The sequence below is a fragment of the Anomaloglossus baeobatrachus genome, chromosome 6 (assembly GCF_048569485.1).
Source record: "Anomaloglossus baeobatrachus isolate aAnoBae1 chromosome 6, aAnoBae1.hap1, whole genome shotgun sequence".
Lineage (NCBI taxonomy): Eukaryota > Metazoa > Chordata > Amphibia > Anura > Aromobatidae > Anomaloglossus > Anomaloglossus baeobatrachus.
This window is the reverse complement of record NC_134358.1, coordinates 62,122,784-62,194,872: the sequence shown is the minus strand read 5'-3', so window position 1 is coordinate 62,194,872 and position 72,089 is coordinate 62,122,784. Positions and strand designations below refer to the sequence as shown.

At 47.4% G+C, this 72,089-nt stretch overlaps 1 protein-coding gene across 5 annotated transcripts; it reads right to left on the bottom strand.

The window, feature by feature from the left end:
* Nucleotides 1–18,096: 18,096 nt before the first annotated feature.
* SYBU (syntabulin) lies at nucleotides 18,097–69,211 on the bottom strand. 5 transcript variants are annotated; one of them, XM_075352943.1, is made up of 10 exons: nucleotides 68,219–69,208; nucleotides 67,829–67,891; nucleotides 53,973–54,153; nucleotides 47,646–47,843; nucleotides 32,211–32,316; nucleotides 28,772–28,825; nucleotides 26,065–26,136; nucleotides 24,926–25,129; nucleotides 22,650–22,799; nucleotides 18,097–20,477 (listed from the first exon to the last, which is right to left on the bottom strand). In XM_075352943.1, exons 2-10 carry the CDS (start codon nucleotides 67,850–67,852, stop codon nucleotides 19,403–19,405), a joined length of 2,064 nt encoding a protein of 687 aa, XP_075209058.1. In that variant the 5' UTR covers nucleotides 67,853–67,891; nucleotides 68,219–69,208; the 3' UTR covers nucleotides 18,097–19,402. The 5 variants fall into 5 exon arrangements, with proteins under 5 accessions (XP_075209058.1, XP_075209059.1, XP_075209061.1 ...); XM_075352944.1 differs by lacking the exon at nucleotides 68,219–69,208 and adding an exon at nucleotides 67,998–68,102; XM_075352946.1 differs by lacking the exon at nucleotides 22,650–22,799 and having other exon boundaries at nucleotides 68,219–69,211.
* Between the last annotated feature and the right edge of the window lie 2,878 nt (nucleotides 69,212–72,089).

Below are 72,089 nucleotides of genomic sequence, written 5' to 3'. Positions count from 1 at the left end.
CTGGGTGTGCTAGTGCGCCGGGGACTGTAGCGCTGTGCGCTGGGCTTATAGTCCCTGCAGATTACTGGGGGACTTTACGTGTGGGGGCCGCCGCGCCGACCGCCCCTGGAGCGGCGGCGCAGCTGCGACTTGTAGTGCGCCGGGGACGCGCCGACTGCGCTTTTACGGCGGCGGCGATTCTAACTTTAGTCCCCGGCTTTTGCGGCCTAGCGCCGCTTCGTTCCCGCCCCCACCCTGTCACTCAGGGACAGGGAGAGACGCTGTTCTATAGCAGCGCCGAGGGCTGGAGCCTTATTTGCATTCTCCAGCCCCCTTTACTAGACACAGTGGGCGCCGGGTTCCCGCTCTTGTCTCGGGCACGCCCTCGGCCCGCCCCTCTCCTCTGGACGCCGGCAGCCATTCCGGCACGCAGAGCGGGAAAACGGAGACACTGAGCTACCAGCACAGGATTCCGGCGCCACACACCCGCTTTTGTGCAGGCGGTAAGCGGCAACTAAAGTGCTGACCCACTAATGCCGAAGTGTCCTGTTGTACTTTTGTACGGTCGCTATTCAGGATGCAGACCTAGAAACAGCAGCAAAAGATCAGGGGTGCTAAAGCACAGACTCTATATGCTGCTTGTCTTGCATGTGCTGCAGTGTCATGTGTCCTTTATGCTTGTATGCTTTACATTGCACTGTAAGGGCTATTCTTGGCTGTCTACCCGCCTAGATGGCTAGACAGCGGCAGCAAACAGCAATGGTGCTAAGGCACAAGCTTTCAATGCTGCTTGGATTGCATGTACTGCAGTGGTTATTTTCATGCTTGTATGCTATACATTCACTGTATGTCGCTTTTCCTGGCTAATGCTCCTGAATAACTAGACAACGGCAGCAGAAAAGCAAATGTGCCAAGGCACAGGCTTTCTATGCTCCTTGTACTGCATGTGCTGAAGTGTTTATTGTACTTCATGCTTGTATGCTATACATTGCACTGTACGGTCGCTATTCTTGGCTAATGCTCCTAGATGGCTAGACAGCAACAGCAAAAAAAAAAAAAAAAAAACATGGGTGCCAAGGCACAGGCTTTCTATGCTGCTTGTACTGCATGCGACTGTTCCAGGACCCCCAGTGTGTGCAATTACTCAACGGGGTCTCTGCTACAGGTGGCCAAAAGAACCACCTGTGATCCCTGTCCAGGGACAGGGACGGAGTTGCAGTTTCCGCTGATATATTGTCTGTGGCTATGACTAACATCTTACAGACTTTGCAGTCCAGACAGACCTTGGGCAATGTTGATCCAATGCCCCTGGCCACCCTGATTTCGAAACAAATCATGGCTCCAGGAGGGTCCCATGCATCCCAGGGTGCAGGCTCTGACACGGACGACAGTCCCAGACGGCCTAAGCGAGCTCCCTAAGAACGGCCCTCGACTTCATCACAGTACTCTCTGTATGATGAGGCAGACGTAGCTGTTCAGGACTCTGATCCTGAGACCGCTCTCAATCCGGATACACCGGATGGTGACGCTATAGTGAATAATCTTATAGCGTCCATCAATGGAAGGTTGGGTATTTCTCCCTCAACTCCTCCAGTGGAGGGGTCAGCTTCACAGCAGAAGAAATCCCTATTTCGGTATCTCAAGCGTATATTGAGTACTTTTCTGGTCACTCTGACTCCAGAGAAGCAGTCCAGGAACACCACGCTTATCCCGATAAGCGTTTCTCCAACCGTATTGAAGATACGCGTTGTCTCTTCCCCCCTGACGTGCTCAGGCGCTCCAAGGGTGGATCCCCCAATCTCCAGGCTTGCGGCTAGATCTATAGTTGCAGTGGAAGATGGGACTTCACTTAAAGATGCCATTGACAGACAGATAGCCCTATCGGCGGGTCGGTTGCCCCGGCATTCGCAGCCATAGAGGCACTCCAAGCTATTTCAGCTAGTATTGCACAGAGGGACGCGGTCACATGTACATCTTGGCCGCAGTAGCGTCCTTCACCTCGCAATGTCGGCATTGCGACTCAAGCTGTTTATGCTGTCCTGGACTCTAGCCATACGACGAGCCGTACGTCAGTGGCGTCCGCCAACTCCGTGTTGTTACGCTCCTAGTGTTAAGGGATTGGAGCAGAGGCTGCTTCCACAAAAGTGCTTAACCAGATTGCCTTTATCTGGTGACAGACTGTTTCGTGAGAGGTTGGATTAAATCATTCAACTGTCCAAGGGTACGGAGTCTTCCTTACCCCAGCTATCAAACAAGACCCATCAGGAGAAGGGACAGTCGAGGTTTCGGTCCTTCCCAGGCTCGGGCACGTCCCAATTGCCCTCGTCCAACAGGACTCAAAAGGCTCAGAGGGGCGCAGGTTCCTGGCGGGCTCAATCACGCCCGGAGAAGGCAGCCGGAGGAACCGCTACCAAGGCGGTTTCCTCATGACTTTCAGCCCTCTCTCTCCGCGTCCGCGGTCGGTGGCAGACTCCCCCGCTTTAGCGACATTTAACTGCCACAGGTCAATGGCCGGTGGGTGAGAGACAGTTTGTCGCAAAAACTTCCTCACCGGCCGAGCCGAGGCTCTTCTGCAGGCAGTAGGAGTCGTAATCCCGGTTCCTCCTCAGGAACAAGAGACACTTTTTACTCCGATCTGGTCGGGGTGACAACTGTCCCAAGGGCCGTTTTTCCATCTGAATTCTACGGCCCTGAACCTACTGTGTGGCCATTGCGTCCTAGATCCTAGTGTCCTCAGGATTATCCCACGAGGTCGTTGCCACCATGAGACAGGCTATGAAGCCCACGTCTGCTAAGATCTACCACGGAAGTGGAAGATTTTCTTTTACTGGTGCTCTGTACAAGGAGTGTCCCCCTGGCCATTGGCATTGCCTACTTTTCTTTCCTTCCTGCAATCTGGGTTGGAAAAGGGCTTGTCGCTCGGCTCCCTTAAAGGGCAAGTCTCGGCGCTATTGGTGTTTTTTTCAGAAGCGTCTAGCACGACGTCCGCAGGTACGCACGTTCCTGCAGGGGGTTTGGTCATATCGTCCCCCCGTACGAGCGGCCGTTAGATCCATGGGATCTGAACAGGGTACTAGTTGCTCTCCAGAAGCCGCCTTTCGAGTCTCTGACGGATGTTTCACTCTCTCGACTATCACGGAAAGTGGCCTTTCTGGTAGCGATCACGTCTCTTCGGAGAGTGTCTGAGCTAGCGGCGCTGTCATCTAAGGCTCCCTTCCTGGTGGTCCACCAGGACAAGGTAGTGCTGCGCCCCATTCAGGAGTTTCTCCCTAAGGTAGTATCCTCGTTTCATATTAATCAGGATATCTCCTTACCTTCTTTTTGTCCGGTCATCCGGTTCACCGGTATGAAAAGGATTTACATTTGTTAGATCTGGTGAGAGCACTCAGAATCTACATTTCCCGCACGGCGCCCCTGCGCCGCTCTGATGCACTCTTTATCCTTGTCGCTGGCCAGCGCAAGGGGTCGCAGGCTTACAAAGCCACCCTGGCTCGATGGATCAAAGAACCAATTCTTGAAGCCTACCGTTCTGCTGGGCTTCCGGTTCCATCAGGGCTGAAGGCCCATTCTACCAGAGCCGTGGGTGCGTCCTGGGCATTACGACACCAGGCTACGGCTCAACAGGTGTGCCAGGCAGCTACCTGGTCGAGTCTGCACACTTTCACCAAACATTATCAGGTGCATACCTATGCTTCGGCGGACGCCAGCCTAGGTAGAAGAGTCCTGCAGGCGGCAGTTGCCTCCCCGTAGGGGAGGGCTGTCTTTGCAGCTCTAACATGAGGTATTTCTTTACCCACCCAGGGACAGCTTTTGGACGTCCCAATCGTCTGGGTCTCCCAATGGAGCGCCGAAGAAGAAGGGAATTTTGTTACTTACCGTAAATTCCTTTTCTTCTAGCTCCTATTGGGAGACCCAGCACCCGCCCTGTTGTCCTTCGGGATTTTTGGTGGTTTTTCGGGTACACATGTTGTTCATGTTGAATGGTTTTTCAGTTCTCCGACGTTACTTCGGAGTGAATTTGTTTAAACCAGTTATTGGCTTTCCTCCTTCTTGCTTTTGCACTAAAACTGGTGAGCCAGTGATCCCACTGGGGGTGTATAGCCAGAAGGGGAGGGGCCTTACACTTTTTAGTGTAATTGCTTTGTGTGGCCTCCGGAGGCAGTGCTATACACCCAATCGTCTGGGTCTCCCAATAGGAGCTAGAAGAAAAGGAATTTACGGTAAGTAACAAAATTCCCTTCTTTATCAAAACTATACAGAGCAGCCCAGTAAGTGACACATCACTGGACTCAAGATCTCTGCCCCCACTTTATGCTGCTCTTAGATTAAAGGGAATCTGTCACCAGCTTTATAACACCTAAAGGGGGGGAAACGTCACACATCTGGCAGTGACTGATCTTCCCAAAAATCAAAAAGGTCAGCCTTGGAAATTCCAACTCCCTGATCCTTTTCTTCCTCATCACTATTATTTATGCATTGTTTATATAGCGCCATCATATACCATAGTTTTTTTACAGAGATTTATCATCGCTATCCCCATTGGGGGTAAATTCTGTATGTTTTGCATGTTTTCCAATTTCAGTGCTGTACACATGTCCACCACCCCAGGCCTATTCACGTCCCATGGCAGTGTTCGGTGCTCACGATCCTAATTCGGTAAATGCTGACATGTTATATAGGTATTTGTTATACATGTGCTGCCCATAGGAGTGAAAAAGGATTAAGGCATATATTTTGATTTTTTTTTTCTTTCTTTCAAATAAAAGGTTACAAATGACTAGAAAAATGCCATTATCTTTAACAAGGCCCTGTTAGTAAATTTTTCATATTGAACTGTACACTATGAAAGTCGCTGAAGAGCAGAAAATAACATTTCTTTGTCGCTCTATTGGGAGACCCAGACAATTGGGTGTATAGGCTATGCCTCCGGAGGCCGCACAAAGTATTACACTTAAAAGTGTTAAGCCCCTCCCCTTCTGCCTATACACCCCCCGTGCTCCCACGGGCTCCTCAGTTTTTTGCTTTGTGCGAAGGAGGTTAGACACGCACGCACAGCTCCACAGATTGGTCAGCAGCAGCTGCTGACCATGTCGGATGGAAGAAAAGTGGGCCCATATAGGGCCCCCAGCATGCTCCCTTCTCACCCCACTCTTGTCGGCGGTGTTGTAAGGTTGAGGTATCCATTGTGGGTACGGAGGCTGGAGCCCACATGCTGTTTTCCTTCCCCATCCCCCTCAGGGCTCTGGTGGAAGTGGGATCCTATCGGTCTCCAGGCACTGAGACCGTGCTTCATCCACAACTCCTGTGGAGCCTGCTGGATAGGAGCCGGGTATCGTTCAGGGACATGGCCCTGCTACTTGGAGGTACTCTGTATCCCTGTGGGGACAGCGCACAGCAACACTCCAGCTTTGCTGGGTGTGCTAGTGCACCGGGGACCGCGGCGCTGACCGGGTTAATATGTGCCATTACACACTCAGCGTTGCTGAGTGTGTTTATGTATAGGGACTGCCGCACTGACCGCCGCTGCCATGGAATCACTGCGGCGCGGCTGGGACTTGTAGTGCGCCGGGGACTTCCACGCCGGCCGCGCTTTTACGGCGGCCGCGTTTATTACTAGAGTCCCCGGCTTTTTGCGGCCTAGTTCCTTTCCTCCCACCCCCAGCCCTGACAGGCAGGGGAAGGGCGGGACGCTGCACAGAACGAGCAGCACTGAGGGCTGGAGCATGCTTTGCATACTCCACTCCCCTCACTGTGCACAGTGCAGGCACCAGTTCCCGCTCTTTCTGGGTCACGCCCACGGCTCCCTCCTCTCCTCAGGACGCATTCCTGTCAGCTCCTCGGACGCTGCAGAGGGGGACAAAGTCTGGGAGACCCAGGCAGGGACTCTGGTGACCGCACAACCGCTTTAAGCGGGTGGTAAGCAGCACCTGTGGTGCTAGCCCCATTGTGCAGTAGTGTAACATTATATGTTTATTTTACACTGTATAGTGCACAGTTGATTTCTTGCTATATACCCTATTGTGTTGCTCAGGGAAGATAATAGCATGGCGCCCACGAAAGGCAGGGGTGCCAAAACACAGACTTATTATGTTGCCTGCGCCGCATGTACGACCCCGCTACCGACAGGTTCCACTGAACCTCATTGTGTGCACTGTTCGGCCCCTGTGGCACTTGCTCAGCCAGAGCCTCTGCTAGGGGGGGCCCAGGGGGAGCCACCTGCTAACACTGTTCAGGTGACAGGGACGGAGTTTGCAAAACTCTCTGAGACTATGGCTAAGATACTAGAAGCCTTGCAGGCCAGGCCAGTATCTCAGCACAGGGACCCTGTTGAATCTTTGTTCCCTGGCCCACCTCAGCTGGACCAACAATGTCCTCCCGGGGTATCTCATGGATCCCAAGCTGAGGGTTCTGACACAGACCCCAGCCCCAGACCGACTAAGCGCGCTCGCTTAGATTTTCCCTCGACATCTTCATATTGTGCAGGGTCTCAGAGGGGGGAAGCTCTGGTTGATGATGCGGAGACAGCTGATCAGGATTCTGATCCTGAGGCCGCTCTCAATCTTGATACTCCGGACGGGGACGCCATAGTGAACGACCTTATTGCGTCCATCAATCGTATGTTGGATATTTCTCCCTCAGCTCCTCCGGTGGAGGAGTCAGCTTCCCAGCAGGAGAAATTCCGTTTCAGGTTTCCCAAGCGTACACCGAGTATTTTTCTGGACCACTCTGATTTCAGAGAGGCAGTCCAGAATCACCATGCTTGTCCAGATAAGCGTTTTTCTAAGCGCCTTAAGGATACACGTTATCCCTTTCCCCCTGACGTGGTCAAAAGTTGGGCTCAGTGTCCCAAAGTGGATCCTCCAATCTCCAGACTGGCAGCTAGATCCATACTTGCAGTGGAAGATGGGGCGTCACTCAAAGATGCCACTGACAGGCAGATGGAGCTCTGGTTGAAATCCATCTATGAAGCTATCGGCGCTTCTTTTGCCCCAGCATTCGCAGCCGTATGGGCGCTACAAGCTATCTCAGCAGGTCAAGCGCAAATTGACGCAGCCACACGCACGTCCGCGCCACAGGTGGCGTCCATAACCACTCAGACGTCGGCATTTGCGTCTTACGCTATTAATGCTGTCCTGGACTCTGCGAGCCGTACGGCGGTTGCAGCCGCCAATTCGGTGGTACTCCGCAGGGCCTTGTGGCTACGGGAATGGAAGGCAGATTCTGTTTCCAAAAAGCGCTTAACCAGTTTGCCAATTTCTGGCGACCGATTGTTTGGCGAGCGTTTGGATGAAATCATCAAACAATCCAAGGGAAAGGATACATCCTTACCCCAGCCCAAACCGAACATACCCCAACAGAGGAAGGGGCAGTCGAGGTTTCGGTCCTTTCGGGGCGCGGGCAGGTCCCAATTCTCCTCGTCCAAAAGGCCTCAGAAAGATCAAAGGAACTCTGACGCATGGCGGTCTAAGTCACGTCCTAAAAAGACCACCAGAGGTGCCGCTACCAAAGCGGCTTCCTCATGACTTTCGGCATCCTCACTCCGCATCCTCGGTCGGTGGCAGGCTCTCCCGCTTTTGCGACACCTGGCTGCCACGGGTAAAAGACCGTTGGGTGAGAGACATTCTGTCTCATGGTTACAAGATAGAGTTCACCTCTCGTCCCCCGACTCGATTCTTCAGGTCATCCCCGCCTCCCGAGCGAGCCGAGGCTCTTCTGCAGGCGCTGGGCATTCTGAAGACAGAAGGAGTGGTGGTCCCTGTTCCTCTTCAGCAACAGGGCCACGGTTTTTACTCCAACTTGTTTGTGGTCCCAAAGAAGGACGGGTCTTTCCGACCTGTCCTGGACCTGAAACTTCTCAACAAACACGTAAAGACCAGGCGGTTCCGGATGGAATCCCTCCGCTCCGTCATCGCCTCAATGTCCCAGGGAGATTTCCTTGCATCGATCGATATCAAAGATGCTTATCTCCACGTACCGATTGCTCCAGAGCACCAGCGCTTCTTGCGCTTCGCCATAGGAAACGAACACCTGCAGTTTGTGGCACTGCCGTTCGGCCTGGCAACAGCCCCATGGGTTTTCACCAAGGTTATGGCTACTGTAGTAGCGGTCCTCCACTCTCAGGGTCACTCGGTGATCCCGTACTTGGACGATCTGTTGATCAAGGCACCCTCTCTAGAGGCATGCCAACACAGCCTCGACGCTACCCTGGAGACTCTCCAGCGTTTCGGGTGGATCATCAATTTTCCAAAGTCAAATCTGACACCGGCCCAATTGCTGACATACCTTGGCATGGAGTTTCATACCCTCTCAGCGATAGTGAAGCTTCCGCTGATCAAGCAGCGGTCACTACAGACAGGGGTACAATCTCTCCTTCAAGGTCGGTCACACACCTTGAGGCGCCTCATGCACTTCCTGGGGAAGATGGTGGCAGCAATGGAGGCAGTTCCTTTCGCGCAGTTTCACCTGCGTCCTCTTCAATGGGACATCCTACGCAAATGGGACAGGAAGCCGACGTCCCTCGACAGGAACGTCTCCCTCTCGCAGGCGACCAAAGCTTCCCTTCGGTGGTGGCTTCTTCCCACTTCATTATCGAAAGGGAAATCCTTCCTACCCCCATCCTGGGAGGTGGTCACGACGGACGCGAGTCTGTCAGGGTGGGGAGCGGTTTTTCTCCACCACAGGGCTCAGGGTACGTGGACCCAGCAAGAGTCCTCGCTTCAGATCAATGTTCTAGAAATACGGGCAGTGTATCTTGCCCTGAAAGCGTTCCAGCAGTGGCTGGAAGGCAAGCAGATCAGAATTCAGTCGGACAATTCCACAGCGGTGGCATACATCAACCACCAAGGCGGCACACGCAGTCGGCAAGCCTTCCAGGAAGTCCGGCGGATTTTGATGTGGGTGGAAGCCACGGCCTCCACCATCTCTGCAGTTCACATTCCAGGCGTGGAAAACTGGGAAGCAGATTATCTCAGTCGCCAGGGCATGGACGCAGGGGAATGGTCCCTTCACCCGGACGTGTTTCAGGAGATCTGTTGCCGCTGGGGGGTGCCGGACGTCGACCTCATGGCGTCCCGGCACAACAACAAGGTACCGGCGTTCATGGCACGGTCTCAAGATCCCAGAGCTCTGGCGGCAGACGCCTTAGTTCAGGATTGGTCGCAGTTTCAGCTCCCTTATGTGTTTCCTCCGCTGGCACTGTTGCCCAGAGTGTTACGCAAGATCAGGGCCGACTACCGCCGCGTCATCCTCGTCGCTCCAGACTGGCCGAGGAGGTCGTGGTACCCGGATCTGTGGCATCTCACGGTCGGCCAACCGTGGGCACTACCAGACCGACCAGACTTGCTATCTCAAGGGCCGTTTTTCCATCTGAATTCTGCAGCCCTCAACCTGACTGTGTGGCCATTGAGTCCTGGATCCTAGCGTCCTCAGGGTTATCTCAAGACGTCATTGCCACTATGAGACAAGCTAGGAAACCAACGTCCGCAAAGATCTACCACAGGACGTGGAAAATTTTCCTGTCGTGGTGCTCTGCTCAGGGTATTTCTCCCTGGCCTTTTGCCTTGCCCACTTTTCTGTCCTTCCTTCAATCTGGACTGGAAAAGGGTTTGTCGCTCGGCTCCCTTAAGGGACAAGTCTCAGCGCTCTCTGTGTTTTTCCAGAAGCGCCTAGCCAGACTTCCACAGGTACGCACGTTCCTGCAGGGGGTTTGTCACATCGTCCCTCCTTACAAGCGGCCGTTAGAACCCTGGGATCTGAACAGGGTGCTGATGGTTCTTCAGAAACCACCATTCGAGCCAATGAGGGATATTTCTCTCTCACGCCTTTCGCAGAAAGTGGTTTTTCTAGTAGCAGTCACTTCACTTCGCAGAGTGTCTGAGCTAGCTGCACTGTCATGCAAAGCTCCCTTCCTGGTGTTTCACCAGGACAAGGTGGTTCTGCGTCCGGTTCCGGAATTTCTCCCTAAGGTGGTATCCCCCTTTCATCTCAATCAGGATATCTCCTTACCTTCTTTTTGTCCTCATCCAGTTCACCAATGTGAAAAGGATTTGCACTTGTTAGATCTGGTGAGAGCACTCAGACTCTACATTTCTCGTACGGCGCCCCTGCGCCGCTCGGATGCACTCTTTGTCCTTGTCGCTGGCCAGCGTAAAGGGTCACAGGCTTCCAAATCAACCCTGGCTCGGTGGATCAAGGAGCCAATTATCGAAGCTTACCGTTCGGCTGGGCTTCCGGTTCCCTCAGGGCTGAAGGCCCATTCTACCAGAGCCGTGGGCGCGTCCTGGGCTTTGAGGCACCAGGCTACGGCTCAGCAGGTGTGTCAGGCGGCTACCTGGTCGAGCCTGCACACTTTCACGAAACACTATCAGGTGCATACCTATGCTTCGGCGGATGCCAGCCTAGGTAGACGAGTCCTTCAGGCGGCGGTTGCCCACCTGTAGGAAGGGGCCGTTTTTACGGCTCTATTACGAGGTATTATTTTACCCACCCAGGGACTGCTTTTGGACGTCCCAATTGTCTGGGTCTCCCAATAGAGCGACAAAGAAGAAGGGAATTTTGTTTACTTACCGTAAATTCCTTTTCTTCTAGCTCTAATTGGGAGACCCAGCACCCGCCCCTGTTTTTTTGTGTACACATGTTGTTCATGTTGAATGGTTTCAGTTCTCCGATATTCCTTCGGATTGAAGTTACTTTAAACCAGTTTGTAATTCTTTTTCCTCCTTCTTGCTTTTGCACCAAAACTGAGGAGCCCGTGGGAGCACGGGGGGTGTATAGGCAGAAGGGGAGGGGCTTTACACTTTTAAGTGTAATACTTTGTGTGGCCTCCGGAGGCAGAAGCTATACACCCCAATTGTCTGGGTCTCCCAATTAGAGCTAGAAGAAAAGGAATTTACGGTAAGTAAACAAAATTCCCTTCTTTTCGTCTATTTCTCTTCTTTGTTGCTGAAATCATGAGTCAAATTATTTGGCACAAGTCGGTTTATTTCTAAAGGGAACCTGTCAGCACAGCAGGAGATATTTATTTAATCTGAAAGCCACATTATAGGGGCAGAAACCCTGATTCCAGCAATGCTACTTGTTCAGCAGCTTGCTGTACTTTCAATGCAATCAGTGTTTTATTAGCAGGCCATTTTCACTGTAAGATGAAGTGTCTTGTGCCAAGTAGTTCAGCTAATCTGTGTAACCCCTCCCTACCACTGATTGGCAGCTTCCTGTGTAACGCTGTACATGGTCAGGAAGCTGCCAATTGGGGTTGGGGTTATACACTGTAATATGAGCACTGCCACATGTACAGCAGAGGAAAAGGGATTTTATCAATACTGCAACAAGCAGCCCAGTAAGTGATACATTACTGGAATCGGGTTCTCTGCCTTTTACATCATTTTGCTTTCAGAATCCTGACAAGGCAGCAACACATTGGGGAAAGAAGGATATTGCCCTGATAATAGCATTGAGCAGTGGTGCTGCAGGAGGGGAGCCTCATTACAAACACTTCTAGTATCTCTTCTCCCAGTTAAGTGAGTCTTATTGTGAAGCCCAAGTGTACCTTTAGGCTATATGCGCATGTTGCCTTTTTTTGTGACCACATAGATGTAGTGTTTTTGGCTGCAAAAACCACACAAACCCCCCCCCCCCCCCCCCCGCGGTAACAACGCATGCATATTTACCGCATTTTTGGCTGCATTTGCTGCGTTTTTCCAATGCATTGCATGGGTGGAAAAATGCAGAAAATAATTGACATGTTGCTTTTTTTTTTTTTTCTTTCACCTCAAACGCAGCTGAAAATAAAAAAAACTGTGCATACAGCAAAAATGAAAACGCAAACTTTGCTGGGGAAGCAAAGTCATGCAGTTTCCTGATGAAAAACGAGTAAAAATGCCGCGAAAAACACACTGTTCGTGCATAGCCTTAGAATTGCCAAAGTGAGTGCCCTGCCCCTCCCCCCACACTGACTGCTGGAGTAGAAAGTTGTTAATCGCACTCAGGTCTGTTGTTCTCTAGGACACTTATTAGTCTGCAGCGAGAAAAGCCTCCGTCACATTTAGCGACTTACCAGCGATCCCGAAAACTGTGACCTGATAAGGATCGCTGGTGAGAAGTCAGACCTTACCAATGACTCAGTAACGATCTCAGCAGTCACTGTGACCCTGTCACACACAGCGATGCGTCCCAGCAGGTCATCACCTTTGAAGAAAATGGTCTAGGACATTCAGCAACGACCGGCGACCTCACAGCAGGGGCCTGGTTGTTGCTGGATGTCACACATAACTAGAGCGCTAGCGAGATCTGTGACTCGGCAGCGATGTCGCTTAGTGAGACGTGGCCTAAAGAGGCAGACTTCTCAGTGCCATTGTGGGGGCGTGAAGCGCCATCTCTCCGGTAATACTCAATGTCGCCTTCTGCTCTATAGTCATGGTATAGGTCCTCCAGAGCTGCCTTTAAGGAAACCAACCACCAGGTTTTTGCTATGTAAAGTGCAGACACTGCATGATACTGGCACCAGCATGTTGTATAAAATCATAGCTTCAGTTTTCTTTTTGGATCTTTGATAGCAGAAAATCCTGTGCAGCCTGTGATTTCACATATGCAGCGTTGTGGGTGTAAATTCTTCCTCCTGCGTCTGTGCCGCCCCTAGGCAGGCGAGCTGCTTAGATCCGGGATTACTGTGGCTCGAGGGTCCACGGGCCCAGGGTTTAGCGGACACTCGGGATATTTACAAAGGAGAAGTGTTCGTGACGCTACCTGCGGGTTGCGGTAACAGGTATACCACCCCTGCTGTGTAAGGGGGTCGGGGCTGATGGAATGGAGCAGCTAGATGTGAGTCCCTCCGCAGGTAGGGAAGGCCTCGGTGCTCTCGTGGTGTTGGATGCGGTGGCTAATGCAGGAACAGTCAGAGACTTCTTGGTGTTGGATGAGGTGCACAATACAGGAAATAGGGACACACTGCTGGTTATCGTGGTGCTGGATAGGGTTGCAGAAAGGAGACCGGGACCACACAGTTTGTAAACCAAGTCCTTACTCACTCAGTACCGGAACGGGCGTCCCAGAACGCTAATCAGTGTCACATAGTGATGCAGTTACTTTACCTTTGCACTTTGTGCTGAAGTTTGTGGTAAGATCCCAAGTCTGAAACTTTGGGTTCTCTGGCTGTTTTACAGCCCCTTTGTCCGTCCGGCTGGCAGCATGGAACCTGTAGGGCCAGTACTTGGAATCTCCGGGCCCTGGTCCGGAATCGGTGCTGCTGTTGCCCCCGCATCTTTTGAGTCGTGAAGATCCCTCCCTGGGCAGGTTAATTATCAAGGTGCCTGAAGCTCTTCCCTGATCTGGGGCCCTGTGCAACGTCCGTGCACAGTTCCAGAGGGATCTGCTGCACCATCTTGGCGTCCGCTGCCCCCTCTAGGCAGTGTCCTTGGCAAACCTCAGGTACAGGTCACCCCTGACTGGCAACTGTCAGTCTCTGCTCCTGGGTCACTGCTACACATCCAGCTGGCAGGTTCCCTCCTAGCTCCCCACTCCTGGTAGCTCGCGCTCTACACTTCCAGCTCCTCTCCCTTTGGAGCTCCACACTACACTGACTTGTCCCCACACACCAGGCTGTCTAGACACCCCCGGGCTGGCCCTGGGATCTGATGTGAGATCTTCTCCCCCCCCCCCCCCCGGTCTGTGACTGTCAGGCACTGGTGTGGGTGGTAGCTGGGATTTTCTGTGTTGTGGTGGTAGTGGCACTGAGTTCCCTGGGACCTTGGGGGTAGGCCCTGCTCCCTAGGAGAGGATGCAGTTCCCTGTAGCACCCTGAAGCCTTCAGGGGCGCTACACATCCTCTAGGACGTACCCCCTTTTCTTTCTATAGTGGCATGTGCACTTTGCTACACTGATGTCGTCATTAAAATGGCGCTGAAGTCTGCGTATGCATGTACTACGATCTCCGGTGTCATTTTCATTAAAGACAGAGGTATCTGCACATGCACAGATTGAAATTTTCTTTCATTTGAACATGTGCCCCTTCTGCTCATTGGAGAAGACTGAGTGGTAGGGGCGCATGCGCAGATGGAAAAAAATATATTGAGATTATTTACAATGTATCCACCCATATCCTGTCCACCGCCACTAACCTGAGAACGGCGGCAACTATAGGCATAGGAGGACTGTCTAGGTATAGTAAAGTAGCCATGCACTACACAATGAAACCACCTATAGCACCACTTGGTGGAAAACAACCGAGTTAGCATTTTTATCGAAAACTGAATGAGAGAGAAAAAAAAAAAAAAAAAAAGTGTGACAAAGTTGTAGGGCATCATCAATTCAATACAAATAGACACCTTGCATACAGAAATGCTATGATTAGAATGTGTAAAACTCACAAGGCTGCGGATGTGAAGCGATACCTCATGGAGACCTTCCTACAAGCCATTGGATATTGTGGCTGTGCGGAGTGGCCTCCACGCTCACCTGACCTGACCCTGTTGGACTTCTTTCTGTGAGGTCACATCAAACAGCAGGTGTATGCGACCCCTCCACCAACATTGCAGGACCTACGACGACGTATCACAGATGCTTGTGCAAACGTGTCACCTACCATATTGCAGAACGTGCAGCAACATACAGTATGCTGTCCAGAGGCCAGATGTGCATTGCAGCTGACAGTGGCCACTTTGAGCATCAAAGTTAAATGAGCGCCGTATGGGTGACCAGCATTCAATGTTTTTCTTTTTTTGGTGGGTTTCATATCATAGCATTTCTGTATGCAAGGTGTCGATTCGTATTGAATTGATGCATATAAAAATAAGAGGGAAAAAAAGTGCATAAAAAAAATTGTAGGGCAACTACTTTGTTTTGAGTGAGATCAATTGTGTTGGTTGGAATTAACATTTGGCACAGTCCTTTTTTTATTCAATTTTTCCTTTAAAAATGAAATGTCATAGGCCTTGCTGGGGAAGCAAAGACATGCAGTTTGAAGCCCAAAACTGCACAAAAAAAAAAAAAAAAGCACCGCAAAAACACAACGTGTGCACATAGCCTAAATGGTATAAGAGCACATGTCCATCAACTAGCAAGGATCCAGTAGCAATATGTTGGACAAAAAAAAAAAAAAAAAAATCTCCTTTTCCTCCTAACTAAATGGTCATTCTGGCCAAATAGTTCAATTTTAGTTTCATCAGACCACAGGACATGTCTCCACAATGCAAATGCACACAGGAACAAAGACAAACATTAAGGCTAGTTTCACACTCGCGTTGAACGGCATCCGTTGCATTGCGTTGTGTGACGGATGCAACGGATGTGTTGCATATAGTGGCAACGGATGCTGCAAAACAACGCAATTTCCCCCCCCCCCCCCAGTTTTACCGTCAGCAGACTATTGTGAACGATCAGCTGATCGCTCACAGTAGCCGGCCGATCAGCTGATCGTTCGGTCGCCGACAATGTGTGCGGGGAGCAGGAGCGTGGGGCGGAGTGAAAAGTGGGTGGAGCCGAGCGGGGCCATGGCTGAGGACGTCAGTGCCGCGGGGACTGCATCGCTGGAGGATAGATAGGGGTGTGTGTGTGTGTGTGTGTGTGTGTGTGTGTGTGTGTGTGTGTGTGTGTGTGTGTGTGTGTGTGTGTGTGTGTGTGTGTGTGTGTGTGTGTGTGTGTGTGTGTGTGTGTGTGTGTGTGTGTGTGTGTGTGTGTGTACGTACATATGGAGTGCGGGAGGGGGCGGGGAAGTGACGGGCTCCCGGCACACGTAACCAGGGTTCCTTGGTTACCCGATGTGTACCCTGGTTACGGGTGTTGGGAGCCAGAGAGAGCATGCAAAGTGAAATCCAAAGGATTCCGCTGCTCAAAAAAAACTTTACATGCTGCGTTCCTTCCGCCCGACGTAGCGTCAAAATAACGACGGTGCGTCGTGCAGCGGATGCAATGCAAGACCATCCGTTGCTATCCGTAGCCAATAGTCTATGAGGAATATAACGGTTTCCTGCAACGGTTACCGTAATTCCTCAAGGCTGCGGATAGCAACGGAAGCCGCACAACGCAAGTGTGAAACTAGCCTAATCTGTTTCTTTTGGAGTAATGGCTTCTTGCTGCCAGAGTGGCCTTTTGGCCCATATTGATACAGTACTTACCGTATATACTGGAGTATAAGCCGAGGCCCCTAATTTTACCACAAAAAAAACTGGGAAAACTTGGACTGAGTATAAGCCTAGGGTGGTAAATGCAGCAGCTACAGGTAAATTTAAAAAATAAAAATAGATACCAGTAACATGTAATGTCCCCATCCTCGCTTGCCCCTTGTAGAAATGTCCCAATGCTTGCCCCCTTGTAGCAATGTGCCCCCATCCTTTCTTGCTCCTTGTAGCAATGTGCCCCATGCTTTAGTAATGTCCTCATTCAGGTCACCCTGTCCCCTATGCGTATTATGCCGTTCAAATACATTATTATAATATATAATATATATATATTTTTTTTCTTCTCTCACCTGTCTTCCATTCCTGCGGTTCCTCTTAGGCCGGGGTCACATTTGTGGGTGACTCTTATATCACCCTGCACGGCCGCACACTCTCCTGACAGGCGCGGGTCATCTCTATGTATTTCTATGTAAGACGCTTGTGTCTTGAGTGTCAGGCAGTGTCCGGTGATCGTATGCGAGACTCCAGCCTTACCGGTTCTTGCTGACCGCTGCCACACAGACCCCTCCGTGATTGCTGCAGGTGCACAGAGCAGTCGCTGGCGTCATCGCTTTGCCGCAGTTGAATGCTATGCAGCCGCAAAGCAATCAACTTCAGTAAAGCGATGACGTTGGGGTAGATGCTAGAATGTATGAGCTCCTTCCTGGTATGATGCAGCGGCCTCGTGCAGAGATCACGGAGGGGTTGTGTGCCTGCTTTTTTTTTTTTTTTTCACCTGACTCGTATAAGCTGGGGGAGGGGGGTGGTGGAAGGGGAGTTTTCAGCATTAAAAAGAAATGGGCTGAAAAACTTTGCTTATACTTGAGTATTTACGGTATTTCACTGTGGATAATGACACAATCTTACCATCTTCCACCAGCATTTTCACAAGGTCTTTTGCTTGTGTTCTTGGGTTGATATGTACATGTCTGACCAAAGCGCGTTCATCTCTAGTACACAAAACCCATCTCCTTCCTGAGTGGTATGATGGCTGGACATTCCTATCTTGTTTGTATTTGCGTACAATTGTCTGTACAGATGAATGCGGCACCTTCAGATATCTGGATATTGCACTAAAGGATGAACCAGACTTGGGGCTGTCCCATATTGTTTAAAGGCATAGTACTCTTGGGGGGTGGCTTTACACGTTGCGACATCGCTACTGATATATCGTCGGGGGTCAAGTAGTTAGTGACGCACATCCAGCGCCGGTAGCGACACCGCAATGTGTAAAGCCTAGGTGCGACGATGAACAAGCGCAAAAGTGACAAAAATCGCTGATTTGTGTCACGTCGTTCATTTTCATAATGTCGCTCCTGCTGCAGATACGATGTGTGTTGTTCCTGCAGCTCCACACATCGCTGTGCGTAAACCCGCAGGAGCGACAAACATCTCCTTACCTGCATCCACCAGCAATGCGGAAGGAAGGAGGTGGGCGGGATGTTATGTCCCGCTCATCTCCGCCCCTCTGCTGCTATTGGCCAGCCGTTTGGTGATGTCGAACGCACCTGCCCCTTGAAGGAGGGACTGTTCGGCAGTCACAGCAACCAGGTATGTGCGTGTGACGCTGCCGTAGCGATAATGTTCGCTATGGCAGCGAGCACCACATATCGCATGTACGATGGAGGCGTATGCTATTGCGCTGTATAGCGCTAGCCGATGATAGTGATGTCGCAGCGTGTAAAGCCCGCCTTAGTGTATAGAAACTTTAAAAGTAATAAAAAAAAAGCCTTAAAACTCTCTCATTATTCTGGCATTTGGCAAATATAAATAATTTTGGTTAATTGACCTAAAACGGGAAAGTTTTATGTTGATTTCGTGTCAGATAGTGAGAAAAACATGCAGATGTGTCTTTATAGATAGTGCATGAAAACTTCTGGTTTCATCTGTAAGCCCTATAATATTACAAACAGTATAATTGTTCAAAAATCTCACCTTGTCCCAAAAAAAGTCAATATTATAGACAGGATTTAGAGAAGGTCTTTTTATTGAATCTGTACATACAGACATCTGGCAAGCTGTGTTTGCAGAAGCAACACATAATGTATACCTATATAAATAAGGAAATGGTCCACTTATAGAATTTCTTATAATTACTATACACTAGATCTATAAATGCGTCTCGTCATACCATGTTACGCTGTAAACACTTTGCAATAACCTCTTAAATACAGGCACAATTCTCAGTACGACATGCTCTGACACAATGCAGTTACCAAGAAAAACTTACATTACCATAGGTAACAATAAAATACTTCACAGACAGCCAAGCGTACCTACAGCGGAAACTGGGGCTCTATGAAATGGTGCAGAGAACGGCAGTGCTAGGAATGCAATGAATAGTAATACTCCATATACACATACACCAGCGAGCAGGTTACATAGAACGAGGGTACGGCGAGGTCAGTGAATGGCTCAGGCGCTGGACGATAAGAAAAATCACACAACAAGCACAGCAATAAAGCGCAGCCGGGCTGCAGGAGTCGTTCATTGTACAAGTGCAAGATTAGGAATTGTAACATTCAAGAGCCAATTTGTTTTCGGTTACAGATTTAGTGCAATCTATAAAGGGGCCGGAAAGCTATCAATTCATTAATAAAATTAGTATTTTTTTTTTTCCATTTTTTAGATTTGCATTTAAATAAGAAACTTAAAGTGAATTAGGCGATAAAGTGCAAATAAAAAAAAAAAGCATCTTAGGTGCCATAGTGCCAAATTGAATTAATTCAATTTATTAAGTGCTCTATATATAGTAGATAAGTGCTCTATATATAGTAGAGTTAAAGGGGAAGTAACACTTTAAACTAATTATCTGGCAGTTCTGTATCAGAAATGGCAGCTGAGTAGAAGGCCTCATTCAGACAAGATGTATTGTTCAGTCTGTACAGAACTTAATATAGGGCTATGCTGCTGTAAGCTCAGGTCACCAGAAACGGGATGACTCCTGGTGTTTTATCCAGAATAGACTTCTATACTGAATGGTACAATGCATCTATCTGAATAAGGCCTAACAGTGTTCTTTCAATATTCCTAAACTCCCAGGGTTGTTCTGCATTTGGCTTTTTTAAAAAGGGCCTTTTGGTTGCCAATATATAAAAGCAGCAATAGAGAGTACCAAACAAATGCATTAGATAACAATAAAACATTAGAAATAGATCGGGCCCTTTTTTAGGAGGTTGAAAAAAAACAGATCATGTACAATTTCCCCTTTAGCTTCTAAGACCGGAACATGTCCAGTCAATGGTTTAGAACAAAGTTCTAGAAAACATCAAGATCTAAATATAAGCATTGGAGGATGTCTTACGAAGAGTATGTAAAGCCATCAAGCAACAACCCCTCATCATTGTACTAAAGTTATACGCAGGATCAGGGTTCCCTCTTTGGGTGGTGAAGGCCCATAATACCGAAGGAATAACAGGCACCGCCACAGCCAGGAGGTCGGTCAAGAAGTGGTCACTCCAGTGTTTCTTAGCTACACACGACTGCGTAGTGTCTGTACTTGGCAGCTGAACCAAAGGTTCATCAAAGTCAAGTTCTTTCATGGCACGGTTTGACATGGAAATTGGAAGAGAATCCGGGGATAGAAGTATGGCCGAATTTGGATCATCGGGGGTCAAATCTATTAAGTTAGTAGAATATTTGAGCTGAAAACCCTGAAAAACAGTGGAAGATCGACCAATCTGATTGTCATTATGAGATTTGAAGATCTTCAGGATGAGATTTTCAAGATCGAGGCTGTAAGGAACAACATCGGTTTGGATTGCCTGCTCCATCCAATGTGAACCTTGAGCCCATTTTGAATTACATTTTTCCCTCTCCTTTTCGAAGCCAACCATGGCCTCTAACGTAGCAGAATTCAAGTTTGTCAGACCTTCACCATCACTTATGGTGTCCATGATGACATCTTCATACAGAGATTCTCGGTTTCCCAGCTCATCATTCAATAGGAGATCACAATCTGCCATTTCCTCCATTGCTTGGTCCTCTATTAGAAGTCCATCTGACATTTTATCGTAAATTGCACTTTCTGTAAGAGACGCCCCTGGTGAGTTACATATGTAATCCAAACAGGAGTCCTCTCTAAAAGCCTCATCTTGAGCCAGCTCCATGCTGCGCAGAAGGGTCTCCAGCTTCCGGTTCTGAATATTAATGTCTATAAAATATTTCTGAATTCCTTTATCTTTCTCAGCCAAACTATTTTTCATGGTCTCAATGAACTGCTTTAATTGCTTTATTTCCTTCCGGGCTTCTTTTAAGGCAAGCTGGGCCTCCACGCGATGACATTCCTCTTCAATCCAGTCTTCTCTCATGCGAGCAAGCTGAGATTTCAAGTCTTCTATTTCTGCTTCCCTGCAACACAAAAAATATAAAATAAAAAAAAAAAATGAAAATACCCCCCCCCCCCCAATCACCGGAAAGAACCATACAAGGAACACTTCGCGTTAAAGAGGTTGTCCAAGAATAGAAAAACAGATCTCCTTTCTATCAGAAACTGCACCACACCTGTCCATCCATTGTGTGTAGTATTATAGCTCAAAGAATTTGGTTAAGCTGTAATTCCACATACAAGTCAGGGACTGGAGTAAGATTTCTTGCATGGTGCATGGAGGAGCAGGGCTCTCGTCAGATGCTCCCAAGTCATTAGGAGGTGTGCTCTTCAATGAGCCAGAAAAGTCGGATTTAAAAACACAACCCCTCAAAGATCACCAAGAAAGTTGCTGATCTTCATGAATTGGGGCCAAAGACTTGTACAGATGTAGCCCCTATAAAACAAAGGAATCTTTAGATTCTGCAGAACAGTGGCAATTATTCTAACACTAAAGTTTAATCATACATGATTACAAGGGTGCTTGGTGCACCCTTGGTGTGGCCAAAAGGCTCATTGCAGCGATCCACCTACTGGTTTCCATGCTTGCCTCCCTCACTGGTGATACACAGCACTGCTTTGCCTGGAGTGACAGTCTGCAGAGAAAGCTCAGACAAGTGAATGCTGTCAATCACCAGCGAGGGAGGTGGAGACATGCAAAATAAGTGGGCAGAGCAAGGCACTGAACTATTTTGCCACACAGAGGGTGCACCAAGGACTCTAATTAGCGTATCTGATTAAACTTCAATTTTTTTAGAACAGAGGCAATGCTAGGCGTACTAAAGGGGTATTATTTTTAATAGAAAGTATATCCCCTACTAGGCTCTGTGCTTAGTTTACACTGTCAATTTGGGCTGAGAAGCTCCTTTAAACTAACTCAATGGTCCATGAAATTGTACGTGACTTTCGCACATTTATACCATAATTTCAATTTCATTTGATTGAGATATTTTACTCACTTGTACACAATAGCTCACATACAGAAGTTGGGCCTGTAGCATTAAGCCCCCCCCACCCCCACACAATAGCTCATATACAGAAGTTGGGCCTGTGGCATTAAGCCCCCCCACCCCCACACAATAGCTCATATACAGAAGTTGGGCCTGTAGCATTAAGCCCCCCCACCCCCACACAATAGCTCATATACAGAAGTTGGGCCTGTAGCATTAAGCCCCTCACCCCCACACAATAACTCATATACAGAAGTTGGGCCTGTAGCATTAAGCCCCCCACCCCCACACAATAGCTCAAATACAGAAGTTGGGCATGTAGCATTGAGCTCCCCCCAACCAAAAGCTCCCATACCGAAGTTTGGCATGTAGCATTGAGCGCCCCCCCCACAATAGCTCCCATACAGAAGTTTGGTATGTAGCATTGAGCCCCCCCCCCCCCACACACACACACAATACCTCCCATACAGAAGTTGGGCATGTAGCATTGAGCCCCCCTATCCCCACCCCTCAGATATGATGCTGGGTTTACCGCCTAGTAAAGAAGGATTTAGTGAATGACTACTGGTGATCAAAAGGGCATGAGTACGGGAAAGAAAGATGGGGTGGGGAACGACAGACTCTTGGGATAATTTCTACAGTCTGATTTTCTAAAAAGCGCAGTTCCTTTGGAAATCGTGGTGCTGTACAACTCCTGCACAATATCAAAATGGCTGCGTGCACCAAAGTGGGTCAGTAAAATGGGCCATGGACACTACTCAGGCTTCATCATGGGGCATTACGGGGACAGTGTTGATATGTTGTCCATATTTATAGCATAGTGGCCGAAGGCAATCCACAGGGGGTAACCCCCCCCCAAAAAATAAAATATATGACTGCCATGGTCTGATGACCTACTGAAACATTTGCACATTGAGGCAGTAAGGCCCTATTGGTGGGTTCTAACCCATTTATACATGGGTTTACTGCAGGTTCTCCAGTTTCCTCCCACCCTCCAAAGACATACAGATAGGGAATTTGGATTGTGAGCCTCAATGGGGACAGTGATGATGAGTTCTGTAAAGGCGCTGTGGAAATAATGGTGCTAGATAAGCAAAATAAATTCCCCCGGCCTATATGCTAGACTACCACAGATCTAACTACGGGATAAATTACTGTCCCGCTGTGGCCACATTCATTTTGGAAAGAAAATTAAATGGAGAATACCTCTCCTCCAATGTGCTCTGCGACTCCTTCAACTTTGCTTTTAGGTGTCGTATGGAGACTTCCTTCTGTTGAAGTGGGGTCAGATATTGTTCGGGACTTGGTGGCTTGATGCCGTGGTTATCGCCACAAGATGCATATCTCATGGTACGTCTATGGAGACATTAAGAAAAAAAAGAAAGAAAAAAAAAAAAGGTCAAAATTTTGTGCAACTCTACTCCAATCCCATTCCCCCTGTAGCGATAGAGATTATATAGAGAGATTATATAGAGATAGAGATATAGATATATATATATATATATATATATATATATAGCCTTATTCTGTCTGTCTTGCTCCAAAATTGTGTCCTTACGGTGACACAAAGCTGATTGGCCGCTGGGCTCGCCATGGCCCCACCCCCCCGCATGGATTGGCCGCTCGCCTCGGCTCCGCCCCCCCACGGATTGGTCACTCGCCTCGGCCTGGCCCCGCCCTCCGCATGGATTGGCCGCTCGCCCCGGCCCTCCGCACGCATCGCCAGACAACCTTGCGCTGCTGGGATCGTGACGGAGCCGGTGAACGCTGGTAACCATTATACACATCGGGTAACTAAGGTCCCTTGGTTACCCGATGTGTATCATAGTTGCCAGTGTACACCGGCTCCGTCACGATCCCAGCAGCGCCAGACATAACCTTGCGATGCTGGGATCTTGACGGAGCCGGTGAACGCTGGTAACCATTATACACATCGGGTAACTAAGGTCCCTTAGTTACCCGATGTGTATCATAGTTACCAGCGTACACCGGCTCCCGGTACACATGTGAAGTGAGCCGGCATTATACTCCTCTCCCCCCAGGACTACTCCTATTATAGTCCTCCTATTATACTCCTCTCTGAGTATAATAGGAGAACTATTATAGCATGGGGGATGTAGCACGATGGGGTGCGCAGCATGGGGGGGGATGTAGCACGATGGGGAGTGCGCAGCATGGGGGATGGAGCACGATGGGGAGTGCGCAGCATGGAGGATGGAGCACGATGGGGAGTGCGCAGCATGGAGGATGGAGCACGATGGGGAGTGCGCAGCATGGGGGATGGAGCACGATGGGGGGTGCGCAGCATGGGGGATTGAGCACGATGGGGAGTGCGCAGCATGGGGGATGGAGCACGATGGGGGGTGCGCAGCATGGGGGATGGAGCACGATGGGGGGTGCGCAGCATGGGGGATGGAGCACAATGGGGGTGCGCACCATGGGGGATGGAGCACGATTGGAGGTGCACACCTCCCCCCAACACCCAACACACAAACACACACAGGGAACCACAAACACCGCCATACACAGACACCCACACACAGACAACGCCGCACACAAACACCCAACACACAAACACCACGGCATTCATAAATATACGCACATACCGCACAACACACACATTGCACAAAACATACCTCCCCCCAAAACACCACACACACAACGCTACAGACACACAGCGCTCCACAAAGAACGCAACACCCAGACAACACCGCTCTCACCCCCCGCCACACCCAGAACATGTACAGCGCCTACACAAACACTTGGTAACTACACACAACAACATATACATACAATAATTATTATATATATATATATATATATATATATATATATATATATATATATATATATATATATATATATATATATATATATATATATATATATATATATATATATATATATATATATATATATATATATATACATACATACATACATACACATATATATACACACATATATACATATGCATAAACATATATATATATATATATATATATATATATATATACACACCAAACTAACGTGTGTGTGTGTACTAATATATATATATATATATATATATATATAAGTACACACACACACACACACGTACGTTATTTTGGTGCATTTTTTTTTCCCGACATTTTGCAAAACATGCAACCTTTCCCGTTAACAAGTTGCAACACCAGGCCGAGATTGAAACCCTCACCCAAATTTTGGGCTTTGTACATTATTCATGAACCACGTGCACCATTTTGAAACAAAAACCACACGTCAAAAACGAAAAGTTACTTGGGATAAAGGGCAAATGATGAATCATGTCCTTACTGTCCGTATTATGTCAATGTCAACTTTTGCCAAGTTGACGAAATATCTTGTAATGAGTACATCGAGGACTAGAAGAGGATCGTACCAAAAGTCTACTGAACATCCCATCTATGTGGTGTCCTCATCATGTAAGTCACTAACATATACCGTAATTGACGAACACTTACCTAAGAGTGGGGCTGGTGTCACTGCCCTTGTAGGATCCAGAGTTGCTGCTGCTCGGAGAGGAGACCCCATAGGCATCGTGAACATTTATGGGACTGCTCTGATTTCTGCAAAGCACTGAAAAGAGATCCTTTTCGCGGGAGCCAGGGGGACTGTGCACAGGCTTAGCCGACGAGCAAGTATGACTTCGTCCATGGGACACACGACTTAAAGAATAGAAAGAATAATCTTACTAGAGACAGGATGAGCAACTTCTTAATTTGCCAATTTTTGGATCAGGCAATGGATGGGTTTGGGGTACATCAAGTTGACAAAGTCAAGTGGTTGGTCCAGTTTGAACATTTTTAGCCCTTGAGCTCAATAACGTATAGAATAGATTGGGCTTTGACTTGCTCTTGTTGCCTCTTATCACTACCCTTTTCTTAGTTGATCAACTGCAGCCATGACCTCACATCAACCACTAAGCTCAGCCGATGTAGACAGCTCCAAAGACCAGTGCAGTGGTGGAGAGGCAGTAACGGACCCAGAAATGTCAAATAAAGCGCAGTTTGATAGCTTAGAAGAAGTCACTGAGCCTAGGGGTTAAACATATTTCCAAACAAGTGGACTCCTTTAAGGAATGAGAAAAATGAAATGGCAAAGTTCCTCCATAGACTAGACGCAACACAATGTTCTGTTGCACAAAGAGTCATTTCTCTGCCAGTCATTTCGCAAAACAGATGTGATAAGTCACTGACTAAAAGGTTACAAGTAGAGATGAGCGAACCTTAACTATAAAGTCTGGGGTTCGTACCGAACATGGACTTTTACAAAAACTCAGTTTCCAAGTATGGAGTTCCGGTGCGGTCCTTATGTTAACCACTATCAAGCATCGATGTGCTTGGGTACACTCCGTAATCGGCCAAGTGTTTTCAGATGTAATGTGTTAAACAAAAAAAAACACCACAAACAGAAAAATTCTACCTTTCTCCCCTCCTCCCTCAAAGTGCTCTGTTTATGGCTGGTTGAATATGGTGGGTCTGCTTATCTCTAGTTACAAGGGACGTTCTGTATCTTTCTCCTTAGGTGTGAGCATACATACATGTCTACATTACAATATGATGACCATGCGCCATTATTTTTTGACAGAAACCATGCTTACCCATTGACGTTGGGGGAGAATGGGACGCGACATGGATCCCGTATACGGCCATGCGCTTGGGGCCTTAGGGAGCTGGAGTAGAGACCCAAGAGACAACACAAAAACCTTGATAAATGCATTGTTAAGTTGCTCCAAACATTTCATTTTCCTGATCAGGATCTTTGTTCTGTTCACACCAATTTGTTTGTTTTGTTGTTTTTTTTTTAAAATTGCTGTATTGATATTCAGGATCATTTCCCTATTTTATGGACTCATTGTATACTAATTTTTTTTTTTTTTTTTTTTTTAAATAACCACTTTGTAGCTTTTTTTATTTTTCTACTCAAAGACTTTTTTCTCTTGTTTTACCGATAAGGTGTATGATGTGAACAGAGTGGAGATGAGCAATTAGAATGTGCTGCCCTGGTCCGGTGTCCAGTCCGGTTCCTCTGCAGTGGCCGGGCTTAGCGAGTGGCAGAGGCGCAGAGGATGTTGGGTGCAAAACTTAAGACCGTCTACTACAGGTGACTGGACTGGATGCTAGACTAAAGCAGTGTGCATCATATTGCTCATCTCTAGGGCAGATACACATACACTCCAATAGTCAAGACTACATTTTTAAAGTATAAAAATGGCACAATTTTTTTTTTATTTTGTTTTTCCTTGATTAGTAGCTTGGACACCAAACTATATATTAAAATAAAAAAAAGCCCATGTTTTGTTCCTGAGATATTGGAGGTGTGTGCACACAATACATATTATTGTGCTGTATTTAAGAAAAGGAATACAAAACAAAAATTTCACCAAGAATGAGCCTATCAATATAAAATTATGCAAAATAAGAAGAGGATTTGAAAGTATAAAAAATTCTGTACAAAAATGGTTTTCTTTAAGTAAATCCCTACTATTCTAAATTTTCTAAAGCATTTCCCAGTCGGACTACTCTAACTGTAAAGAACACTTTCCTATTCTGGCACCTAAATAGGAAAGGGTTATTTACAGATCGAGCAGTCAGATTGTGGAATGCCCTACCACAAGAGGTAGTAATGGCAGACACTATAACAACTTTATAAAAGGGCTGGATGATTTCCTCAGCGCACATACTGTCTGTTATAGATTATTTAGTGACGGAGTGTATTATTGGAGGAGAAAGGTTGAACTAGATCAGGGTTTCCCCAAGCTCCAGTCCTCATGGCCCCCAACAGGTCACGTTTTTAGGATTTCCTTACTATTGAACAGGTGATTGAATCATTATCAAGGCATCACCTGTGCTATATTAAGGAAATCCTGAAAACATGACCTGTTGGGGGCCATGAGGACTGGAGCTTGGCTACCACTGAACTAGAAGGACCAAGGTCTTTTTTCAAGCTATGTAACTATATGTGAACATAGAGTGAATGAATCAAATTTCAGAGGGTTCAGTCACAGGCCATGATGACACTTTGACACCTTTGTATGAATAATCGTATGTAGAAGTGGAAACCACCTGACAACTGGGATGATTCAAAGCTCATTGATGAGTGAGCACTACCATGCTTGGTACTCCGAGATCTTCTGGAAAAATGCTCGAGTCCCCCATTAACTTCCATTATACTCAGTACACAAAAGTCAAGTCCGTCCGAGCACCAACTGCTCATTACAAGTACCGAGCACCAGAACATGGCAGTGCTTCCTCATCACTAAAAACATCAAAGTCGCAACATTTTTGCTCAACTCAGAGTTGCGACTTTTCAAAGCGATTTAATAGTCTTGATGAATTGGGGCCGATGTGTTGCTATTCTACCATATCTAGATCTTCAGTACAGTAGAGTGGTCATTGTTTTGCCCTTCTTTGAATAATGAGATTTCTCTGCTCATTCGGCACTAATCTGTAGAGTAAAGTTAACATACAGAAATAAGAAGAGTACACTAATTGTGACTGCTCTAGTGGTCAGTGTGAAAACAAAATGCCAGAATTTTTTTTTTCCCTTGTAAGAAAAGAAAAATCAAAAATTGTAATGCATATTAAAACCTACCATGGGGGTGCTAACATGATGCCTCCTGCAGGGGAACGTGGTACTACATAGCAGCTCTTGTGCATGACACAGCAACTCTCCATTGTCATTCATAGGGTATCATTCATACAAATCAAAATGGAGTGTTGCTCAGTCAAGGACAGTAGCCAGTATGTAGTAATATATTTTCCCTGCAGGGGGCACCATGTTCACATCCTTTAGTAGGTTTGCAGCTGAGATAAGCCGTAGTATCGGTGTGAATCTATTCGGAGGAATTGGTCCAGCGGCCACGTCAGTAATCTGGCCACTGGATGAGCCCTGAGAACCTATGTGGCTCCTCAATTGACTAGATGGCCGAAATAAAAAAAAAGTTACCGACACGGTCAAGGGACTGGGTCTGGCAAATTGATTCATATCAACTCTAATAATCAGTCTTCAGAGCTCACATAATGCAGTAGGTTGACCTGCAGTCCAATATACAACTCAATGGCGTCACCACAAGTTCTTAGGCGCTGCTATAAAATGTACCAGTAAGAGTAACATACCCAAGAATACCGCTTTTTTTTTTACTTTGCGGTTTAGAATACGAGATTACCGCAACATATGAAGACATCGAACAAATCACTGATGGAGACACTGCACGGAGTCACATCTATGGAGGGGGTGCACCAAAACTCCACAGGGTTTACATAAAATGATGTACAGTTATATGGTGGAGGTTCACATGCAGTCACCTCTCAGTGGTATTCCTGGAGACGCGTTTCTGAGGCTCGGTACGATACGACGGCCTTTCATAGGAGGAGAGAGGAGAAACGTATGCCATCATGAATTTATACAGTACTCATAGGAAAAATCTCTGCCCCTCAACGTAGAAACCTAGGGTCCGACCCTTGCTTCCATCATCGATATATCTGAAGTCGTCTATATACCCACACTGTATGGCAGTACACTGACTAAAACACAAACTCCAATATTGCTACACATAGAAAAAGAAAAAGAAGCGGTAAGGTACCGTACTTCGCATTCTTTGATAAAAAAGGTAAAGGCTACCCAACCACGTTAAGGTGTACCTAAATATGGATGTTCCCCCATCACTAATGTCCTACCTCTCCATGTGCCAAACAACTCCTCAGAACTGGGGAAGTGAAAAGGAAACAAGGCATAATTAAAATCTTGTTTGAAAGATGGGCTGAAAGGGTGCCGAATAGTGATGAGTGAGCACTACCATGCTTGGGTGCTCGTAACTAGTCATAAGCGAGCACTACCATGCTCGGGTGCTCAGTACTTGTAATGAGCAGTTGGATACTTGGATGGGTGCGACTCGAGTACCCGAGTATAATGGAAGTCAATTGAGAACGGTAGCATTTTTCTGGAAGATTTCCTGGAATTGAGAGTTCCGCATTGACTTCCATTATAGTCGGGTACTCGAGTTGTGCCATTCCAAACATCCAACTGCTCGTTACAAGTACCGAACACCTGAGCATGGTAGTGCGCACTCATCACTAGTGCGGAGTCCTGGGTGGGGCCACACACACAGGCTTAATTTTTTGTATTCAAATGGTAAGGGGGGGGGTGTCTTCCAGGGCTCTGTACCTTTTTCCACTCAAACTTTTCATTGTTAGTGGTTTGCCTGGTTTCACTTCACTTCCCCAGTTTAGATGGAAAGATAGGACATTAGGGATCAGGACCATTTATAGTTTGGTGCACCTTGGCATGGTGGTTGGATGTCTTGTGAACTTTCTTGATTAAAAAAAGGTCAACCAAGTATCTTATGTTTTTTACATGTATAGCAATATTAGAGTTCATGTATTCATTAATCGCAGTGTGCTGACGCATCACATGTATATGCGTGTATATTGGCCAGATGGTGTATCTGTGCACGTGTACAATAAGTTATTACTAAAAAGGTGTGAGGGCCTTTTTGGTTAGTGTAACATTAATAGAACATAGAAGACCTAAAAAAAAAACAAAAAAAAAAAAACAAACACAAACTATGTTGTACGACTACTATATGTGTGGTTGTAACAATGGATACTTAAGGTGCTGCAATGCCCCATACATGAGGTAAGAGATATAGTGAATCAGAGAATCAGAAGAATTATACATTTCTCATTGGAGATACAGTATAAGCTAATACTACTACACCTCCTACAATATTGTGATAGGATCTTGGGAGATGGGAATATCCCTTTTAAAGGGTTATTCCCATCTCCAAGTTCCTATCCTAATATGTAGTAGGTGTAATAAGAATATTAGCAAATACCTCAAATTAGAAATGTAGTATAGTTCTCTTGATATAACCATGTCTCTTACCTCATGTGCAGGGCATTGCAGCTTAAGTATCCGTAGTTATGACCACACCTAGTCACAGTTAGTTGCTTGTGGTCATAACCATGGATACCCAAGGTCTTGCAATACCCTGCACTAGGTAAGACTTTGCTATATCAGGAGAACTATATACATTTCTAATTGGAGGTATTTGCTAATATTATTATTACACCTACTACATATTTGAATAGGATCTTGAAGATAGGAATACCCTTTTTGGCGTCAATATGCAGTAGCTTCCGTCACATGCTCACAATGTGCAGATGTCGCGGGCGGGGAGGGCGCTGAGCTCGCTAACGCTCGGGTCCGGCGCTGCTGCTGCTCGGTGGCTCAAGCGGTGGGCTGGATCCGGGGACTCGAGCGGCGCTCCTCGCCAGTGAGTGAAAGGGGTGGTTTGGTTTCGGGGATTTGGTCCGTGACGCCACCCACGGTTTGTGGTGAGGTTGAGGCACCACCGCTGCTATTGATGGGGATCCCGGGGGCGATGGCAGGGAGCAGCTGGGATGTTTCTCTCCCCTCAGAGGGTAGGGGGGTTGGTGGTCCCGGGGCCCGGTGAGGTGCGACGGGGAGGCAGGGTTGGTAAGGTGCAGGGTCGAGGGGGCAGCGCGGTGCCAGATGGCACGGTGGTACTCACTCAGCAAAGAATGGATGCAGAGTCTCTGGTAAAACAAACGGCTGGATGGATGGGTCCCGCAGCCGGCTGCTGTGGTTTCCCCCGGACGGTTGGTGGTGGCTGCCTTTCCCTGCACCTTTTGTGTGTGTATCTTCGGTTTTGATGGCTTCCCACCGGTAACCCGCTCCCTAGCGTGGATATATGCCGGAGGAGCCCTTTTGCCCGCAGGCTCTTGTCCTGGGAATTCTAGCTGTGGCGGTAGCTGTATTTACCTTTTGCTGTTTGGACGGTTACCTTCAGTCGAGTCTTGGCTGTTTGGAAACCCCTGGGGTTCCGGTCACTAACGGATTTGACCTGTTTAACAGCGACTCCAAGGCTGGTCGGGGTCCGCAGGCCCTGCCGGTTTGTGCTGGCTTCTCTTCGCTCCCCGGTTTGGTACCGGCGGGCCACCACCCGACCCCGGTCCTACGGTTCCGCGTCGATCGGCCTCTCCTGCAGACGGCCACCACCGTCTGCCAACCTTGCTCTTGGTGCCCGGGCCACGTACCTGGACATGGTCAGTCTGCTCCTCAACTGCTACTTCACTCCTCTCCTTTCACTCTCCCTAACTGATCTGCACTGCTTCCTTTTCCCGCCTCCAGGACTGTGAACTCCTCAGTGGGTGGGGCCAACCGCCTGGCTCCACCCCACCTGGTGTGAACATCAGCCCCTGGAGGGAGGCAACAAGGATTTGTGTCTGGCTGATGTGCCTGTCTCGGGGTGTGGGGTGTGTTGTTGTAGTCCCTGTGACGACCTGGCTAGGCCAGGGCGCCACACAGACACTTAGACATGACTGTACACAGTCCAGTGAATGATGGGCCTGCTCTTGTCTTGAGTCATAGACCGATTTTCTTTACTGCATGGATGTAAATCGTGGTCATAAGATTTGTAAGTGATAATATCCAGTTGCTGGAGTCCAGTGGGCAGCCTTCTCCATCTGTGACTACTGGTCACTGGTTAGGACCGCCCACTGGACTCCAAAGCTCGGAATGTGCAGAAATGTTAAATTACAAGAATATTTTCCCAACATTTTGCTTCGCTCCGGCTCGTATATCCTCCTGCTTGCAGATAGGGCAGCAAGTTCTATGTAACTGGTTCCCTTTAAGTCTACACAGTGTTTGTACCAAAGAAACACAAGGCATTAATCATCATATGACAAAATGTCAGCAACCAGCACATCAGATAGTCCTTACTTGCGTGAGAATGACGTCTTCTTGCCTCCTGGCACAGCATTTATGTGAACCTCTGGAGCAGATATGCTGCCGGTGCTGCTGGATGAGCTGAAGTCCGCTTCACTTCCTAAAGCCATAGACAAAAGGAACAAAAACATGAAACCTCTGCCAGACCGCTGTAATAGAGGCATGACCGTAATACACCACCCATAGGACAAGCGGGGGTGGGGGTGGGCGGGGGTCATGGGGTCGATGTCCGGAGAAAAGGTTTGGAAGAAATCCGCAATATAGGAGCAATGTGGTCATTATATCCTGAATACGGTAACATTCTCTACCATATAATGAACGGTCCATTTCATCCTTTATTGGTAACCTGTGACTATTGAGGTCCATTTGGACAGCAGCTAGATTTTACTTTCAGCTATAAGTTATGCATTAACCCCCTAATAACCTTTCTTATCACAGCTTTGCAAGTCCAATACATTACTTTCTGAGGTCTATCTAAATCTCTGAATTTTGGGGGGAAAAAGTATTACTCAATAGCAAAAATCTGAAAACCTACAAAGAAAAGGCCGTACTTATTTTAAATAGTTTTACTTAAAACAAAAAATGTAAAATTGCATAGAAAATGCAAAAGCCAAGTAGGTGATGGATCTTCAAAAAGGGGGGAAAAAATGGAGTGCAAATAAAGACACAAGGTATAACTAATGGTACATATGTAATGAACTACATAAATCAATTAAAGGGACCTGGGTATTCATGAAATAGAACAGTTTGGTACACTGTAATTTGAACTAAATGCAAAGTGAGGGAGGAAGCACAGAAACAAGTGTTTTCCATACAGCTGAACCACAAAATGTAACAAAAAAAAAAAAAAAAAAAAAAAAGTGTAAAATAGTTCTAATACATTAGAGTACATAATTATAGACCAGTGGTTCCAAAACTCCAGTCCTCACGACCCCCGACAGGTCATGTTTTCAGGATTTCCTTAATATAGCACAGGTGATGACTTGATAAGGATTCAATCACCTGTTCAATAGTAAGGAAATCCTGAAAACATGACTTGTTGGGGGCCAGGAGGACTGGAGTTTGGTAAACACTGTTATAGACCAATAAAGAAGCCTTAGCGAAACGTGCGTTGGGCATTCTAAGCTAATGCCTTGTGTGTATAGTATACTTACTGCATGTATGAGTTTGTGACAATTTCTTGCTGATAAAAAAAAAAAAAAAAAAGTAATTTTTATCCAAACTACAGCTCCGTAAGTGACATCTCTGGAATCGGGGGTCTAAAAACCTGCTGACAGACTCCCTTTAAAATGGTTAGTCATTTCCAAGAGAAAGCAGCTAACTAAATTCTCATGTCTGTCTTTTCGCTAATATATTGCTGTATGGACCAGAGGTTGAGGGGGAAGTGCTATAGTTTGATTTTAAGACGGAGTCGCGCACTCGATAAATCCTTCACATAAGATTATTCAGGTTTTATCTTCCCATTATCTAAAAGGTTAACAAAACCATTCCTGCGGGTCAGTTTCTTGGTAAAAGAATCACCTTCTCCAAAGACGTACTCTTTGGAAAAAAAAAAACAAGTAAATTATCTGAACAAGAGGTTCTTGAGTTGGTATCTTTGCTTCAATCATTTTATGTCACACAGTGATTACCAAGTATAATGGAACCCCGGGCGAGCAACACACAGGATACATCAGGAACATGATACAATGGTGTGCCCTCACCCTAGGTAGAGGGGAAGGTCACCTACACTCACCTGAGGGTGATCCCTTCACTCCCCAACGTCCCTATATGAGAGACCCTGATTCCAGCAATGCATCACTTTGTTTACTGGGTGCAGCAGTTGTGGCACAATCCAAGCTATTTGATGTAGCGTATAACAGAGCTGAGAAAGCTGCATCAGGCTCTCCGTGTACAGTGTATTGTGACAGTGAGCTGCTGATCAGTGCTGGGGGCATACTCGGACCAGGGCTAATGCGCCCTACAGTCAGGGCAGTGATAGTCGCGCAGTGCTAAAACCTTCACTGTGTGGAAACAACAGCACACTGATTAATAAGTGATATCACTGATTTCAGTGTTTTAACCCCTACAGCATGCTGTATTCAGATTACATAGCAAAAGCCTGCTGACAGATTTCCTTTCAAGAGAGTTATTAGATTGAAGGATCAGACCGTTCAAGGTTTGCTCCCTAGTACGTGTCAGGACCATTTCTGTGCTGGCAAACTTCACATAAAATAAAAAAAAAAAAAGTTTGTACATAGTATGTTCTGAGGCAGTAAAGTGTGCACATGTACTAATGTAAAGCCCTGGCAAAACCAGATAGTCACACATTAGGCCCCCGCATAACACCTTCCCTCACCTAAGTCACATTCAGCCGACCTGAAACCCTAGTCACCCCCCTCAGGTGAAGACAGGCACACCAGAGGGCGGGACCAGGTGGTTAGGAAACGCCCACCTAGGGGTCTAGACAGCCCGGGGCGGGAAAACAGTCAGTCAATCTAGAGCAGATTAAGCTGTAGTTCAAGTTGAGAGGAGTGTGGGCTGGAGCTAGGTGTAGCTCCAGCGGAGGAGAAGTTCAAGTTGGATGGTGCCAGGGTCGGAGCCCTGGTACCTTGGCTAGGTGGCAGACGGTGGTCTCTGTCAGCAGGAGACGGGAAGACGGCTCGGCAGATAAGAGGAGGACCGGAGCAGGGTTGGAGCCCGCCGGTACGGACACCGGAGACCCGACCAGGAACCGTGCATAGAGGGTGTACTCGGACCCTGAAGCCAGGACCGGAACCAACGGCTTAGCTAATCAACCGATTGAGGGCAGGATTATAGGTCCTGTCCCAACCAAAGTCCCAAAAGCAGACAACCACCCACAGAGAGTGATAGGGCAATCGCCAGGGCCCATAGATCCCACGGGTCAGCGTCAGCGGGCACGGCTCCTGAAGCACACAGAAAGCCAGGAGAGGACTCCCGTTGTCCATACCGGGAAGTCTAAAAACACAAAAACACAACTAATGCAAAAAAGGAGAAGACGGCGACCATCAGCCCGGGTGGGGGACCAGAGTACAACCGGCCGTGCGATTGGTTTACCAAGAGACTCGTGTGATTCATTTAATTGTGAGTAACCAAACATCCCCTGGACCATCCGGGTGCGCAAGCCCCTGCCATCACCATACCCTGCACAGAGACACTGGGCCCCGGGGCAACCATCCCTAGCCACGGAGGGGGTAACATCCGGCTGCCACTACACCTTCCCCGGTAATCGCACAACAGCAGCGGTGGTGTCGCACTTCACCACACACAGTGGGTGGCGTCACAAATCAAATACGGTGAAGGCCCTACAACTACGTCCCCCTTTTCATTTGGAGTGTCCGCGTGACCCCCGGGTCCGGAGGATCCCTCGAGCCACACAGCGGGTCCAGATCCGAGCAGCGCCGGCTGCTAGCACGGGGGTGGCACACTAAGGGTGTACTTCATTTTTCTCCCACATTTAGACAGACACAGTTTTTGGTAAACAAATAATGACTATGTAGTTTATCATGAGTTTCCTCTTTAGAATCGATCCAAATATGTGAAAATCGTAGAATTCAAAGCAGTTGTCTTTATGTTTTCTAGTGACTACTTTGCTAAGGACACCTAGAATTCCTGGATTCCTTATACCTCACCCAGCTTTTCATCAGAGAGGTGTAATACTTGCTGGAATCAAGTACAAGAGTTGCACCTTGAGAAAATCTAGAAGTCCCCGACCACTTGTTCTGTCACCATCTCACACTTTATTACTATTTGCCGAGGCCATAACGCAGAAGCATTTTAACATTATTCCTAAACATCCAGACACTTTTCGCTTCCACAAAACCAAGCATGGAGAACTATAGAGCCCCATTAGAGAGCAGATCAGCAGAACTGCAGGAGGTTTGAGCGTGGAGACTCCGAAGGGCTAGTGATGAGTGAGCGCTACCATGCTTGGGTGCTCGGTACTCTTAATGTAGTGCTCCAGAAGCCATCAGGGTGCTACAAGGTTCTGCATCCCCACAAGGATGCAGGGTCTACCCCCTTAGGGACCCAGAACCCCAGTGCCGGTATCAACAAGAACCCAGGTAATCCCAGTTTTCCCCAACAATTCCCCCATACAATGGTACCCAGCTAGGGTGGGACCAATGGATGGCCGCCTAGAGGTGGAGCCAATCCAGTACACTAGTTGACCAGGTGGGAAGGGCGGACTGTGGAGGGTTGAGAGTTGATAGCAGGAGAGTGAAGGTGGAACTGAGCAACATCTTGACTCGGGTTGATGGTGACCTGGTACCCAGGAGAAGTGGTTGCCGGTGGAGTAATCGTGGAACTACGCACCGATGGGGTACAGGTCCCTAGGAGAGGAAAGAGCTCCAGGCCGACCTGTTAACACCTGCATAGCAAGGGGACCATCAAGGACCTTGCTGACCCTAAAGAATCCAAAGACTCAGTAACAAAGGGAGAACCGGGGACAGGACCAGAGACTCCAACCCCACAGGGTTCACGCTACCGGCAGGCGGACAGAAGTGAACAAACCACAGAACGAGGATCCCCAGTTGTTCTATACCACAGGGACCCACTTACCAGAGACAGGTGCAGGGATAGAAGGTAAAAAAAAAACAAAACAAAAAACCTGGGATGAAGGGGACCTGGAGGCGAAACCAGCCGGCCTCTGACAACCAGTTTACATCTTCAGCAGCGAGTAAACCAATTGCACTGAATACCTGTTTTGACTCCCTTCTTCCGACACCCACCGCACCATACACCCTCTGGGACAAAAACCCTACTTGTGGAGGGTCTACCATTCTAGCTGCCAATACCACCAGCTCCAGTGGAGACATTCTGCAGCGGCGGCTCCCTACACTTAGCCATAACACCGCATGTGGGGTCACATGTGAACATTATCTTATTCTCCCCTGTACATATCCCCATTACAAAAAGGGCCCAGGGCACAGAACCAGGTAAGGGCCACTATCGTGACATTCCCAAGAGAGACACTGCCTGGAACAGAGTACCCCATATCCCTGGGCGCGACAGTAACCACTAGTGATGAGCGGGTACTACCATGCTTGGGTGCGCAGTTCTCTTAACCACTAGTGATGAGCGAACACTACCATGCTCGGGGGCTCAGTCCTCGTAACTATTGATGAGCGAGTACTACCATGCTCGGGTACTCAGTACTTGTAACTAGTGATGAGCGAGTACCAAGTACTGAGCACCCGAGCATGGTAGTGCTCGCTCATCACTAGTTACGAGAGCCGAGGAATAGAGCATGTTAGTGCTCGCTCATCACTAGTTACGAGTACAGAGTACCCGAGCATGGTAGTGCTCGCTCATCACAACTAGATACTCTTGACTATATGGCCACCTCAATGTGGCCTGGGACCCAAAAAAAGTGGCCAAGCCAAAAGCCGTTTGACCATAATGGCGCCAAGTTTTGTGACAGATTCTCTATTACACAAATTATCAGCAACTGTTATTTATTTATGCTGCAATTTAAATTTTGTTTTATTTATTTTAAAAAGGTTTGAAAAACAAAAAGGATACCCCGGGCAGTGCACACAGCACAAGATGTACTGTATATGTATTCTCCCCCGGCAGGATCACGCATTCTGTGCTGGTGTTGTCATGGAGACAGACTTTAATGCATCCTTGTGCTCGCAGGTCAAGTAAGCAAATTGAGACGACTCCATGACAACAGAAGAAAAAAAAGACAGAAACCCGAACCTATCAGCAGAGGGACCGAGCGGCAGCTGCTGAGCTGGAAGGTAACAATTTATATTACCTCCAGCCTTCTAAAACCAGGGAGGAAGAGAATGGAGACGCTAATGAGAAGAAGCACGTCTAATACACACAATGTAATAAAACAGGAAATCGAGAATCCAGACAAAAGCTGAAACTGGATGGGGTTAAATATTTATTTTGTTCAAATTTTATCTATTTTTGGATATTCACCCTATTCGTATATGTTGAGCTATTTTTTTCTCCCAAGGGACATCAATTTTTATATATATGTGAGGAAGCATGTCTAATACACACATGTAATAAAAACAATAATAAATTTATTAATTAGGAATACATACTATAATTATATATATATATATATATATATATATATATATATATATATATATATATATATATATATATATACATATATATACACACATACACACACACACACACACACACACATACATACATACATACATACATACATACATACATACATACATACATATATATATATATATATATACACACACACACACACACACACACACACACACACACACACACACACACACACACACACACACACACACACACACACACACACACACTAATCTATCTATAATTTTTTTTTAAATTGACTAATGTTTTTAGCTCTAAGATGCAGTGTTGGTATCCAATACATATTTCTAATTGGTTGAGATTTACAATCTTTTGTAGTAACTAATGAATCCCCCACCCATCCATGTACTACCCCCATATACAATGGCCAAGTCGGACAGGGAGCGCTGCAACCCAACTCCGATGCGGTGAGATGTGGCTTTTATACTACGCAGGAGTATCATTGAGTTTTGGAAGCAGAATTCACTTCAGAAAGATAGGCTTGTGATGTTTTTTTTTCCTCAAAAGTCTTCCCACCCCTCCTCCACCTCCCTCTTTACTTCATGTATAAAATAGTAGAAGATCTCGGCAGAATGGTCAGGTCACTTTAAAGGGAATCTGTCAGCAGGTTTTTGCTACCTCATGTGAAAGCAGCATGATGTAGGCAAAGAGATTCTGAATACAACGATGTATCACTTAGATTACTGGGTGCAGCCGAGCTAATATAAATCAAATTTTTGGATTTAGCAGAGCTTAAAGGGAATCTGTCACCAGGTTTTTGACACCTAATCTGAGAACAGCATAACGTAGGGGCAGAGATCCCGATTCCAGCGATGTGTCACCTACTGGGCTGCTTAGTGTAGTATTGATAATCTACTGCTGATTAATCAGGGATTTTATCATTACAGGACTACTTGGCATGCTGCAGGTAGTCAAGCATATTCATGAGCTCTGTATAACTGCTAGATCTGCAGCAGAGAAAACATTGATTTTATCAAAATGACAGCAAACAGCTAAGCAAGTGACACATCGCTGGAATCAGGGTCTCTGCCTCTGCATTATGCTGCTCTCAGATTAGGTGACAAAAACCTGGTGACAGATTCCCTTTAAGCTGCTTCACTAGTTTTGAAGCCCAATTTAAAGCATATAGATTGAGTATTTTCTCAGGTGGGTTATAGGCAGAATCCATTTGAAAAAGATATGATAAAAGCACATATCCTAATATCAAATATATGGTATTTTGATTAGGTGCAAAGGGAACGAGAGAGAACGAGAGAGAACGAGAGAGAACGAGAGAGAACGAGAGAGAACGAGAGAGAACGAGAGAGAACGAGAGAGAACGAGAGAGAACGAGAGAGAACGAGAGAGAACGAGAGAGAACGAGAGAGAACGAGAGAGAACGAGAGAGAACGAGAGAGAACGAGAGAGAACGAGAGAGAACGAGAGAGAACGAGAGACCTTCCATTCTTCATGTGGATGATGCACCCGAAGTCATCCATACAGAGTCCCCCATCGTGCTTCTGCACAGGTCTCACCCCTCTCTTTGTCTTGCTGAGAACAGAGCGAAGTACTGTAGTGCGCATGCGCAGTCTGTAAATTCAATAGAGTCATCAGCGCTCTTTGGCCTTTTCCAGCGCATGTGCACTAATGTACTTTGTGCTACCCTCAACAGCACAGGGAGCGGTGTATCTGCACAGGAGTGGACACTGTATGGATGACATTGGAGGAGTCATCCACATGAACCAAAAGGGGACGGCGTGCGCAAGAGAGGAGATGCCGAATCAAGACCGGCGATGCCCATCGGCCCGGACTGTGCTATTTTTGTGTATAATTAAAGATCTTATTTTGTGCTTTGCAGAGGAGATTGGGGACAGACATACAGCTTTCTAGGCTGCTGTAAAAGTGGCCTGAAGGGTGGTGGCCATACTTTATATTGGGAAACCTGGTGACACGTTCCCTTTAACCCTAGAACGCATACCTGGGGCCTCGCAGGCCTGCTAGGCTGCTTGTTTGTTTTCTATGGTTGCGTGTTCTAGGGTTAAGCAATTTTATAATTAGCCTGCATTTATAAACTTAAATAGCTGCCAGTGTGTTTTACAGTTTTATTTTTTGTTTTTTTAATACACTTTCTAAAATCAGTCTCCTTCCTGAGCTACAACATCTATTTTTATAAGTTGAATACACCCTTCCTTTACCTTTGTTCCTAGCATGCGTCAGCTCAGTGGATAATGAACCTCACCATCTCCTTGCCCCTTTCTTTGTAAAAATGGAAAAAGCAAACTGCATTTAATACAATTCTTTCATACATTTCACAAATTTAAAGTTGTATTAGACTACGTGTCCATGCTGAGCCTTTGATGTGGCAGAATTTCTGAACCATCTCTGCACCTATGACATAAATTAGGTTAGTTGCGATTTTATGTGTTTTTTTTTTAACATGCATTTTTTATCCAGTTTTTTGATCCTATGGTGTTTGTGTCTCTCTTTGGTGTGTCATCGTTTAAGTCACAGGACCTCCGGATGACCTTTTTCTTCCAGGCAGACTCCCTGGGTCCGCAGTGCTCGGGCGGCAGAAGTGTCTTGTTTGCCTGTCGGGTTTTAAAAGCCCCTATGTGCGCTGTGAGCACACGTGTGACGCCCTGGGCAAGCCAGGGGTCACAGGTAATGACATCACCACACCCTACACCCCGGTCAGGTACACCTAAGCTAAACCAGAAACCCTTGTTGCCTTCCTCCAGGGGCTGATGTCCACACCAGGGGGTGGGCCAGGCGGTTTGCTTCACCCACCGAGGAGTTCACAGTCCTGGAGGCGGGAAAACCAGGCAGTTAGTAGGGAGAGAGAGTTAGAGGAGGAGGAAGGAGAAGGAGGTGAAGTGAGGAGAGAGAGCAGTAGTGCAGTGCGTAGTAAAAGAGGAAAGTGACAGTTTGAAAGCCTGAAGTTGGTCCAGATGTGTGCCCCGGACTGAGACAGCAAGGTTAGCAGACGGAGGTGACCGTCTGCAGTGGAGGCTGATCGGAGTTGCCGTAAGGACCGCTGACGGGTGGTGGCCTGGCAGTACCGGACCGGTACACAAGGAGAAGCCAGCACCATTGGCAGGGGCCTTTCGGATCCCGGCAAGGCTAGGAGTCGCCGTGAATTTGCCAAATCCGTCAGTGAAGGGGACCTCCTGGGTCTCCAAACAACTAAGTCCCGATTGAAGGCAACAGTCCAACCGTATGAGAGAGACACCGCCAAGGCACCAGTTTTTCAGGGCCAGCGCCTGCGGGCAAAGAGGGGCTCCTCCGGCCCATATCCAAGTCGGGGAGCGGGTTGCCGGTGGGAATCCATCGCTACCAACAGTGAACGTAGGTGCAGGAAAAGTGACAGTCACCGTTAACTACCGGGGAAAAGCAACAGCAGCCGTCCGTGGGAACAGTCTTTCCAGCCGTGTGTTTTACCGAGAACGGTGTCATCGTCTCAGGCTGAGTGAGTACCACCGTGCACAGCTGCCCCCGCGACCCTGCACCTCACCAAGCCCTGCACCGGCCCTGCCATCCCTCATCCTCCACCTCATCACTGAGCCCCGGGACAACCACCCCCTACCCACGGAGGGGAGAACTAACAACTTTGCTGCTCCCTGTCACCGCTCCCGGGATCCCCATACAGAGCAGCGGTGGTGCTATAAAAAAAATCACCACAACCGTGGGTGGCGTCACGGACAATTAACCCCCAAAACCAAACCCCTTTCACTCACGGGCGAGGAGCGCCGCTCGAGTCCCCGGGATCCGGCCCATCGCTCGAGCCACCGAGCAGCAGCAGGCCGCAGCGGCAGCCGGACCCGAGCAGTGGGAGAGCGCAGCGTCCCCTCCTCCGCCCGCGACACACGCATGCAGCATTAAACTACTGAAAGCTGTGTGTGCATACACCAACGCCAAGTGCCAGCAGACTGAGGACACAATTTGTGGGCAGGGTTAGCATGCAATGCACTCCAGTACCTCAAAACTTAGAAGAGCAGCGTCCCAAGTACTGTACATGCCTCCAATGCTGTTTGTGCCTCCCACTGATGTATATACCCCCAGGACGGTATATGCCGCCCAGTGGTATATGTGCCCAACACTGCTGTATATACCCTTCTGTAAAGGTCTGTGCTCCCAGACCCTCCTGTAAAATGCCTATGCCCCCAGCCCCTCCTGTAAAATGCCTATGCCTCCAGCCCCTCCTGTAATATATCTATATTACAGCACCTGTTTCTCCTGTCATTTATATACAGCAGCCCCATTTGAGCAAATATAGCAGGGTATTGTTTGACCAAATAAAAAAAATAAAGCTTCTCCATCCCCGAAGTCAATAAAGGTGCTTTTATATCAATTAATAAATAACCAAAAAAAAAAAAAAACACAACAAACCCCACAAACAACGTACAGTGGGCGAGAGATTTCTATAAATCCCAGCAAATTTGCTGGAACTGTAAGATGCTGCAGTTTTTTTTTGGCACAGCGAAGATGCAGAGTCAAAGATTCAAGCATTGCCTTCCTCCGATAATTTCTACACAAGTGTGATTTACCATTTAACCAGTGGTAATCTGGCTTCATCCACAGAAAAACTGAAAGAGCTGACATAGAAAACAGCAGGAATTTGCAGACAGGAGGGAATGACAGTCGGACATGTGCGGAGGGTGAATGGAGCACATTGTTGCAGCGCAGTGCCATCCATCTCCCGGTGATTTGTTTAAACAAGAGACAGTTTCTAAAACAGAATATTTCCAAAGCCATGACAAATTAAACTAATACCCGGTTACAGCGAATAATGCTCCACACGAGCCAGCGACGCATCAAACAGCCCAAAGAGGACACTCTGGAGGAATGAGGATCCTCTAGAGGTATCCAGAAACAGCGCCACTATTCTCCATGGGCTATGTCCGGTATTGCAGCTTATTCTATTCCCATTCAATATAGACTAGAGAGTTGAGATGTAATCCCAAACACAAGCCATGGGGCACGAGTGGCACCATTTCTGAATATAGTAAATTGGGGGGAGGGGAGAAACACCAAAAACACACAAACTTTTTGACCGGGTTTTAATTCGACTATGATGAAAAAGCATAGTTTTTGGCACATTTTTAATATTTGTTTTCATGGTGTTCAACTGCAGAGGTTAAATAGTGTTGTATAGATGGGGTTGTTCTGCACACAGCAATACCAAAATGTGTAATTTATACATAAATATACATACTTATTATTGATTATTTTTAAATGTTTAACTTTTTTTCCCCCACTTCCTCAGTCCCTATATGCCACTTTAACTTTAATTACTCCGATAACTGGTAGGATGCATTACTCCAGTTAGTATTACACTACAGAATGACTTTTAGACCATGCTCTTGGCATAGTCTAAAAGGCCAGCATAGCTGATATCCATGACCCCCAGTTGCCATGACTGCCATCAGCGATTACAGCACAGGGGGTGCCAATCTGGTGGACAGGGAGCCCCCATCCCTTTCCTAGCCTCCCAAATGCTGTGATCACTTTTTATTGCAGCATTTAGGTGATTAAACAGCCAGGGACTGAGCAGGCATTGGCCCTGGCTATGACGCCCAGAGCCTCCACTTAAGCTTAGCACCCAGCAGCGATCATGTAGGTATAGCTTATGTGCCCGCATGATCGCCAGGACTTACCCTCTACATCATTTTGCAGGAACCTCTTCCAAATCATGACATACAATTACGTCATATGTCATTAAAGGGGTTTATCGAACCAGACTATGTACATGTGTTGTTTCCTAAAATAGGAAGTTAGAATCTAAAAGTACCTAGTGGCCAATGTAAAAATAGCAACAGATTATTTTTTTTTATTTTATTTTAAATCCCAATTGTGATATGAAAACAAAAAATACAATTTATACAATAAGTCATTTTCTAATGATAGTTTACATTTAAGCTGCACATTTAAGCTGCACATAAGTTTACAGCAAAATTGTAAAACCTAAAAATTATCTCCGCCTATTACTAATATTTGAGACCACTTTTCGCTTTTATCTAGAATATTTAGACTTGCTTCTATAACGAGCCCACGTCCTATGACATATTTACTCATTAGTAATGGCACAGGTGAGAGATTGCCATTTTCCATTTCCTCATTTAAATTAGGGCTCCAGTTACCATGGCAACACTAAATTGTACCAAAGTGCAACGAGCTCGAATTAATTAGCATGCAGATACCGGGAAACGTCTGGATTTGCATTTGTTTTCGGCTCTTGCTTGATTACATTGAGAAGGCATCAGCACCGCTGGGAGGCCCCACTGTGTTTACTGGGGGGCAGGATGGGTGACCTAATGCATCTACAGGGGAAGAGGATATGGTTTGTACTACTAAGGGGGACCTATTCTACCCACAGAGTGCGGGCTGAAAAACTCAGGGGCTTCCATATCCCCCAATTACTCAACTAAATTCCAGCAAAATTTTCTGGAGGGAAGATTTGCTTTATTTGGCCAAAAGATTTGATCTGAAGCTAAAAAGTGCCCCAATTGCCAGAAAAAAAGTCTAAGATTTGAGGCTTTTAAAAAATAAAATAGATTGTACACCTGTCCTAGGCCCTCTCTTGTCCTTACGCCACTACCTCTTGCTAGTTCTTTGCACTAGTCTTTGGATCTTCTGGCAAAACACCATCAATTGACCTCATGTGGTCAAGTGAAAAGAGGAGGGTTGGCAAAACATCACTGATGCACTTAGTTTCCCACGTGAGATCAATCACTTGTCTCAACGCCTGAAGAATCGAAGACCAGAACGGAGGACCGGAGAATGGTGGCAACGGTGTACAGACAGACAAGGGCCTAAGTGAGAATAGAGTAGATTTTAATCCCTTTCCGGGATTAAAGCATTTTTAAACATTTTGCTAGATTCGCGCAGATAGAATGGCATACACCCCAGAGTACTACAGGAATTGAGTTCTGTGATAGATAGACCATTATTTTTAATCTTCTCAGATTCCTTAATAACAAGGTCGGTACCGCAGGACTGGCGCATAGCAAATGTGGTGCCAATATTCAAAAAGGGGACAAAAACTGAGCCGGGAAATTATAGGCCGGTAAGTTTAACCTCTACGGTTGGTAAAATCCTTGAGGGTTTCTTGAGAGATGCTATACTGGAGTATCTCAAGAAAAATAACCTTATGACAGAGTATCAACATGGGTTTATGAGGGATCGATTATGTCAAACTAATTTGATCAGCTTCTATGAAGAGGTAAGTTCAAGCCTGGACCAGGGAAATGCAGTGGATGTTGTGTATATGGACTTTTCAAAAGCTTTTGATACGGTGCCACACAAAAGGTTGGTACATAAAATGAGAATAATGGGGATAGGGGAAAATATGTGTAACTGGGTTAAAAACTGGCTCAGTGATAGGAAACAAAGGGTGGTTATTAATGGTACGTACTCGGACTGGGTCTCAGTTCATAGTGGGGTACCACAGGGGTCAGTATTGGGCCCGCTTCTTTTCAACATATTTATAAATGACCTTGTTGGGGGCATGCGGAGTAGAATTTCAATATTTGCAGATGATACTAAACTCTGCAGGGTAATCAATACAGAGGAGGATAATTTTATATTACAGGGAGATTTATGTAAATTGGAGGATTGGGCTGAGAAGTGGCAATTGAAGTTTAATGTAGATAAATGTAAGGTCATGCACTTGGGTAGAGGAAATAATCATAAATGTTATGTACTTAATTGTAGAACACTGGGTAAAACAGACACAGAAAAAGACTTGGGTGTATGGGTGGATGGTAAACTTCACTTTAGTGGACAGTGTCAGGCAGCTGCTGCCAGGGCTAATAAAATAATGGGATGTATTAAAAGAGGTATAAGTGTTCATGAAAAAAATATAGTTCTGCCTCTGTACAAGTCACTAGTGCGACCGCACTTAGAATACTGTGTACAATTCTGGTCACCGATATATAAGAAGGACATAGCTGAACTGGAGAGGGTGCAGAGAAGAGCCACCAAGATTATTAGAGGAATGGGTGGGCTGCAATACCAAGACAGGTTATTAAACTTGGGGTTATTTAGTTTGGAAAAACGAAGGCTTAGGGGGGGATCTAATCACAATGTATAAATATATGAGGGGACAGTACAGAGACCTTTCCAAAGATCTTTTTACACCTAGGCCTGCGACTAGAACACGGGGGCATCCGCTACGTCTTGAGGAAAGAAGGTTTAATCATAATCACAGACGAGGATTCTTTACTGTACGAGCAGTGAGACTATGGAACTCTCTGCCACATGATGTTGTAATGAGTGATTCACTACTAACATTTAAGCAGAGCCTGGACGCCTTTCTTGAAAAATTTAATATTACCAGTTATGTATATTAGATTTTATGACAGGGTATTGATCCAGAGAACTAGACTCATTGCCGGATGTGGAGTCAGGAAGGAATTTTTTTTCCCCATTGGAACTTGTTTGACACATTGGGGTTTTTTTGCCTTCCTCTGGATCAACATGTTAGGCTACAGGTTGAACTAGATGGACTTAGAGTCTCCCTTCAACCTTAAAAACTATGATACTATGATACTATGAATCCCAAAACGTTTGATTCTCCAGAATCAAAAATTTGAGGGAAATTTGTAACGCATTTTTAATAGACTGATCAGGCCAATGTAGATATCCTTGCCGTGGTTGCTTCATAGTACACAGTTGCTCATATATTTGCATATTGCAAAAAAGGAAAGTGTCGATATCTGGAGATGCAAGAGATTTAAACTTTATTACGAATCCATTTGAAATATTCCACCGTGGTGGGCAAGCAACATCTTACGCGTTTCAAACACACATTGCGCTCTTCGTCTATGACTTAAGAGCACAATGTGCATTTGAAGAGCATAAATTGTTGCTTGTCCACCGCGGTGGAATATTTTAAATGGATTCTTAATAAAACTTGACTTCTCCGGACGCCGAATTTATCGTTTTGTGCATCAACTTGTGGGTCAACAGGTGGTTGGCGCATGGATGCCTTTGGGAGCAGATTGATGAGTGTTTTGTGTTTTTTTTTCCCTGGGACTTGCTTATATCTGCATCTTATTGATTGCCATAGTAATCATTTTCTTGCCCAATTGTGACCACAGGTCCTTATGGCAGTTGAAAGTCATGGTTCCTGCTAAAAAGTCAAGTGTCAATGAGGCCTATGAATACTTGCAAGCCTTAATTGACCACGGGGGAAACAATGTCTACAGCTTTGGATTGAACCAATCACTGGGTTTATGGAACAGGGTGCCAAATCATGCTCAAGTCATAAGGATGCAATATATTTCTATTGCTTGTGGAAGATCTACACAATAACGAAAGATCTGTGGACCTCAATTTTACCTGTCTTCAGAAATCCGCTCTTTGATTCCTTTTTGTATCGTGCCGGCTGGACATTGCCATCTGCAAAAGTGCCAACATTGACTCTCTTGTGGCTGTAGTCATCCTCACTTCCTGTGCAGAAGCCCATGGGACTCATACCAGCATCAGAGGGCGTCTTGACCGGGGACACGGACTGACTACTTGGGCAACCGGTGTCATCTAGAAAAAGAATGAAGCCAGCTTCATAAAAATCGAGCATATCTATCACAAATACTATATGGTGTCAAGCAAGGGTGGTATTAACCCTAGAACGCGCAACCATAGAAATCTACCATAGTAAACAAGCGACCTAGCAGGCCCAAGAGGCCCCAGGTATGCGTTCAAGGGTTAAGTAACCAGTCATATCTTCTAGCTACATCTTTGGAAAATATGGCTGTGTACATTACACTGAAAAAAATAATGGCGGCTGGTTGACGACAAAAAGGGAGCATTTTCCCTCGAAAGATCTTAGTTACACGAGTCCATTCTTTGATGGAGATTGTTTTGTGGGCCTTTTGAAAGCCAGTTGTGATCTCATGCCAAAAAGATTTTTTTTAATAAAAACCAGAATTAAAGGTGTTTTCCCCTACTAGAATAATGATTATCTATACCAGAACCTTCCAAAGGATGTCATGAGAAGGAAGAATTGGGCAATTTTAAAAACACTGGATAGTTTTGTTCACAGGCGAAAACAGGATCCTTCCATTTTCATAAGGATAAATCATTCATATATCAGTGGGTGGGGATCAGACACTTGGAACCACCATTAATTTTCTGTTACTAGGAGTATTAATGATCTAAGGATAAGCCAACAATATCCTAGTAGTGGAAAACCCTATAAAAAGGAGGATTATCCGGGACTAGAAATCTGACCACTTTTTTTTAGTAACAGGGAAGAGGAGAGTTGCGATGCCACCAACAACCTATGGTCAGGGATGGCAGCTTTTATGAAAGAAAACAAAAAAAGAAGCCATGTTTTTCTAATCCTGGACAACCCCTCTAATTTTCCAAGAAACAAGTACATTTGTCTTGAAAATGAAACACTTGCAGCCATCTTTTTTCAGGAAATGGGGAAAATGCAGATGAAACACATTTTTTACCAATATCTACGACAAACCTCTTATATATGGATGGTCATTTTACCTCGAGACTGAGATGTGCAGATCTGATCACCAGGGGACAATCAGTTAATCCCTGGAACCAGAATACAACCGCCTTGAAGTCTACCTTTTCTGGTCAATATCAGGTTCAACAAGTTTCAAGAACCGCAATGAAGCCATCTTACCATTTTATCCACTTATGTGGTCATAAAGTAGAGCATGTGTTTATTCCAACTTCAGAACTCCTATCAGGAAAAATTGGAGGTCCAAGGGACCCCCAGTAAATCTTTTCCTAGGGATTAGAGATGAGTGGGCACTACCATGCCAAAATGCTCAGTACTCATAACGAGCAGTCGGACACTTGGATGGACATGAGCCTTGTACTGAGTATGATGGAAGTCAATGGGTAATTCAAGCATCTTTCCGGAAGATTTCCCGACAAAATGCTCAAGTTCCCAATTGACTTCCATTCTACTCAATGCTTAATTAGAAACCATTCAAGTGCCCACCTGCTCATTATGAGTACCAAGCACTCAAGTGTGGAAGTGTGACGCCCCTAAGGCTCCAGTCGCCACAGAGTATTGCAGCTCATTTAAGCTGCGGTATTCACCTCGGTAAGGAAGGGATTAGTCACCGGTGTTCCACATTGACACCTTTCACAAAGCTTAGGAGCCCTCTCTCTGGAAAGCTGTGCTAGGGTAGGCATGGCGTGGCCAGCATGAAGCTTAGTAATGTCCTGGTTACTAGGACAGACTCCGGGGGGAGGGGATTCCACTTGGGGTAGAAATAGGAGCAAACTCACACACAATCACTAGTCAATCTACCCAAGACATCAGTTCTGGGACACTACACTAGCACCACATTCTTCTCTTCACAGGGCCTGGGGCTTGGAGCGGAGTGCTCAGCCCAGGTTCCACCCAGCAGGAAGGGCAACTCTGAAAAAGGACTTTCTTCTTTCAAACACCGGTGACTCCTAACTTATCCAGGGTTGACGAGGCCCATCACAGCAGGTGACCAGTACTACCTGGGCGAGCGACACGAACTGTGGGTAAAGACACCTGGAACCGTAGAAAACGACTGACTTATCGGCAGCGGCACCTTGCACCTCAGCGCCAAAGGCCATTGCTACTTCCCTCATCATCCTCCCCGAGCGACACCATCTCAGCTGCTACTACCATCCGCCCAGGTGGTTAATGACAGCAGCGGCTAATATCTGGCCGCATAACACAGGTGGCGTCACGAGATTTATCCTACTACTACCCCATCATCTTCCCTCCCTATTGCTGTACAGCTTTGGGCACGAGGCCAGGCAGGCCACCGCGACATCCAAGATCTCCAAACAGGCCCGGTGACTATTAGGTACAAGACCCTGTGCCTGGTAACACCTGCCCCCTGGGTGCTAAAGAAGTGCACATTCATCACTAGTGTTTAGGTGCTGAACGCTCAGTACATGATATGTATCCGGTTTGGACAGCCAGGTGTAAGGACCTAGGTACCGATGTGTCCATCACATGACCAGGACAGATCCTTAGTCACTAGTAGTATGAGATATAGGTTCCTACTGAATGACTAAGCAGATCCTGAATCCATGACAAATTGACATGGAAAGTTACTGCAAATATCGTTCCAACTACAGCTCCTAAATACATTACTGTCCGGATCACGAGATGTGATCCCCTAGCAGCCGTGTAAGCCTGCATAATGCACGATCTAAATCTTTATGACGGTGAGGCATGCCGCTCTTTCGTTTATTAGGCATCTATGGAAACAATCATAACACTTATTTGGAGATTGACTTCGCCAAATCCACCAAAAAAAAATTTGAAAAATTTCAAAAATGTAGATTTAGTACAAAAACAATGTTTTTTATTTTTCCTTGCTAGCCTCTTTGGAAACTGCAGACATTTTTTTCTTTCCAAAGTTCTAATGAACATAACGTGTCCTGGGAGTTTCCAGCAGCCGTCGTGTGCGGAGCTGCTGACTGTACAGCCAGATGCGGCCGGCAGAATGTTTTCCAGCCTGACATCTGAGCCCGGTGGTGGCCTCCAGCCAAGCACATAGATGAAGGGAAGGAGGTGGTTCTGGTGCCATGTGGTAAACACTGTCCCCCGTGTTACTTGCTGGATCGTACACGCTGGCAGTGCGGGAACGATACAAAGTACAACTGTTCACATTCAGGAGGGAGTTCACTTCTAATATTTGCCTTACTCAAAAGAACAGAACAGATGGAGCGGCTCACACAGATTTTGTGATCATTTTCGGAAACAATATTTGCCATCCCAAATTATGGACTTGGTCTCATATTCATTATGCAAAATGGAAAGTTTCTTTGTTTTGGAACTTTAGAGGAAATACTGTTATATTGATATGTCGGTTATATCACAACTAGACCAAAATTAAAGGGATTTCATATAATATTGAAGGCTCCATGCTTCTGACAGGGCACCAGTATCTTTTTATAGTCATTATCACAATCATGGGTTATATCGAGGCTTCTAGGTGTAAGGCCACATGCACACGTTACGTGTTTGGTGAGTTTTTTTACCTCAGTATTTATAGCCAAAACCGGGAGTGTAGAGAAGAAAAAAAAAAAAAAATAAATAAAAATACAGAAGTGGTGACGTGTTTCTATTATACTTTTCCCCAGATTGTTCCACTCCTGGTTTTGGCTACAAATACTGAGGTAAAAACAATAACTCAAATCCTCAGTGTGTGCACATGACTATGCGTTAAGGCCACGCAGTTCATAACAGCAAAGTGGAATACTTGGTAAATTGACGTGGAATATGATTGCATTACATTAGGTAAACTTTTGGAGTGGATGCGTTCTAAGAAAAAAAATAAATAAATTTACTCTTACTTTTTTTTTATTTTTGGGAACATTTTCACAAGATTTTCTTAATATAAACTAAAGCCGCCATCTTAAAACACCTCTTTACTGCAGTCCAGCAACCGGTATATAAGCCGCCCACTCCCTCTGCATATCCAAACTACTGTATTGCGCATGCACCGGCTATACATCTGCATGATCGGTTCCGTCCTCTCCCGGCATGGGACCTTGCTGAGGACAGAGTGACGCCTCCTTCACTGCATGAATGGCGCACCCTGGGGGGGGTTAACAGTAAGATCAGATGAAATATATACATCATATTTTTCGTTTTATAAGACGCACCCCAAATTTAGAGATAAAAAAAAAAAAAAAAAAAAAAAAAATGGGGTCCACTCCGGTGTTGTCTTACCGCACGCACGCACGGATAGCCCTCCCGATAAGCCATCTTCGGATTTTAAGAAGCACCCCTCATTTTTCTCCCAAATTTTTGGGAGAAAAAAATGCGTTTTTATAATCTGAAAAATACGAAATATCCCATTCATCCTCTCCCAGAAGTGATCTGTTTATGGTTGGCTGCATGTGGACAGAGACCCGGACTGCCCAATTAATGACCTTCATTGGAGTTCAGGTCAAGTCTGGGTTTCAAACCAAACTTTAAAGTCCAGATGAAGCCACCAAACTGAACTTCCACGGGTCCGCTCATCTTTACTCGCCAGCCATTGATTTTGGGGGGGGGGGGGGGGGGGGGGAGATTGTGGGTGCCATGTGACACAAGCCATTTTCCTTTATAGAAAGGTGAGAAGGAGTGATGAACGAACACTATCTCAGTACTCTTAAAGAGCGGGGGAATGCTCGGATGGGCGCCATGTGAGTACCGGAGTATAATCGTTAATGTGTAAATGGAAGCCAATGGGAAATCAGAGTTCCCCATTGACTTCCATTATACTTGGTACACGAGTAGCGTCCTCCGTGTGCGTCTAACTGCTCGTTACGAGTACTGAGCACCCGTGAGGAGCAAGGAAGGATACAGACAGAAAAACATTGGAATCCCGCATGACTTGTCTGTGCAAAATTCACTACAGCTCATCTCCTCCTCCAGCTCCCAATGGATTGCAGATTACAGATTTAGCGTGCAGAGAGGAAAACGGGCGAGAATACAGGGGATAAGTCACAATGTTATTCTTCATGTACACACACAGGAGAGCTCATTTTGAAAGATTACTTGCAAATAGTTACGGTACCTCTTAAAATTCCCCAAGTTTCAGCACTAAACCTATCAAGAATCATAAAATATTATGAACAGTCATACAACATTGCCTTGTTAATACTACCACGTAATGACAATATATCACACCCATATGGTACCCACATAATACTGCCATCTATTTCCCACCAATAAATGACCAATATGTCATGCAGTCCAAAAAGTCAAAAGTGACCCAAAAAAAAAAAAAAAGGGAACCTGTCTCACAATTTGGGCCCTATAAGCTGCGGCCACCACCAGTGAGCTCATATATACACAGCATGTTAGAATGCTGTATATAAGAGCCCAGGCCGCCGTGTAGAACATAAAAATCACTTTATAATACTCACCTAAACAGACGCTGCGGTGGAGTTGGGTCATATGGGCGTCTCCGTTGCCTATTCTTTCGGCCATCTTTGTCGTCCTTCTTCTGAAGCTGGGGTGCATGACGCATCCTACGGCATCCACACTCGCCAGCATTGAAGTCCTGCGCAGGCGCACTTTGATCTGCCCTGAGCAGGGCAGATCAAAGTATTGTAGTGAGTCTTGTCGGGACCAGCGAGTGTGTATGACGTAGGACGTGTCATGCACACAGGCTTCAGAAGGAGGACGAAGATGGCCGAAAGAGGAGTCACCGGTGAAAGGAGATGCCCATATGGCCCAACTCCACCACAGCGATTGTTTAGATAAGTATTATAAAGTGATTTTTAAGTTCTACACAGCGGCCTGGGCTCTTATATACAGCATGTTAGAATGCTGTATATAAGAGCCCACTGGTGGCCGCAGCTTATAGGCCCTAAATCTGCTGACAGGTTCACTGTAATGAGCCTGGCCATATGTCTTAGAATTTACACCAGATCAGAACCACAATTTGCACAGACATTCACTTTCCAAATAATACCGCCATACAATGCCGCTTAGTTCTGGGCACAGAAGTTTTACAAACTCCGCTCTTACATTATACCTGTGGAGAGGGGGCCAAGTCCTTCGGCTCCTCTAGGACTCCGAGGCCTTCTGTGATGGCGAAGGCCTCCCAAGTGTAAAACCGAACTAATGTGCCGCTGTTAAGTGTCGCCACACACACCCTCCGTTAGAGAACTCAACATTAATAATAGAAGTCCCCCATGGTTTGTTACCTGAGCAGAAGCTGTTGCTACTTATGGTCCTCGCAGATCGACTTGAAGTCAAGTTGAAGTCTTTGCTCTCCTCTTCCGAGAAAGGAGAATCAGAGGACGGGGAAAGTTTCTGCTTTGGCAAATAAGGTCTCAGCACCAGGCGGGGGATGCGGCTTCGAGCGATCTCTTTGTCTTGCATTTTCTGGTTTTTTTTTAAAAAAAAAACAAAATTAAACTGTATGCACCAAAAACTGAAAGGAATAAAAAGAATCTCGACATAATTGAGGCGTATAATGTGTATTGCTGGTGTTTCCATGGTAACAGAGGCAGAGGCTGCCGTAGCGTCTGTCAAAACGATTTACTGGCAGATTGTAACCGAAGCCCTTCATTAACACACATACAAACAGGATGAAAATAAACTAATGTAGTAATGTCTCTAGGATGGTTTACTACAAAGCTTGGGTTTCCAACCGATCTGCCAGCAAGGGGCATGCACAGAGGAAATGGTGGACCCTTAGCCAAAACCAAAGTGGGATCACAACTGCCCCAGAACAGAGGAGTCCGGCATGTAGTGTTTAAACCTCTAGTTACATACCCCTCATGAGGATGGGATCCATGATGGAGCGGTAGCTACTGGTCTGTCATGGAGGGCACCACAAGAGTATATGTAGCGCTCCTGAGCCACTCAGGGCACTACAAGGAACTAAATATGTGATGCCCCTGGACTATCAGGTCGTCACAGGGTATTGCACAATCTGCCCTCCCATGCAATATCCAAATCCTTCTTGGTTATGGGTCCCCAACTACATTATGTTGCCTACATCAGCTAATCAAAACCCTAGGTACAATCTGCACCACACCCACCAGACACCAGTGGAAGGCCTAAGTGGAATAGGGTCGCCCACTTTGGGGGGGGTTGGTTAGGGAAAGTCAGGAGTGTCAGAAGAAGGGAGAAGTGTGTTGGAAGTGAAGGAGAGAGGAGGTCAGGAGCCGGGCTCCTAGGAAGCTATCTAGGTGGCAGACGGTGGTCTGGGCCTAGAGGAGCTGGACCCCCGGTCGCAGGGGATCGTGACAAGGGGCACGGAACTGTCGAGGAGGACAGCCGGCGGCCTTGCACCATCACCGGGCTGGGACCATGGCACAACGAAGTACGTGGACCCTAGGTCAGGGAGTAGCTTTAGGCAACCTAACAATTTACCAGACGAGAATGGAGCCTTCAAGATCCGCTCTCCACCTGCTCCAAAATCGGGGTACTAGCGCAACGAGGGGGATAGGACTTTCCACTCAAACGGTCCAGAAAATCCCAAGCGTGAACCCTGAGAGCAAGCTCCCACACTTAGCCATAGTGGGGAGCGAGACCCGGCAAGTTCCATACTACCGGGACCAACAGAGAAGTAAACTTCGTGCCAAGAGGAAGGTTACGGATCACCAGGCAGCACCATTGGTGACTGGACACGAACTAGCTCCCGTCAGCGGCAGCGGTATCCAGAATTTTGGTTTATCCAGTTGTCGGTGTCAGCTTAATGGACTGAGTGAGTACGAAAGTGACCCCTTTGCTCCCTACGGCACCCCCAAACACCATCAACGAGTCCCGGGGCATCCCCCCTACCCATGGAGGGTTCTAACACCTGGTTGCCCCATTCCATCACCCCGGGTACTCCCAACTGCAGCGGTGGTACTACAAATAACCACATGACGGGTGGCGTCAAGAACTTTGACACAATCCCCTGTAAATACCCCCCCTTCATTTGAGTGGCTGCTGGCATAGGGGCGGCACACATACTCTTGGGGGTGCAGGACCTACCCCCTGGGACCTGGAGTACCAGTGCCGATACCACCAAAGCATAACCAAAATCCTAGTTCTCCACTCCACACCGGGCATAGAGGGTTAACCATGAAAGGGGATGGTCGCCTAGAGGTAGGAACGAGTCCCCGGATTAGCCAGCCTGGTGGGAGGGGGACGGAGAGTCGGTGGAACACAGTGAGGTGTGTAGATGTGCTTGAGCTGGGTCTGTGCAACAGTGATCCAGGGGCATGGGAGAGAGAGAGAAAGGTCTCCAGGGCAGATATGGACAGATACCGCTGGGACCGGAGCACGCACGGGGCAAGAGGTCCTAGATCAGGCGCCAGTTTTACATAGCTTGATAATCACCTGCACAGTGGGGACACCTTCATGGACTTCCCCAAACCAAATAATCCAGGGGCATCAGCAGTAAACTAGGATCGGGGTTCGGACATTTACCTCCCCACAGGGTCCGCACTGCCCGCCGTATGGAGAAGGAGACTAACCCCCAAAAGGGACAGTCGGGCCCCACACACTCCACGCCACAGGGACCCAACCAACAGAGTGCCAGGGACAGAGCAACCTGGGTCACTACATTGGCACTGATCCTCCATGGGACCTGAAGCAGTAATCCAAGGATCTGAGTGAGTAGAGACTGTTTGAGACAACCTGGTATGGTCTCAGTTATTGCACCTCATCTCCCAGGCACAGCCCTACCTGCGGAGGGCCTAACATCATTGCTGCTACCACCACCACCAGCTCTGGGAGTACCCACATTCAGCAGTAACAGCCACCAGAGTGACATTCCCATTTGCAACCGCCCGGGACAGAGTACCCCATTCCCTGGGCACGACATATATCCATATCTAACAATCTATATCTAACACTCATGTAACATCTGGGGACAGGCACAGGATGCTTGGGAGCTTGGATGGTATCCAGTATAGAACATTTACCTTATACCCAATCCAATATGGTAACCCATATAGTGCCCAAATAACTGCTGTCCGGACCTTCCTCTTCACCAGGGGCTTGTTGTGATGGGTCATAATTTTGTTTTTTGGTCACCTCAGCTCTATAGTACATGCATTAATATATATTATAGATTTTTTTTGTCATCATAAATTACAGCCTCTTTGAAAAGTAAGATTTTAAAATCAATCTCACTGAACACAAGCCCAACATTTTGACAGTCTTTTTTACACCCAGAACATGAAGAGGTTAATATAATGCCCCTTATAAAATCTTCAATTTTACTTTAAATTAATTTGTTAAAGCAAAAATACAACCTGCATCAAAACTACTACGGCTAGTATTTTGTATGACCTCCAGGGTTTTTAAAGGACAGCCCCCAGTCTTCTAGGCAATGAACAAGCTGGCGACATATTGTAACATCTATCTTTTTCCATTTTTCAATCACAACTCTTTTCAGAGCTTGGATGGAGAGTGATGACATCATGTCTATTCAGAATTCCCCATAGGTGTTCAGTTGGGTTAAGATCAGGAGACACTTTGCCACTAAATCAGTTTCACCGTGTTCTTCCGAAATGCAGAAGTGGCCTTATGAGAGCATCTTCTCTTTCTATATAGAACAGTACATTTGGGAATTTATATGGTCATCCATGAAATGTAACTCCTGAAATCCACAGTTCTCATACAGCCCAACATAAGGACACTGCCACCCCCACCACGTCTCACCGTAAATGTGATGCCCTGGACTAGTCAGGTCGTCCCAGGTAGTCACACACAACACAACACCACACCACTCTCCGAGTTAGGTAACATCAGTCAAACTTAAAAGCCTTGTCACCACCCTCCAGGTTTGATGTCCACACCAGGGGGGGTGGAGCCAGGCGGTTGGCTCCACCCACCGAGGAGTTCACAGGCCTGGAGGCGGGAACCTAAGTAGTCTAGCTCAGGCTCTGGAGGAGTCAAGTTCAAGTCGAGTGTAGAGCAGACAAGTTCACGGGCAGTCCTGTGTCCAGGCTGCCCAGAGACTACCAGGTGGCTGGGTCGTAGCCCAGTCGCCACTGGCAAGGAGGCAGATGGTAGTGGCCGCCTGCAGGAGACAAGGAAAATGACCGGTGGAACCGTAAGGGACCGGGACAGGATAGTGGCCCGCCGGAATCGAACCGGGGAGCCAACTAGATACCGGACCACCAGGCAGGGTACTCAGACCCCGAACTAGGCTAGAAGCCACCAACATAGTCAAATTAACTACTTGCGGTCTGGACCTCAGGGGTTCATTCCCACCTAAGTCCCGATTGAAGGCAACAGCCCAACAATTCCGGATAAGTGCCACCGCCAAGGGCAAGAGATCCAAAGGGCCAGCGTCTGCGGGCAAACTGGCTCCTACGACAGATACACGTCGGGGAGCGGACTACCGTGTCCAGGAGTCAAGATACACACACACACACAGAGGTGCAGGAGAAAGGCGGACATTGCAAACCTAATCTGGGAAAAGCTGCAGCCGGCTGCGGGCCCCGTTCATTACTCAGTTTGGTTTACCATTGACTCCAGTGTCTTGTGTCAGAGTGAGTACACCAGTGCCATCAGGCACCGTGCCGCGCTGCACCGCAACACTATACCCTCCACCCGGGCCCCGGCCCGCCGGACCCCGGGAACAACATCCCCTACCCACGGAGGGGGTCAACACCTAGCTGCGCTACTACACCGCTCCTGGGGGTCCCCATACCTTCACCGCAGTGGTGGTGTCTACAATCACCACAACCCGTGGGTGGCTTCAAAAACTATCATTTGGAACCAAACACCCACATCCCCGCGTGTAGCGCCAAATCCCTTGCAGAGCAAGTAGCCCCCGGGTGCGTGAGAGGCTCGAGCCACCACCTGCAGTGCAAGCACAGATCCAAGTGGCTCGGCGGTCGTAGCAGAGCCCGTGGGGCGGTACACATGCATGTACATTTCTTTGGGCTCAGAGTCCTCACCTTTGAGATGTCACACATTTTGAAGTCATCAGTTCCACAAACATATGTTGGTCTCATCACTCCACAGTATAGCATCTCAATGGTCTTCACATTTTACAATATGGACCCTGACAAACTGTGGGCGACTTTTTGGTCCATGGGCTTTAAGACTAAAGGCCCCGTCACACACAGAGATAAATCTTTGGCAGATCTGTGGTTGCAGTGAAATCATGGACATATTGTTCCATTTGTACACAGCCACAAACCTGGCACTGATTGTCCACAATTTCACTGCAACCACAGATCTGCCAAAGATTTATCTGTGTGTGACAGGGCCTTAAGACTTTTTTTGTGGACGACACCCATACATGCAATTCCACTGTATTGGGAAACCCTCACCCAGATTTGCCTTTCTACTTTAGCTAATTGCAGCGAACTTGCATATCTATTTTCTTCAGTCCTCATTAGGAGACGCTCATATTTCTTTGTTGTCCTGAAAGTCTTCAAGATGGTTGCCGTTCCAACTTTGCTAAATTTCTGTGTCACTTTTGCTACAATATTCTGATGGATTCATGAATATTTGTACTTGCCTGTCGTTAAATTCTTGTTGATTAGAATTTTAGAAGTCTAAACTTTAGCTTTTCTCTTAAATCTTTCATAGCGGTGTAATCATTTGGGCAAAACAACAAGTCCTGTTTGGAATTAATGGCCCAAATTTGTGGTAGTACTTTGTTATATGGTATCCCATGGAAAATGTTGGTTCTGACAGCAAGCTAAGAAGTTTTCTGGCCAACCTGTCGGGGTGTACTCATTTATCCTGAGCAATATAATACATTTATTAATGAAATAACCCTTTTTTTATTTTTTTTCGGTTGGCGGAAGACGACACACCAAAAGTAATAACTGAAGGAATATCTTTGTGCAAATGCCCTTCTGATTGCAATTCCAGTGGTTGTAACTGGTGTTGAACGAGTAGCTAACTAGTCGTACTCGCTATGCTGTTAGCGAGTACTGTCCGCTACTCACACATTCGTTACGAGTAGCGGGCACAATGTAAGTCAAATGAAAAATACTCGCTAAGTAGTGAGTAACTTGAAAGCCGTACTATTCGCTACTGGCACGAAACGTACGGCTTTCGGGTTACTTGCTACTTAGAAGGTATTTACCATTGACTTACATTGTGCCCGCTACTCGTAACGAATGTGTGAGTAGTGGACAGTACTCGCTAACAGCACAGGGAGTACAAATAGTTAAATACTCGCACAACACTACTTGTAACTTCAGTTATTTCTTATGGGAAAAAACAAAAAACAGAATTATATAGAAAGTTATTTAGGGCTCTGTCACATTAATAACTGATTTTAAGCCCTATTTCCATGTTATTTGCATTGTGCAGTTGTACATCTTTAGCTGCGACTACATAACTACATAATGACTAAGTCTTTGTTTTCTATCATCTTCTGCTTGTTCATTAATAGCTTAGTATCATATATATATATATATATATCTCATTGAATTATTGGCGGTGACAATTTAAAGCACATATGTAAATGAGCATGATATAACTAGGCCTTTGAGCTTATGGAAAATTCAATATAAAGCTTCCATTACACAATGCAGTTAATTAAATGTCTATGCTCACAGGAAGCAATCACTGGCCAACCTTGCCTCTGGCCATCACAGGGACATCCAGACTGTCCAATCATTCATAGAAAGAAATATGCGGCTCCAAGGACAATAGTGAGGTGGTCTAATAGGTGATTTGTAAATAAACCATAAAATAAATAAAAACGCCAGACTAATCGGCTCCGTCATCAGTTGTATAAGATAATGTTCCGCTAAAGCTTTGGAGGACCAACAGAGGTTCTTCAGTGGGCCACTGCATTATTTAGGGAGAAGGGGGGGTGGGGGGGTTGGGGGAGACACAAAAGGACTGTTCAGACTAAGCACAGACATGCTCTTCACAGCCAAAGAGTGTGGGGCGTCTTCTCACCTACTTGTTGTCCAGTTTATCTCCGCCCTCCTATTACTTGATGCAACACTATTGAAGTCATGAAACCTCTCCTAAATTTTTTCAAGCACATTGTTTCCCAACTCCAGTCCTCAGGACCACCAACAGGGATTTCCATTGCATTGCAGAGGTGTTTGAATCACCACCTGTGCAATAGTGAGGAAATACTGAAAACATGTGTGGTGCCCTGGACAAGCCAGGTCATCACAGGTACTACACCAACACACCCCACACCCCGGCTAGGCACACTGAAGTCAAACAAAAATCCTTGTTGCCTTCCTCCAGGGGCTGATGTCCACACCGGGGGGTGGGCCAGGTGGTTGGCCCCGCCCACCGAGGAGTTCACAGTCCTGGAGGCAGGAAAAGCGATCACTTTGGAGTTGGAGTTGAGTTAGGGAAGTGGCAGTAGAGGAGACTGACCGTGTCCGGGTGTGTGGCCCGGGCACATACAGCAAGGTTGGCAGACGGTGGTGACCGTCTGCAGGAGAGGCTGATTGGAGTGAACAGTAAGGATCAGGGACGGGCGGTGACCCGCCGGTACCGGATCGGGGAGTGAAGAGAAGCCAGCACCATTCGGCAGGGCCTACGGACCCCGACCAGGCTAGGAGTCGCCATAAAACTGGTCAAATACGTTAGCGAAGGGAACCTCCGGGGTTTCCCAGCAGTCAAGACCCGATTGAAGGTAACAGCTCACACCGTAAAGGGAAACAGTCACCGCCAAGGCTACAGTTCCCAGGGCCAGAGCCTGCAGGCAAAAGGGGCTCTTTCAGCCTCCATCCAAGCTGGGGAGCGGGTTACCGATGGGAAGCCATTGGAGCCGTAAACACAACACAGGTGCAGGGAAAGGCAGTCACCATCAACCTACCGGGAGGAAAACAACCACAGCAGTCTGTGGGACCCGTCCATCCAGCCGTTTGTTTGACCAGAGACTCCGTGTGAATTACTGGCTGAGTGAGTACCACCGTGCCGTGCGGCACAGCGCTGCCCCCCCCGCGACCCTGCACCTCACTGGGCCCCGGGACAACCAACCCCCCTACCCACGGAGGGGAGAACCAACACCCAAGCTGCTCCCTGTCATCGCTCCCGGGATCCCCGTCCAGAGCAGCGGTGGTGTCACAACTTCACCACAACCGTGGGTGGCGTCACGGACAATATACCTAAACCAAACCACCCCCTTTCACTCATGGGCGAGGAACGCCGCTCGAGTCCCCGGGATCCGGCCCACCGTTCGAGCCACCACCGAGCAGCAGCAGCAGCAGCCGGACCAGAGCAGTGGGTGAGCGCAGCGTCCCCTCCTCCGCTAGCGACACATGCACGATTGGTGGCCCCTGAGGACTGGAGTTGGGAGAACACTCTTTTAGAGTACTGCAGCCGGCCCAAAAAATATGCATGGGGCTACGCTGCAGTCAGAGAGAAATGCAAACATTTTTATGGAGGTCAGAAGTGTAACTTGACTCTTCTGAGCTCCAAATGTAAAATCTGACAAGGTTCCCTATCTACTAGGTGTTACTTGTAAGACTGGAGTCATCATATGAGGCAGGGGGGCATTTGAGCCCCATCAGACAGTGCCACTTGACTGCAACTGTTAGCCCTATATTACCCATAGTGACGCCTGTTTACTAGGCCGTAGAATAGGTCAGTTCTACCAATGCCAAGTGTAGTCCAGCAGCCCAAACATGCTGCCCCCGAAATATATAACGTCTCATAGTTCTCTTCGTCTTCTCTGTTCCAAGGTGATTAAATATACAGAGAAAGGACAAGTCCTTTGGCACCAAGAATAAAAGACATCCTGCACATCGGTTGTACACATGCAGCCATTTACTTTACCAACAGGAAAGGATCTCCGTAATCTGCCAAATATCTCCATAATTGTAGGTTTACAATTACTGCTCAGTACTAGAGGATGTGGACTTTATTTCACGGAACTGCCTTTGGTTTCAGTTGTGTGTGATAAAAGCAATATATTATCCTGGAATTACACATATATAAAAAGAAATATAAAATTATAAATTCTTCCCAGGCTGTGGAAGCAGAGGCCAGCAGACGGCCATATTACAGCTCCACACAAGCGCTGGTATGTAGAGAGCTGCATAACGAGCCTTCAAATCCCTTAGAGGAGTTTGGCCTCGGTCAGACGTCCGAGCATCACCGTGTAATCACCGACCACACTACACAGACTGGCCATGGGTTTCCTTACCCGAACTCTGCAGCCCTATAGGCACGTATTAGGTGGCCGAGTTCCGGTAAGGTGACCCACAGTCAGTCCCGAGCATTGTGGTCAGTGATTAGACCATGATGCTCAGTCGTCTGAACAAGGCCTTAGGGTTCATTTATATTTTCAGAAAAACTTCATTCTCGTAAGTAAAAGAGTTCCTCCAGCTTCTCCAATTTAACAGTCTAAAAAAAAAATGGATTGCATTTGGCTGGCATCTGAGTGCTGTCCAGTTTTTTTTTTCCTTGGACAGATAGGCAATTTTGCCTAGCCTTCTTGGTCCGTGAAAAACCACAGACATGTGAACAGCCCCATTCCCTATTGTAGGTGCAACTGGTGTCCATAAAAACCACAAAAGAACGCGAAAAACGAACGTCTGAATAGGTTTTGGACTCCTCCATTTGTCCCATCAGTATTTTCCAAAGATAGATCTTGTAGTTATAGTCTAAAGGCCGCCTTACACGCTGCGATATCGTTACCGCCCCCGTCGGTTGTATGTCACGGGCAAATCGCTGCCCGTGGCGCACAACATCGCTTGGACCCGTGACACTACTTACCTGCCTAGCGTCGTCGCTGTGACCGGCGAACCGCCTCCTTTCTAAGGGGGCAGTTCGTTCGGCGTCACAGCGACATCACCAAGCGGCCGCCCAATAGAAGCAGAGGTGGTGATGAGCGGGACGAACATCCCGCCCACCTCCTTCCTTCCTCATGGGCAGCCGCAGGTACGATGTGGTTCCTCGTTCCTGCGGTGTTACACATAGCGATGTGTGCTGCCGCAGGAACGACGAACAACCTGCGTGCTCAACAGCAACGATATTTGGGAACTGGACAGCGTGTCAACGATCAACGATAAGGTGAGAATTTTTGATAGTTAGCGGTCGCTCGTACGTGTCACATGCAACGACGTCGCTAACGAGAACGGATGTGCGTTACGAATTCCGTGACCCCAACAACATCGCGTTAGCGATGTCGTAGAGTGTAAAGCGGCCTTTAGGGACTGTTCATATGTTTTTTGTATACAGACAAGTTTGGGTCATAAGACCCGTGACTGAACAACCGCATAGGGATATATGAGATTTTCCAGTTCGAATTGAGACCTGTGATGAATCCACACATCGTGAACCCGTGCTCAGACCTTGACGAGGGACATGTGAAACAAACTTGATAGAGGGGCGTCCCCCAATAAGGGCCCTTATATTAGCTGGAGGAGCTATGCAAGTTGTGTCTCAATCTGGAGGACCCAGTATGTCCACACATTACATGGAGAGCTTTTTATAGGGGTTCTCCAGGCAAAATTTGACAACTACCTGGAGATTAGATACTGAAAATAAAAAATATGAAGTCAGGCTCACCTGTTGTCACTAAAATTGATCCAGTAGAGATCATGGGATGCACTGGAAGCGGTGTCACCATTTAACAGACCACCAGACCACCCAAGTGTGTGATATACTACAGTGGTCAGGTGATCCATATGTCAAGAGAGAAAAAAAAACAAAAAAAAAAAAAAAAAAACAAACACAAAACCCAAACACCAAACAACATTTAATGATGCACGGTTCAAGTTGCCTGACTGCTGCCTATCAAAAATCCCAGCTATCTTGTAGCTAGTTGAATGATGGCGTCATTGCTTCCAGGGCCGATGCAATCATGAGTGGCCTGTGCTGGATTCAGAAAGTAACAAACCCCAACATTTACCACAACCAGCATTAACTCAACCTGGCTGAACAATCTCCCATAGTGAGAGACTGTTAATCACTAGTGATGAGCGGGAACTACCATGCTCAGTACTCGTAACTAGTGATGAGCGGGCACTACCATGCACGGGTGCTCAGTACTCGTAACTAGTGATGAGCGGGAACTACCATGCTCAGGTGCTCGGTTCTCGTAACTAGTGATGAGCGGACGGTCTGCATTTAACCAAGGGGGAATGTGGCGCCCTGGACTAGCCAGGTCGTCACAGGTACTGCAACAACACATCCCAAACCCTGAGATAGGCACACCAGTCACACACAAATCCTTGTTGCCTCCCTCCAGGGGCTGATGTCCACAACAGGTGGGGTGGAGCCAGGCGGTTGGCCCCACCCACTGAGGATTTCACAGTCCTGGAGGCAGGAAAGGAATAGAGTTCAGTTAGGGAGAGTGAAAGAGAAGGAGTGAAGTGGTAGTAGAGGAGCAGACTGACCGTGTCCGGGTACGTGGCCCGGGCACCGAGAGCAAGGTTGATAGACGGTGATTGCCGTCTGCAGGAGAGGCTAATTGACGCGGAACCGTAGGACCAGGGACGGGCGGTGGCCCACTGGTACCGAACCATGGAGCGAAGAGAAGCCAGCACCAACCGGCAGGGCCTGCGGACCCCGACCAGGCTTGGAGTCGCCGTTAAACTGGTCAAATCCGTTAGCGACCGGAACCTAAGGGGTTTCATAGCAGGAAAGACCCGACTGAAGGCAACCGTCCAAACCGAGAAAGGGAAATACAACTACCGCCACAGTTAGAATTCCCAGGGCCAGAGCCTGCGGGCAAAAGGGGCTCCTCTGGCCCATATCCAAGCTGGGGAGCGGGTTACCAGTGGGAAGCCATCGGGACCGAAGATACACAACAGGTGCAGGGAAAGACAGCCACCACCAACCTACCGGGAGTAACTACCGCAGCCGGCTGCGGGACCCGTCCATCCAGCCGTTTGTTTTACCGGAGACTGGGTGGGTGGGTGGCGTCACGGACCAACTCCCCAAACCCAAATCACCCCTTTCACTGCACGGGCGAGGAGCGCCGCTCGAGTCCCCGGATCCGGCCCACTGCTCGAGCCACCGAGCAGCAGCGCCGGACCTGAGCGCCAGCGAGGGCGCAGTGACGGCGGCATCCTCCCCGCCCGCGACAACTACCATGCTCGGGTGTTCTGTACTCGTAACTAGTGATGAGCGGGCACTACCATGCACGGGTGCTCAGTACTTGTAACTAGTGATGAGCGGGCACTACCATTCTCAGTACTTGTAACTAGTGATGAGCGGGCACTACCATGCTCAGGTGCTCTGTACTCGTAACTAGTGATGAGCGGGCACTACCATGCACAGGTGTTCTGTACACATAACTAGTGATGAGCGGGCACTACCATGCACGGGTGTTCTGTACACATAACTAGTGATGAGCGGGCACTACCATGCACGGGTGTTCTGCACACATAACTAGTGATGAGCGGGCACTACCATGCACGGGTGTTCTGTACACATAACTAGTGATGAGCGGGCACTACCATGCTCGGTCCTCAATCAGTACTTGGATGCTCGGATGAACGTGACTCAAGTAACCGAGTATAATGGAAGTCAATCGGAAGATTTCCTGGAAAAATGCTAACGTTCCCCATTGACTTCCATTATACTCGGATATTCCGAGCATCCAACTGCTCTTAATGAGCACCTGAACATGGTAATGCTCGCTCATCACTATTAATCACTTCTAGCGTTGCTGGGAGAAGCTGGCCTGTGGACTAGTCTTGTCTCCAAATAGTTGTGTAGCCAAGCTCAGATTTAGACTGTCCTCTTAATGAGGATTGTGTAATGACATTTCTCCTGTGGTGGCGCTGATTCCCCTACAAATAACGGATTGCAGGAGAGTCTAGCCTCATTGGACCCGCCCAACCAAAAAATACAATCCAAAGTCAACAACTCCTTTCGGATGCCTCCACAAGCTTTAAATAATAGTTGTATAACATTTCCTCTATTTTCCAGGCTCCCCTGGAGATTTCGGGGCCTGGTGCCGTTACACTACAGCCAAGATGCAACACCGTCCAGAAAACAGGAGCCAGAGCCAGTAATATGTTCCTAGGAAGCGGGAGACATCCATGTGAGAACTATTACACCAGGCTGCTAGGCTACATTTGGGATGTACAAATAAAAAAAATAAAATAAATAAAAAACACAAAGAAAACCCATTTTAATATGGACCCGTATTTACCTAGCAAGGTGAGAAGACAAAGATCACAATTAAAAGAAAAAAAAAAAAACAAAAAACACAAACACAGAATAAATGCACACACGAGCCAGCTGCATTGGATTTTGTGCTCACACGACCATTTGTCATCCAGGGGGATGATAGAAGTATCAATGCGTCATTCACAAACATTTAGTAGATCTATTAGACCTTTTTCCAGATGCCTATTTTTTTCTTATACGCTTGTAATATATAATTTATATTTATGATAATATTAAGAAAGGAGCAGGGAAAAAAAAAAAAAAAAAAAGTGCCAAGAATTTTTTTTTTCTAGCAAAAAAAAAAGACAGGATAAATATCCGAGCTTTCCAACATTGAAAAGGGTCATGATCAGAATCAAAAATCAGATTTTTTTTTTATGTAGCCTTTTTGCAGCTCCGTAGACCATACTGCGTAGATGTTTGAGCTATGAGAAAGACATCTGAACGAGGCCGTATAGAAAGCAAATTACGTCATCTCTAGTCTGATTGAAGATGTGGCTTCGAATTCACGGTGTTGCATTAACAAATAAAAAATTGCTTCAAATATATATTATATTATATATTTTTTTTTAAAATATGCCACAAAAAAAAAAAAAAAAAAAAAAAAAAGAAGAAGAAAACTGAAAATTGCCATGATGCTTTACAATCAGAACTGCAAAGGGTTACACCTCACCCCAGAGCACAACCGAGCGGCATCCACCATAGAACAAGAAGCCAAACATTACAAAATGGAGAATAATAATAAATGCCACATAAAACAGCAGACTGCAGCCAACCATACTGGGATATAATATAATATAATATAATATAATATAATATAATATATATATATATATATATATATATATATATATATATATATATATATATATATATATATATATATATATATATATATATATATATATATTTTACACATACATACACACACATGCATATATACAGACACAATCCTCAGGGAGCGCTCATGCGTGGTCCTTACCTTGCGGTCTTGCAGGGGTCCCATGGTCCACCCCACCCCAGATCAGCAGAGGCAGTGCTCACCCTGTGTATGGACAGAAGACAATGAGATGACACAAAGTGCAGCTCCTAATTCCCATCACTGACACTTGTTGACTCAGGACCACAGCCCCCATGCTTTGGGTGTTCACCTCGTCTCCTTCAGTGACTCCAATGTCCTTCTCACAAATGGCAAAATCCAAACCCTCCAACCATCCAGCCCCTTCCCCTAAATAATTGCATTAATTGACTCTGCCTTGATTAATTATGCCAATTAGCCAGGTCCGTACAATTGCATCAGCCTGTTCTATAGTGACACACTGTAGCAGAATGTCCCCAATATCAGTTACCTGCTGCTGTCCCTTCCTCTTACCTGGGCTCCTGGCTGCTCTCCAGACAGTGGTGCACTGCAGCTGACACAATGCTGTCTGCAGCCTTCCTCCTCCTTCTCTTCCTCCTCCTCCAGCAGCAGCACACACCTCACTGGCTGCAGAGCTGATGTCTTCCCAGAGACAGGGCTGAACTGCCACAGCTGTCCTGTCAGAGCGGTACTGTTCTATCAGGGCTCTGCTGTCAGGGCTGAGATGGGCTGTCAGGGCTGGGCTGTCAAGGCTGGGCTATCAGAGCTGTGCTGTGCTGTCAGAGCTGTACTGTGCTGCCAGGGTTGTGCTGTCAGGAGGGAACTGTGTTGTCAGAGGTGAGCTGTCAGGGCTGTGCTGCCAGGGCTGAGCTGTCAGAGGTGAGCTGTCAGGGCTGAGCTGTGCTGTCAGGGCTGAGCTGTGCTGTCAGGGCTGAGCTGTGCTGTCAGGGCTGTGCTGTCAGAGGTGAGCTGTGCTGCCAGGGTTGAGCTATCAGGGCTGAGCTGTGCTGTGAAGGCTGTGCTTTCATAGGTGAGCTATCAGGGCTGAGCTGTGCTGTCAGAGCTGTGCTGTCATAGGTGAGTTATCAGGGCTGAGCTGTGCTGTCAGAGCTGTGCTGTCATAGGTGAGTTATCAGGGCTGAGCTGTGCTGTCAGGGCTGAGCTGTCATAGGTGAGCTATTAGGGCTGAGCTGTGCTGTCAGGGCTGAGCTGTGCTGTCAGGGCTGAGCTGTGCTGTCAGGGCTGAGCTGTCGGAGCTGTCAGGGCTGAGCTGTCAGAGCTGTCAGTCCTGAGCTGTCAGTACCGAGCTGTCAGGGCTGTACTGTCAGTCCTGTACTGTCAGTCCGGAGCTGTCGGAGGTGTCAGTCCTGAGCTGTCAGTCCGGAGCTGTCGGAGGTGTCAGTCCTGAGCTGTCAGGGCTGAGCTGTCGGAGCTGTCAGTCCTGATCTGTGGGAGCTGTCAGGGCAGTACTGTCAGTCCCGAGCTGTCGGAGCTGTCAGTCCTGAGCTGTCAGGGCTGAGCTGTCGGAGCTGCCAGGGCTGTGCTTGCTGCAGAGCTGCCTCCCTCTGGCTGTGGATCAGGTCATCACACTTCTGTGCACATGATGCTCCGTGTCACTGGGGAATGACACAGCAGAGCGGGATCAGTGCAAACACAAAGCGTTCTTACAGGCGGAGCGTAAATATCCAGTGAATAATCGGACGGCGCGGTGGTAACAGCGTAATGAGAGTCACATATTAGATTAATGTTGAAGTCACACAATTTCCTCAGACCATTTAAATGCTTTGTAAAAAAAAATGCCATGAGTTTTTCCTATATAGAAGGCTATGGGGAACAGCATAAAACGCCATGCTGTGCTCAGAGGAAAAACTTTAACGCTTGGATGTCATTCAGCCATCTATGTTTCACGTACACTGATGGTCAGGTATTGTGCTGCCAGGGTTGGTGCATGATCATCAGGTACAGTGCTGATGTGGCGCCCCTGAGACTCTGGTCGCCACAGGGTACTGCACCTCAATTAAGGTGCAGTATCTATGTGGCGCCTCTGAGTATATCGGTGTGCCACAGGGTACTGCAATCCTACCCAGGGTGCAGGACCAACGCCCCCATGGATCCAGGTTCTTAAGAAGCCGGTGTAACTAACATCAGCACAAAATCCCAATCACACCTCACATCACGACCTGTCAGACACACCAAGCGGAATAAGGACACCCACCTAGGGTTCAGGCAGACTGGTGGGAGGGAAGTTCTGGTCAGTTGAGTCTAGAGAGTCGAGTGAGAGTCCTCAAGGAGTGAGGAGCTGGGGAGTAGTAGCTCACGGGGAGCTAGACCGAGATTGGGTTGCACATGGTGGTCCGGGACCAGAGGAGTCGGGGACCGATGGCAGCGACATTGGAAGGGTGCGACGGACATAATTTAGGAGGACTGTCTGCATCAGACATCCAAGAGAACTGACCGGTACCGAGCACGACGGGGTACAGGACCCTAGGTCAGGAGCAGTTCATCGTCCTGATAATTACCCTGGGAGGGAGAGTCTCTTTATGAACAGGATAAGGAGCTCAGAGATTGAAGGTGACAGCACACCGTGGGCGATAGGCCTTTCCAGCAAAGCTAAAATCCCAAGTGCCAGCCATCAAGAGCACAGCTACACTAAAAACATAGTGAGCGGGGCCCCAACAGCTTCAAGCCGAGGGGCCACACAGAGAACTAATTTGTGCTTGGAGGCGGATCCGGATTACCCAGTGACACCGGTGGGAGCGGACACCTGGACAGGCTCGCCTGTAGAGTCTGCGATGCACAGTCTTTGGTTTATCTTCAGTGTGAGTGTCTGCTTTATAATCCTCATCCTGCATCACGACTACCCGCAGTGAGTAACTTGGTTCCCCTGCACCCTGCGCTCCCAAACATCTCACCAAAAACCCCAGATACCAGGGCCTTCCCTACCTTCAGAGGGACTGACACCTTGCTGCTCCCCACCATCTGCTCCGGTACTCCTTCCAGCAGCGGCGGTACTCCCATTACCGCAACCCGCAGGTGGCGTCATGACCTTCTCCCCTGTAAATAATCCCCTTTCAAGGATCGGAGCGAGTGCCGAGCCCGCGTCCGGACCCCTCGAGCCACGACCACCCGGGATCCGAGTGTACCGCCCCCGTGGAAGCAGCCGAGCTGCTCGGATCCAGGTTCGCTGTGGCTCGAGGGTCTCCAGACCCGGGGGTCGTGCGGCCACTCAAATGAAAAGAGGGGGGGGTATTTACAGGGGAGTTATAGTTCGTGACGCCACCCGTGGTGTGTTGTAATTAGGAGTACCACCGCTGCTGTTGGGAGTACCCGGGGATGATGGAATGGGGCAGCAAGGTGTTGGAACCCTCCATGGGTAGGGGATGCCCCGGGACTTGGTGAAAGGTGGGAAGTGCCATGGGGATGAAAGGGTCACTCTCGTACTCACTCAGACCATAATCAGACACCAACAACTGGGTAAACCAAGTCTCTGGTTACCGCTGCCACTGAGGGGAGCTTGTCCGGGTCCCGTCCAAAAGTGCTGCTGCCTGGTGGTCCATGGCCTGCCTCCTTGCACTTAGTTTAGGCATCAACTTGATGGCCCGGTAGCTTGGAACTAGCCGGCTAAGTGAGGGAGCTTGCTCTCAGGGCTCACGCTTGGGATTTTCTGGACCGTTTTTGGTTGGAAAGTCCTATTCCCCTCGTTGCGCTAACGCCCCGATTTTGGAGTGGGTGGGAACGGATCGTGAAGGCTCCGTTCTCCTCAGGTGAATTGTCGGGTTGCCTGAAGCTACTCCCTGACCTAGGGTCCGTGTACCCCGTCGTGCCTTCGGTCCTTGACCGATGATAGGGCCAGGCTGCCGGCCGTCCTCCTCGACGAGCCCGAGCACCTTGCCTTGATCCCCTGTGACCGGGGGTCCGACTCCTTCTAGGCCCAGACCACCGCCAGCAACCAAGGCCGTTACTTTGGGAGTCCTACTCCCTACCTCCTCTGAGCTCCTCTCAGCCTGAGGGCTGCTCTCTACTCTCCTCTACCCAACTCAACTCCACTACACTTCCTCACCTCCCCTCCCCTGTGCGACTCTATTCCTCTCAAGCCGTCCACTGGTGTGTTTGGTGAGTGTGGTGCAGGGTGTCTCTAGGGTTTTGATTCGCTGATGGAGGCAACACCACTTAAGTAAGGACCCAGAACCACGAGGGAGACGGAATACTGCACGGGAGGGCAGTTTGTGCAGTACCCTGTAACGACCTGATAGTCCAGGGACGTCACACGAGCACCCCGGTCTGCGCTTGGGCGGCACATCTATCTCAGGTAAGGAGGGGGTTACTCACCGGTGTTCCACATTCACACACTACATACAGCTTAGGAGACTTCACATAGGGTGGA

What these genes read in the sequence shown, in the direction of transcription:
- SYBU (XM_075352943.1), bottom strand. Translation starts at nt 67,852, where the DNA reads ATGGGACCCCTGCAAGACCGCAAG. An exon ending in TTCTCCCCCAACGTCAATGG is followed by an intron (nt 25,130 to 26,064) that starts GTAAGCATGGTT and finishes CTATTCTTTAAG; the next exon opens with TCGTGTGTCCCATGGACGAA. An exon ending in CAGAGCACATTGGAGGAGAG is followed by an intron (nt 20,478 to 22,649) that starts GTATTCTCCATT and finishes TTTGTGTTGCAG; the next exon opens with GGAAGCAGAAATAGAAGACT.